The 72,089-nt window shown below is 38.4% G+C and overlaps 4 protein-coding genes across 7 annotated transcripts; 2 read left to right on the top strand and 2 right to left on the bottom strand.

Moving 5' to 3' along the window:
• Positions 1-21,555: 21,555 nt before the first annotated feature.
• Positions 21,556-25,486, top strand: FIO1 (methyltransferase). 4 transcript variants are annotated; one of them, XM_086591523.1, is made up of 9 exons: positions 21,556-21,859; positions 21,927-22,132; positions 22,225-22,603; positions 22,700-22,907; positions 23,631-23,738; positions 23,825-23,957; positions 24,061-24,130; positions 24,454-24,607; positions 25,095-25,486. In XM_086591523.1, exons 1-7 carry the CDS (start codon positions 21,621-21,623, stop codon positions 24,111-24,113), a joined length of 1,326 nt encoding a protein of 441 aa, XP_086447649.1. In that variant the 5' UTR covers positions 21,556-21,620; the 3' UTR covers positions 24,114-24,130; positions 24,454-24,607; positions 25,095-25,486. The 4 variants fall into 4 exon arrangements, with proteins under 4 accessions (XP_086447649.1, XP_086447647.1, XP_086447646.1 ...); XM_086591521.1 differs by having other exon boundaries at positions 21,558-21,859; positions 22,210-22,603; positions 24,061-24,138; positions 25,087-25,486; XM_086591520.1 differs by having other exon boundaries at positions 21,558-21,859; positions 22,210-22,603; positions 25,087-25,486.
• Positions 25,487-26,609: 1,123 nt separating this feature from the next.
• SKS18 (SKU5 similar 18) lies at positions 26,610-37,336 on the top strand. Its single transcript, XM_086591519.1, is given in 7 exon segments — positions 26,610-26,868; positions 26,957-27,066; positions 27,145-27,415; positions 27,502-27,607; positions 28,032-28,383; positions 28,910-29,275; positions 37,003-37,336. Coding segments are annotated over 7 exon segments (1,443 nt in total). The 5' UTR covers positions 26,610-26,727; the 3' UTR covers positions 37,100-37,336.
• An 885-nt stretch (positions 37,337-38,221) lies between these two features.
• LOC147520057 (uncharacterized) lies at positions 38,222-39,651 on the bottom strand. Its single transcript, XM_086591524.1, has one exon. The coding sequence runs from the start codon at positions 39,421-39,423 to the stop codon at positions 38,467-38,469; it is 957 nt and encodes a 318-aa protein (XP_086447650.1). The 5' UTR covers positions 39,424-39,651; the 3' UTR covers positions 38,222-38,466.
• A 3,169-nt stretch (positions 39,652-42,820) lies between these two features.
• On the bottom strand, positions 42,821-52,548 carry LOC147520058 (endonuclease/exonuclease/phosphatase family protein). The gene is given in 13 exon segments (XM_086591525.1): positions 42,821-43,386; positions 43,584-43,767; positions 44,513-44,578; positions 44,580-45,247; positions 45,504-45,655; positions 45,992-46,192; positions 46,548-46,628; positions 46,749-46,864; positions 47,308-47,327; positions 47,330-47,392; positions 47,485-47,624; positions 47,626-47,837; positions 52,212-52,548. Coding segments are annotated over 12 exon segments (1,932 nt in total). The 5' UTR covers positions 52,347-52,548; the 3' UTR covers positions 42,821-43,386; positions 43,584-43,689.
• Positions 52,549-72,089: the final 19,541 nt, after the last annotated feature.

Consider the following 72,089-nt stretch of genomic DNA (forward strand, 5'->3'; position numbering starts at 1 on the left):
TTTCAAGTTTCCTAGGCACTGATGGAATAGGATGATGATTTATGATGGTGTATTATGCGGGTGTTATTAAGATGATTTAGATGAAATTTTTAATTACTATGATTTTTTTTTTTTTTTACGTAATTAATGTATTATGGAGACGTGATTACGAAATATGCAATTAAAACGATAGATGCCAAAATAGAAACTAACATATACTAGTTTACGCAGAAAGTCTACACATGCAAATCTATATTACTTATACGTGCAACTATATGTAAATTATATGTGGGCTAGGGGAATGTCGAGAACGAACTCATGCAATTGAATACCGCGTACGTGAATTGATGTAACATACACATACAAAAATATTCTAAGCAGGTGGTTTGAAACTATGCATATATCAAAATATATTTGAATCATATTGTGTTAACGTGAATATGTAATGACGAACCAACTTTACATGCAAGGAGTCCTCATGCCAACATACAAATATACGAGGTAAAATAGGTTATAGCAAATAATATCCTCGACAAAGTTTGAGGAGTTTAAGAGTTTGAAACCTGGCGTCCCGCGATTCCTCGTATAGCGATCGACTAACTCCCGAGCTTATGCTTACTAGAAAAACAGGACCGAGAGCCCAAAAGAGTAATCGAAAAGGAAAGTGGCTCAGACTGAAAACCGGAGTGTTGATACTCCGTGTTAGTCTCAGCGTGCTTACTAATTCAGTCTCGTCCGAGACTCTTTTGTCTGTTCAGTACTTCAAATTCCTACGGAGTACTTAGACTGTGCTAAATGAAAATAAACAAAACTTGGTTCACAGATATTTGTTAGTAGAAAAAGTTAGGGTAAAGAGTTACAATAAAGAGTTAGTATTGTAATAGAAATGAAAATTAAAAAGATGAGGAGGTAGGGGGTTTATGGATGTATTCCAGTTATTACGTTAAGTCCAGAGTCCTTCGGCGTGCAGCGGCGCCATTTGATAAACGCGGATTTATTCGAACATTTTTCAGTTACTTATTTTCTTAAGTCCGAGGTCCACAGTCCAAAGTCCGAAGTCCAAAGTCCAACGTCCGTATAGTCGTACGTTTTAGTCAAGTTACCTTACTCACGTAGGTTTGGTAGGATAGGTCGAGTAAGGGATCGTCCAAACCTTAGGGCTCGGATAGGTTCACAACTGGAATTACAACTTTAAGTGAGTAGGATTTTTAGGTTTCTTTTTAGTTGGTTTAATTAAAATAACGGTAATGCAAATAATGTAAATTACTACGGCGATTAGATGTAGGTAAACAAAAATAGAGAAACAGGGAGAGAGTTAATCATGCTCATGCAAGAATCATTTTTCAACAGTTTTTATTACCAAATCACTACATCTCTAGTTCGTTTCGTTTTCAGAGACGACGTCGAGTATTGATCCCTAGTGCATGCCCACATCTCTAGGTCGCATTTCACTAGCATAAGGAGTTTCAATAATACCTCATCTCTGGTATATTATTTCAGCTCCGATTTCACATCGACGACCGAGAGTCGCCGACACCGAATCGGAGAGTCGTTTGGACATCAGCAATTCAACTTTGTACACTGTCCTTGGAGCATTTTGGGACCGGATGTCAATTCTATGCCTAATTCCTAAGTAGTGATTCTAGAATATTAACGAGTCAATCCAGATTTTCACACGAGCGGCATAACCCTCCCCCTGAGGGGGGGGGATTAGCTCATGGTCATAGAAGGAATAATAAAACTTGTTGTATACATTAAGTAAATAAATGCAGGACATGAATTAAACTAGAAAAGAAATTACTGTTATTAAGGGTAAAATAACTTACAATATTTAAGTTCCTGGAATGGAAATGACAGAATGTAAGTACTGAAGCAATAAACTAACTAGGCGGAAGCTAAAGCATTAATATGCTGAAGGGGTAATAATGAAGGCGACCCCCTCATATATATAGGCTGGATACAGAAGGCTATCCGTGAATGTTTTAGATTTGGCTTTATGCTAATTGAATAGTTCGAAACAAAGTTTTGTTTTAACTGTTTTAATTTTTGTCCTTTTGCTGATTTAAGGTTTTGTTTGTTAGCTCATTTCAATTCAAACCACCTGGTTTGAATTGGTACGTGTCTTCTCTCTTGCCAGGTGGTACCAAATTGAAACCATTCTTTGCCACCTGCCTATGCTGACTCGTCATGCCTTCTGGGCCCGCAAAGTAGGTCCACTTAGTGTGTTCAATGGTGCTACGATTTTTGCATTTTACGACTTTTTGTCCTTTTGGAGGAGAGTTTGTCGCCTCGGTCGCTATGGCAAATTTCACTAGTCAACGCCGTCGGCATCTAGATTTATCCGATTTGAGCTTCGGAAGTTTGCTGCTTCTTTATATGTGGGCCCGTTCTGCACTGGTTTTGTTCTTTTGGAAACTTCGGCTCTAGTCAGGCTTTGTTTGGCTTCACGGGGGTTGAGTGGGAAACTTCAAATATTCCCGTATTCCCGTACCTTGATGCATGTTTTATCACTATATTTATTTTAATTGCGAAAACCTGCAAAAGTACGAAAATATAATTATTACATGATTATTAAACACATAATCGACCAAAATGCTATGTCTCTCGGGGTTTAATATTACAGTTTTGGGTGCTTATCACTTGGCTTTGTCATCAAGCTTGGATCTCTCATCCTTCGGCAAAGCTTTGGATCTCTCATCCAAATACCCTCAAGTATCCATAATCAACATCTCTGCCTGACCATACTCTCTCTGGATAATCACTATTCAGAGGTTTTGCCGACGACAGGTTGATCACATGCACGGCTGTACGCATTGCTTCTACCCAGTAGCTTCTAGGTAGCTTAGAGTGAGATAGCATGCATCTCATCCTCTCTACAATGGTACGGTTCATTCTCTCTGCTATTCCATTCTCATTTGCGATTAATGTCTTGGGAACGGTGCGCTTCATGACCGAATCCCATGACTCGGGCAATACTCTTCAAATGGCCCAATGTACTCACCCCCATTATCCGAAATAATACACTTCAACAACTTCCCAGGTCTCTCTTTCCACCATGCCGTGGAATTTCTCAAACACGCCAAATACTTCATCCTTGGTCTTCGACTATAGGCCCATATCTTTCTTGACGATCATCAATGAATGTCAAGAAGTCTGAAACTCCCCCCGGGACTTTACTCTCATAGGACCACATAAGTCTGTATTGCACTAGTTCAAGGCGGTGTCCTTTCTCATGCGAGATCGAATCTTTGGAAAGACACCACAATGTTGCTTTCCTACCAAACAATGAGTACATGTATTTAAATGTGTACCTTTAATGTCCGGCACGGCCTTTTGCTTAGCAAGAACTTCCATCCCTTTTATGCCCATGTGACCGCGATCTCTTGTGCCACCCTCAGATGAAGCTTCTTCCTTCGCGATTCGCTTATGCTTTACACAAACTAGCCTGTTTTGTAAAGAGAGTTTTCTTTCCTTTCCTCTCTGCTGAATGGAACCTCTCGCAGGTTCCATACCCGTTACCAAACGAGTTTACAAAGCCATCGTCATCTAATTTCCCAAATTAAATTAGCTTAACCGTATGTCGGGGACATGTCTTACATCCTTGAGTGTCAAGGTGTAGCCGACATTGGTTTCTACATGAACATCTCCAATGCCTATAATCTTGAGACTCCACATTTACCCATCCTTACTTCACCATATTCACCACACCGTGTAGGTAGTGAAGAATCCCCTCGGCGGTGTGGCGTGATAGGATGCTCAGATCTATCACCCACTCAGATCCCGACATGAGGTACTAAGACAACACACACCACACCGATCTGACCAATTCCCACTAGGTCGCCGACTAGTGCGGTAGTATCTCTGCTTTGTGTTTCCGTTCCTCGCACCATGTCTTCATGTACACGCTTATTCTTCTCATCCCTCTTCGTCCTCACACTCATATCCGAAGTGGCCTTTAGTGGCACAATAGTAACATTGCCTCTCCGCCTTTAGGAGTTCTAGCTTCACCCCTAGATTTATTCGTCATCACCTCTAAAACGAGATGGTTTTCTGTTTCTACCTCTCCCCGTTTCTCTGCGTGAAAGGATCTCGAGAGTGAGAGGGAGCTGCTTCTTGCACTCCTTCTAGTCTCCTCATTCAACAAAGACATGGTAGCCATCTCCATGGTGACAATTCCATCCTTGGTCGCTCCATGTAGAAACCGCTAATGTCTCCCAACTTTCGGGTAGAGCCCTAATAGAAACAAAGCCTCAACTTCGCCTCCCAAATTGATCTTCATCAAATGCATCCGATTGATGATGATATTATGTACTTCATTAAGATGCTCGGACATTGAAGAACCTTCTTGTACTTCGTGGTTCCGCAAACTTCTTAACGACTAGCACTTTGTTTCCACCCGACTTCCTCTCATAAAGGTCTTCGAGTTTCTTCCACGCATCCGAAGGTCAGAGTCTCTTAGGACACATGGTGAAAGACAACCGCATCAATCCACCGTCGAATGTATCCAATCACTTTTCACGTCAAGCTTTTTCCACTCAAATTTCATCGGGCCTTTTCTTCGGTTTTACTCCTTCATTCTCAATGGGAAGTGCCAAGTCCTTGCAGTATAGCAAGTCTTCCATCTTGGCTTTCCAGATGGTGTAGTTCTTCCTATTCAGACTCATCATGCGAATGTTCACGGAATGGTCCATCTCTACAAGTTATTTAACCTCAAATCTTCTCTCAAGAATTTCGTCAAACACCTTCTGACCAAGATTCGGATAACACCCTAGGCTATTCTAACCTGGCTCTGATACCACTTGTTGGGGATTACACCAATACCAATCGATTCCCCCACTACACAGATAACTTGTATGAATACACTTCAACTCTAGACAAATTCTAAATATCACCAACTACTTATACTAACATGCCCAACTCGCTAAACAACTATCAACAACAAATAATAATGTAAAGCAGTAAAGGAAAACCACAACACAAAGATTTACCGCGGTTCGGCCAATGATGCCTACTTCCACAAGAGCGAGTTCTTTATAAAGTGGGAAGGAAGATTACAATCTCTCATTTCAGTCTCTCACCTTACTAGATCACTCTTATCTCTTTACAGGGTTGTATCTCTGTAAAGGTTATCTCTTAATCTTGATAGCTTTCAAGATTGGGTTTCTCTCTCTTTGTTTTTGTCTGGTTCTTAGTCTTAGGTTTTCCAAAACCTTATTTTGGTTTTTATCTCCAAAAACCAAATTTCGCGGTTACTGTAGCGAAGCCCACGAAAATTAGACACGGCGCAGTGCGCTTCTATTTGAGCTGGTTGCGCCAAAACACTGAGAGATCGAGCGCGGGTCGCGCCTTTTTGAGCGGTCGGCGCTTAACACTCGACTGATTCAAATGTATGAGCCGCGGGTGTGTTTACTCGAGCGCCTTGGCTAGCCTCGACATATTCAACGCCGAATCAGCTCCGTTAAGTTTCTCTCCAGCTCTGTTTCTCTCCTCATGTGAGGGATAACTCCAACAACTTTAGTACCGGACTGTTGATTTAAGGGGTTTGAATGACCCCGAAACTCTCGCAAAGTCAATGTAGATGATCACAGGGAGAATGGTGTTGTACCCAAAGTACAAAATATCAGGATAGGGCAAAATATCGATTTTTGATTTATAGATATGTATATGGATATATTTCCTTCTTTGGAGATATTTGATATTGTTTCATATGCAAATATCGTAGATATATTTAAAATATCAACAAATATCGTAGATATTGTGGATATTTTTTGATATATCATGATATATAATTTATATTTATTTGAAATATAATGATAAATATTAAATAAAATTGTTATCTACACAAAATATCACAAAATATCTCAATATATTCTAAAATATCAATAATATTATAAATATCATTGAAATATTATCAATGTTTGTAATTGTATATATCTCTAAGCATATCGTGATATTTACATATTTTTTGCTGAATTCTCAATATTTATCATGATATATCGCAATATTTTTCGACTAGCAAAGTCGGTAAAACCTTTGGGTGATGATACCAGAGGTCTGGAGTTCGAACCCCGCCAGCATCAAAGAGTTACTGATCTCATTTAAAACAGGCTTACCAACAAAAAAAAATACAATTTTCCGCTTAATTAAAAAAGTTGGTTCCATCCTATGTTGCACGGACACAGACGCGAACGCAGACAATGACGCGGCGACTCGGTTATATATCAAAAAAATAGGACGCGGATGCGGCAAAGGACGCGGAAATTAATTAATATTTATAATTTTATTTTATATAAATTAAACATTAAAAACTAAATTAAATGTATCAACATTCATAAATTCAAAACTATTAAAAATAAATAGCCACAAAATTAAGTTTAATATTTCTTAATCAAACTTTAAAAACATGTCATAAGTCTTAACAAAACAAAAAAAAATTAAAAAATTGAGTTTTTTAATATTATTTTGATTTATTTTTTATTTTTTTAGGTCAAAATCTGCGTACTGATCATGTTGACTGCGTCCTGACTGCATCTTGACCCATGTCCGGTTTAGTTGATTGTGTCTTGACCATGTTGATTGCGTCCGACGTGCGTCCGTGCCGCGTCCGCATCCCCGTTCGACGCGGACACAGCCTATGAGGAGGTGCGTCCGTGCTTTAGAGGTTCCATCCATCTATGAGCGTACATCTATGGCTCCACAAGTTGGTTCCTAAAGTGTGCGCGGATGATGCAATTTGGGTAACTATTCCATGCCAGGACTTCAAAAAAATTCAACAATGGGTCGAACCCCAAGCTAAAACTTCCAAATGCCCCTTTCCCGCTCTCAAAGTACTTTGTCAGTTTGTCTTGGTAAATCGACTTTTTCTTCGGAAATTGGATTACATACACTCAAATTATCTCGATCACAATCAACAAAACATAATAGACCATTACAATGGCGCAAGCAGCTGATTTCAAAATGATTTTTTTTTTATCATAGTGTGTTGTGAATAACTAATAATGTGGAAACAACGTTATCCACTACAAATAGATCAACCCTACACAAGGATTGATCCTTCTCTCTAGACAAGACTTCAATACCCTCCAAGTATTATCCTAACACTTCTCAATGTCAATTAAACAAGCATATAAAGTAAAACAATTAATGTAAAAGAAGAACAAACCACAAGACGAGATATATCGTAGTTCGGCAATTTGCCTACGTCCACACTGCGAGTTCCAAGCTTTACTAGATGTCCAGAGTAACAGATTACAAGAGATCTCAATTCACTCACAAAGAATGAACACTCAACTCACTAAGAATTTTTCTCTTACAATCTCTAAGAATTTCTCTCTTACAATCTCTCTCTTTCTTTCTTTTGGTTAGGTTAAGTTTTTACAGAAAAAACTTTATATTTATATTGTTTCCAAAACAAAAAGTCGTCGCGAAATACGGTGAGCGTCTTGGGCGCTTTTGGCGAGTCAAAGTCGGCGGCTTGGCGCTAACAACCTGATCGTTTGCCAAGAGAGGAGCACGGGCGCGCCCTTGTCCAGGCATACATAAGCGCGGGCGCGCCTTACACGAGAGAAAGAAAAAAAAAACTCATTTTTTCTCTACATTCTCCACCTCGGTGAGGTTTTAACACATAAAACCGAACCGAACACATCCAGCAAGAAGTACTAGTCCCCGGAACTCGCAGTCAACTGCCCCGAAGGGCTATGCCCACAAAGGGCTCTTTCAAACATGTAGGATTTGGAGCAAGTCCAAACAGTGTTGGAACTTAATTCCGGTGACAACCTTTGTCAGCATATCAACAGGATTGTCATGGGTATCCACTTTCTCAAGTGCTACATCACCATCCTCAACGACATCCTGTATAAAGTGATAATGGACATCAATATGCTTGGTCCGAGCATGATGAACCTGGTTCTTCGCCAAATGAATAGCACTTCTACTATCACAATACAAAGCAACACTGTTATGCTCAATACTCATATCATCCAGAAAACCTCGAAGCCATAGTGCCTCTTTCACTGCCTCTGCCACTGCCACTGCCATATACTCTGCCTCAGTAGTAGATAGAGCAACTGTAGCATGTAGCATAGACCTTCAACTAATCGGTGCACCATGCATCATAAACACATAACCAGTAGTCGGTCATCGTCTATCTAGATCACCTGCATAATCTGAATCCACATACCCAATGACATAACAAGTGCCTCCACTATAAACTAATCCCACATCCAAGGTACCCTTCAAGTACCTCAATACCCATTTCACTACTTCCCAGGATTTGTCATATACATGCTTACAACACTAACTGCCTGTGAAATGTCTGGGCGTGTGCACACCATAGCATACATCAAACTGCCCACTGCACTTGCATAAGGAACATGAGCCATATACTTTTGTTCCTCCACCGAACTAGGAGAGAACTTAGCTGAAAGCCTAAAAAGCCCATCCAAAGGAGTAGAAACCGACTTTGCATTCTCCATACCAAAACGAGAAATTACTTTTCAAAGGTATTTCTTCTGAGATACAACTATCCGTCGCTTCTTCCTATCTCTGTCAATCTCCATGCCTAATATCTTCTTGGCTCCACCTAACTCTTTCATCTCAAACTCAGAGCTAAGTTGAGATGTTTAAACTTGTCTATCTCTACCATGATTTTGGAAGCAATAAGCATGTCATCCACATAAAACAGGAAATAGATGAAATCATTACCACGAAGCCTACGAAAGTAAACACAACAGTCATACTTACTTCGGGTGTACTCATGTTGCATCATAAATGTGTCAAAGCACTTGTACCATTGCCTTGGCGATTGCTTTAAACCATACAGTGACCGATTCAACTTGCACACATGATCTTCTTTCTTAGTAACAACAAAACCCCTAGGTTGTCTTATATAGATCTATTCCTCCAAGTCCCCATGCAAGAATGCAGTTTTCACATCAAGTTGCTCTAACTCCAAGTCAAAGTGAGCAACTAAACTCAATAACACACAAATGGAAATATGTTTGACCACCGGGGAAATAAAATACCTCATTGTAGTCGACTCCTTCCTTCTGTGAGAAACCCTTTGCTACCACTCTTGCCTTGTACCCAGTACTGTCAGACTCAGGAAGGACCTCTTTCTTTCTAAACACCCATTTACTGCCGATAGTCCTTTTGCCCTTTAGCAATAAAACTAGGTCCCATGTGTGATTTTCATTAAGAGATTCCATCTCTTCTTGCATAGCAACCAACCAATCTCTGTAATGAGCATCTCTAATAGCTTCCTTGAAGCTATCTGGCTCATCATCTTCAAAATTCAGTGTATATGCCACTAAATCCACCTGACCATAGTGTTTCACCGGCTTCTCGTGCCCATACTTGTGCACTTCTTTAACTTGTCTCTTTGGCAGCTAGGGTTAGCCACTACAAGTTGCGGATGCTCATGCTCTTCTTCCTATTGTTGCGTGGTTCTATGATCTGGTACCTCATCATGAACCAACCAGTCATCTACTACATCAGACAACTAAAGCTTAGTAGCTTGAACTTCTATAGACTCACCATTTTGCCCAGCTCTTTCCGGCTTACTAAAAGATAACACGGAAGTCTCATCCAAGGTAACATCTCTACCGACCAGGAACTTGTGGTCTTCTAGACACCACAATCTGTATCCATTTATCCCATTTGCGAAGCCTAAGAATATGGCCTTCTTAGCTCTAGGATCTAGCTTGCTTTCACTCACATGGTAGTAAGCAGTTGATTCAAACACTCGCAAAATACTATAATCAGCTGGGTTACCTGACCACACCTCATAAGGTGTCTTGCAATCTATAGCTGGAACTGGTGACCTATTGTATAGGTAACACACCATGGACACTGCATCTGCCCAATACTCTTTGCCTAGACTGGCATTAGATAACAAACATCTAGCTCTTTCAAGTAAGGTTCTATTCATTCTCTCTACCATTCCATTCTGCTGAGGCGTGCCCCTGACTGTCTAGTGTTTGGCAATTCCCTGTTGCGCACAAAACTCTTGGAAAGGCCCATAGGTATACTCAGTACCATTGTCAGACCATAGAGTCTTCACCTTTCTATCTATGCGATTCTCAACTCTTGCCTTCCATTTCTTAAATGTCTTAAACACTCCATCTTTGATTTTCATCATATACACCCACACATAGCGAGTATGATCATCAATGAATGAGACATAATAGCGGTTACCTCCTTTTGACGCCACTCTGGAGGGTCCCCAAACATCCGTATGCACATAATCAAGGATGCTTGTTGTCGTGTGCTTGCTTGAACTGAACTCGACTCTGCACTGCTTCCCATAGACATAATGCTCACAGAACCCAATACTTGGCTTCTTCAAGTCTTTCAAGAACCCTCACTTGCACAACTCAGACAAACCCTTTTCACTCATATGCCCTAGTCGCATATGCCACATCTTAGTGCACTCAGAATCATCACTACATGCACCCACTGTTACATCACCTATCACCGTACTACCCAAGTATACAAGGACTCCACCTTCCCCCACAAACTTGTGGCCTTTGGAATCCAAGGTACCAAGAGAAATAAGGTTTTTCTTTAGCTTGGGAACATGCCTCAAATCGGTTAAAGTCCTCACTACACCATCATACATCTTGACCCGTATAGTTCCAATTCCTACCGTCTTACAAGCAATGTCATTACCCATCAAAACGGAACCACCATCAATGCTCTCATAAGAAGTAAACCACTTTCTATTCGGGCACATATGGTAGGAACATCCAGAATCAAGAATCCACCTTTCAGCCATATAGTCTTGTGTGGACACACAGGGACTCTCATCGTCCCCTTCAGAGCCTGAAGCAAAACTTGCCTCAACTTTAGCCTTACCTTTCTTTTTACCATTGTTCTTGTTATCTTTCTTCGGGTGAGGACAATTACTTGCGTAATGTCGCTTTTCTTCGCAATTGTAGCACTTCACATATTTCAACGGCTTCTTTGACTTGGACCTAGACCTCTCATTGCTAGTAGAGGCATTTTCATACGACCTTCCTCTTGCCACTAGCCCCTGACTTGCATTAATGCTATTCTTAACTCGTGTCTTCTTCATCAACTCATAATAAAGAAGCGCACTTTGAACTTCGTCAAGATCAACATCTTCTCTATTCATAAAGGTAGTCATTAGATGCTCATAGGTTTTGGGCAAAGAGAATATTAAACATGCTGCTTGATCCTCATCATCCATCTTCATGTCAACATTCAAATAATCCGCTAGGCGTCGACGGAACTCACTAACATGCTCTTGCATCGTTGAACCATCCACCATCATGTACCGATAAAGATGCTTTTTAAGGTACATCTTGTTCGTCATGCTCTTGGTCATATACATAGATTCTAGCTTGAGCCAAATACCGACAGCGGTATTTTCTCCCATCACATTATACATAACCTCATTTGCAAGACACAACCAAATTAATGAACAAGCATGTAGATCGAACTCTTCCCAATCATCTTCACTCATACTTGCCGCCTTAGATTTAATCCCCTTTAAAGCCTTGTGCAAACCTTGTTGGATGAGGATGTCCTTTTCTTGGACTTGCCAAATCCTAAAGTTATTCTTCCCATTAAACTTCTCTACTTCAAACCTTGCATTTGACATCTTGGGAGCCATTTTTCAAGTCACACACAATAACCCAAAAAAAATGTCACTTCAGAATTTTATCGAACACCTTGTCTACGCAATTTTTTAGCACTATGGTTCTTCACCAAAACTCAAAATCCTAGGTCGTATACCCCACTCTGATACTAGTTGTTGTGAATAACTAACAATGCAGAAACAACATTATCCACTACAAATAAATCAACCCTATACAAGGATTGATCCTTCTCTTTAGACAAGACTTCAACACCCTCCAAGTATTATCCCAACACTTCTCAATATCAATTAAACAAACATATAAAGTAAAACAATTAATGTAAAAGAAGAACAAACCACAAGATGAGATATATCATGGTTCGGTAATTTGCCTACGTCCACACTGCGAGTTCTAAGTTTTACTAGATGTCTAGAGTAACAGATTACAAGAGCTCTCAATTCACTCACAAAGAATGAACACTCAACTCACTAAGAATTTCTCTCTTACAATCTTTCTCTTTCTTTCTTTTGGTTAGGTTAAGTTTTTACAGAAAAAACTTTATATTTATACTATTTCCAAAAATAGTCGAAGTCGTGCTGAAATAAGGTGAGGCGCGGGCGCGCCCTTGGCCAGGCAAAAGTCAAGCGCGTGCATGCCTAACAACTTGATCGTTTGCTAAGAAAGGAGCGCGGGTGTGCCCTTGTCCAGACATACATAAGCGGGGGTGCGCCTTACAAACTTTAGGTAGCCTTTATGCTCGATGGAAGTTATTGAGAATCACGGAACACCAAGATTTTGAAACACACTTGAATCTACAAAGTGACTTGAGAGTTACTAAGTGCATGCTAATTGATTTGGGTTTCTATGGGCCTAAATTTACCTGGTCTAATAATCGTAGATTTAAATATCATGTTATGGAAAGATTGAATAGAGTTCTGGTTATCCCAACTTGGCTTGAATTGTTTCCACATGTTTTTGTGAAATCTGTTGTCTGTGTTACATCTGATCATTTAGCTTTGAACATCAACCTGAAATGTAACAGTGGTAAAGTGTATAGACCCTTTAGATTTTTTAATATATGGCTTAAAAATTCTTCTTGTATTCCTACCATTGAGGAAACATGGAATGCTGCTAATCATAATAAATCGGACTGCAATGTCTTAACTAAACTTACAAAAACTAGAATAAAACTTAAAAAATAGAATAAAGATATTTTTGATTGGGAATATGTTTTCCAATATTAGAAAGATTCAAAATCGGCTTGAGGAGCATATGAAAAATACTCTATCTGAGGGCATATGTGAAAAGATTAGAGCTCTTAAAAGTCAACTTAATTACTGGCTTGATAAGTAATAAGGCCTTTGGCGCCAAAAATTGAGGCTCTTTGGTTGAAAGAACAGGGTAGGAATACCAAGTTTTTTCATACTTCTACTATCTATAGAAGAAGAAAAAATTGTATCAATAAGTTGAAAGATGATAATGACAACTGGTTGGAAGGTAGGGACATGATTGGTAAGAACATAAACTCTTTCTTTCAAGACTTATTTAAATCTGATATGTATGTGAATAATGCGGATATAGACTATTTTTTGTCCATGTATTACTGATATTGAAAATGATATGCTTATTAAAATTCCTTAAGGTGAGGAAATCTAGTTGGTGGTTAAAAAAATGGGCTCTCTTAAAGTCCCTAGACCTGATGGTTTACAGGGGTTTTTCTTCCAAACTGCTTGGGATGTGGTTGGACTAGCAATTATTGACTGTGTCTAGGATTTTTTCTGTAATGGTGTCTTAAACCCCAAGTTCAATGAAACTTTTATTTATTTAATTCCTAAAATTTCATCTCCTGAACATATTTCAAAATTTAGACCCATCAGTCTTTGCAATTTTATTTATAAAATTATTTCAAAACTTTTAGCTAATAGATTAAAGTGTCGTATTCATAAGATAGTATCCCCTTTTCAAGGAGCTTTTGTTAAGGGTAGGAATATAGGGGATAACATAGGCCTTGTAAGTGAAGTGTTTCACAACATGAAGAACATGTATAAGAAGAAGGAAGGATGGGTAGCTTTAAAACTTGATATGGCTAAGGCTTATGATAGTCCAGTGGTTTTTTCTAAATAATATTTTTGAAAAGTTTGGTTTCAGTGAAAAATGGAGAACTTTTATTAATCAATGTTTATCTTCTGTTTCTTTTAAAGTGTTCCTTAATAGCTTTCCCTTGGAATAGTTCTTCCCTCAAAGGGGATTGAGACAAGGGGATCCTTTATCTCCTTATCTTTTTATTCTTATTTCTGAAGCTCTCTCTCGCATGATTTATAAAACTGAAAATGATCATGCTATACATGGTATTAAAATTAGGAAGTATGCTCCTCCCATTGCTCATTTATTATATTATGATGATTTACTGTTTTTCACTAAAACTTCTTTAAGTGAAGCAGGTGTTCTTAAAGATATTCTGCATGAGTATTGTCTGGCCTTTGGCCAAAAGATCAATTTTGATAATCTAGTATCTATTTTAGTAGGAATGTGCATGCTAAACATAGAAATTTTTTGAGAAAATACTGGAACATGAGAGAATTTTCAAATAAAGATAAGTACCCATGGGTACCTATTTTACTCACTAGCAGTAAGAAAGCTGATTTTGATTACTTGGTGAATATTGTACATAATAAAATAAAAGGTTGGAGAGCCATGCTTTTATCCCAAGCTGGTAGAACAGTTTTGATCCAAGTTGTAGCTCAAGTTACACCCTTTTATGCCATGACCTCATATTCCCTCTCTGTATCTGTTTGTGACAATGTGGATAAAGTGTGTAGGGAATTTTGGTGGCATGAGGATGATGAATTTAAGAGTATCTACACTATTGAGTGGGATAAACTTTGCAAGCCTAAGTCCCTTGGAGGATTAGGTTTCAGGAAATTTTCTGATATGAACAAAGCTCTGTTGGACAAACAGAGTTGGAGAGCTTTAAAGGATGAGAATTCCATCTGGTTTAAAACTTTTATGCGACTTATGGAAAAAAAGGTATGGGGACAGAACAAAAGTTACCACCTAATGCCTCTTACTTCTGGAGAGGGGTCAATAAAAGTTTTGACCTGGTACATAAAGGGTCTATCTGGAACATCGGGGATGCTACTCACACCTCTATGTTCAATGATCCTTGGCTTATGTTCCATGATCATCCTATACTGATAAAGGATTTGCACCCACCAGTGGGGATCCATAAATACTAGAAAGTGAAAAATCTCATGAATAAGAAAAGATCAGCATGAAATGATCAACTTATTGACCAAGTGTTTGATCCTATAGAAGCAGGGTTTATCAAGGGAATACACATCAAACCACAGGATGGAGGGGCGGATGAGTTAACCTGGTGGCCTGCTACTAAAGGAAAATTCTCTATCAAATCTATTTTTCATCTACTCAAAGCAAAGGATTGGGAGGGATATGACTCTACTTTTCAAGCAAAAACTATCAGAAGAATTTGGAGAGCTTGTCTGGCTGCTAGGAAACAAGTTTTCATGTGGAAATTATACATGGACATATTTCCAACTGGAGAGAAGATATAGAAGAGGATTAGGAACAATGATACCATGTGTGGCTTTTGTTTCAGGAAAAAAGAAACTAACTGTGGAATACATCTTTTTTGAATGTGATTAGGCAAAAACTTTGTGGTTTGTTTTGCCACTGGATTTACGAACAGAGGTTAACAGAGGATGGTCCATTAGAAGATGGGTGGATAAGATCAGCATGGAATGGTGTGAAAACAAGGTCCCTGGCATAGCAAATTTGGCATGGGTGTGTATGCATGTACCCTACAGCAAACTATGTGGGATAATAGGAATCTGGAGAAGTTTGATAGAGGAGCAGCGGTTAGGGGGTCTATACTAATATCTACAATGATTTAATGGGAGAGAAGACTCAAAACTTTTGACAGGGAGAGTCTAAACCCTACTTCTTCTGTTAACACTACAATTAGGAATATAAATTCAAACCATATCCCACATGCTTCAACATCTACTAGTAATATATCTACTTTGCATTATCATATAAGTAACATCGCTCACATGCCTGATTATGTAAATGCTAGGTTTGACGTTGCTTTTAATAAGAGATCTCTATCAGGAGTTGCTGCTACTATGGCTTGGAATGAAGAAGGAGCTTTACTTGTTGTCCAGTGAGGAGATTCACATCAAAGTCAGCAGAGGAGAGCAAACTTCTTGCAGCCGAGGTAGTAGTGAAGCTGGCACATCACTTAGGAAGAGGAAAATTTCTTTTTGAGGGTGACAACATCAACGTTATCAAAAGTTTGAGCACCCAGGAGTCTAGTATTGCTTGGTCTTTATAAAGCATTACGAAAGCAATTATCAGAACTACTAATAAATTTAATTTTTCATGTTTTAGATGGTTAAGAAGATGTTTTAATGGTGAGGCTCATGATCTAGCTAAATGGGCTTATAGCTCCTTTGACATGAGTACTCTACCAAAATATTGCTCAGACTTTCAGTGTACCCCTATAATTCTATAATATATATATTTGCATGTTTTGTAGCTGAAAAAAAAAATTGCTAGTCTTGAGAGGGAGTTTGAGTTTTCTACTCATTAGAAAGCAGTCATTGGATGCTTGTAGTCGGAACATGCAAAAAAATTTCTACTTGCTATTCTGATGGAGGGACTTGGACAGCATATGTCACAGGTGGAGTATCGTGCCATTCTCAGGTACCGTCTTATGATTCCTCTGTACTCTGACGAGGGTGTTTGCCCTATATGCAAAAAAAGTAGATTAGATGCTTTTGGGGACCATGCAGTACATTATAAACATTTTCCTGGTTTTAAATACCGACATGATCATGTTAGAGACATTTTGTGTGATGCCTTTTGGAGGGCTGGGGTACAAGTGAAGAAAGAGGCTCATGTTAACTTTCTCACTAATCCGAATGAGGGTAGATTGACACTTGGCCCGGATGTCTTGATTTATAGTTGGTCCGAGGAAAAACATGCATGTGTTGATGTAACTGGAGTCTCTCTATTGGTAGGGTTGGGGAATGGTGACTTTGAGGTGGGAGAAGCTGCTAAGAGGGCAGCAACAGGGAAGATGGAGAAGCATGGGGAAGCTTGTAGGGCTAATCAACATTGTTTTATTCCGTTCAGTTTCGACACTTTTGGGTTCTTGGAACAACAGTCTGTTGAGCTACTCAAGAGACTTCAGAAAGTTATGGACAGTAACGTTATGACAGCTGGTTCTAACGAGTTTGTTTTTAGAAGGATAGGATTTGCTATTCAGAAAGAACTTGCGGCACAGCTTGTTGCACGCTTGTCATAATTATTTTTAAAATTCGTTATCATTCATTATCAGGAAAAAAAAAAAAAAAAAAAAAAAAAAAAAGAAGAAGGATTCGCTGGTTCTAACGTGTTTGTTTTTAGAAGAATAAGATTTGTTATTCAGAAAGGACTTGCAGCGCAGCTTGTTGCACACTTGTCCTAATTATTTGTAAAATTCCTTATCAGTATCAATAAAATTTCCACTTAAAAAAAAAAAAAAAAAAAAAAAAAAACTTGAGAGGGAGTCTATTTAGTATGTCGGGTAATATATCCAAGGGAATTTCATTACATCTTGTTATGTCCATACCACCCACACCAAAAATCCTTCTTCATCTAGTTACATGAGAAATTTGCAATTTATATATATATATAGAAATATAGAACTAGCTTTCTACGAACGGGTGCCGTTATATTAAATTATTCTAAAAAATATTTGAACTATGTAGATAGATCTATTTATGAGATATGAATATTACATTGGTCACTCATCCAAATTTCTTGCAATATGAAAATCACACTCAGAAAAATAATAATAATAATAATAATAATAATAACAACAACGCACTTTTATAAAAACCCTTCGAGTTCTTTTTGTTGTTTAATAATAGAAGTTTGATAAAAATTTTGTGAGAATGCCCAATGAAAAGAAATTCATATTGAATATGCTCTACCAAACCCAAAAAACCGTCGGCACAAATCCAAACCACAACAAACAAAAGCACTACCATAAATCCAACCCAAACAGCAAACCTAGCATCGAAACAAACCCAACTCCATCAAAACCAACAAACAACCATACCCATCTAATCAGTTAACCAAACCACAGTGTACAGAAATAGAAACAAGAAGGAAAATAACCAAACCATCATGACTTTGTTTTGTTTTGTTTTTTTTTTCCTGCTATGCTGTTAAGGTGGGAGGAAATTGAAGACTGTTGTGGGGGTTTGGTTGTGGTGGAAGTGCTAGTGGGTGGTGGGAATGTGAACAATTCTGTTGGTGGTAGATGGGGGATGATAAGGGCTGGGGAGGTGTTGACGATGTTGTCGGATGGTGGTGAGGGCGATGCTGGTGGGTGGTGGATGGTCGGGTTGTTTAAAGGATGATGGTATTTGCTAGTGGGAGCGGTGGCCGGTGATGGGGGCGGTGTGGGGCTGGGCGCGTGTTGCACAAGAAGTGCGCTGGGTTTCTTGCTAGAGAAAAAGTACGCAGAGAAGAAGAGTACGACAATGGGTTTATTGTATTTTTTTTTCCAGTATCAGTGAATTGAGGGGAATGGGGAAGGTAAAGGGAGATGGTGACGGTGGTTGGTGGGTGTTTGGAAGTCAACTGGACGGCCGGTGATGGAAGGGAAAGAAGATAAATAGTTAAGTAGACTTGTGAGGCTGTAGAGGTCAAAGGCTCCTCTATCAGTCTTATTTCTTAGAGCATCTTTAGGAGAGCAACAAAAAAAACACCAAAATTTTGAACCAAAAAAACACCAACCATATTTAGGAGCAACATCAAACTACGCGGTTTTGGATAAACCGCGTTATATAGCTCACGCAGTTTTCCCAAAACTGCGCCACTAAAGCCCATCTGACAGGCCCAAACCCACGAGGTTTTGCGAAAACCACACGGTGTTCTGAACACCGCGTGCTATTTCTATATATACATGACCAAGACCGCGCGGTTCAATCACTTTCAACTTTTCTCTCAATTATAAACTCTCTCCTTAGTAAAAAAAAAAGTAAAAACCTACCTAAACTCTTGAAATTTTATATGGATCCTTTTGAATCTTTCGAGGGTGATGATTGGCAGTACACAAACGACATTGGCGATGGGGGAGAAGAACCCGAGAATGTTGCGCCGACTGAGAGACATCCTTATGTACTGGAGTATCAGATGAACGACTTCGATTGACAATTTGCACCAGGTGAAGCACTTGATATGGAAGTTGTGTCTTCTACATGTGATACAAAACACGGTCGAAAGTCGCGATGGCTAATACTCGTGTAATTAATTAGTTTTGATTAAATATTTTGAATATTATGCATTAATTAGTTGAGTTGGACCAATTAATTATTTATCTTATACGCATTATTATTTTTTACAATATCTCAATGTTATTGACTACCGAGTTAGATCGGCTTTACTTGGTGTTAGAGAGTGGTGGAAGGTTATTAAGAGTTTGGATGAGTTTGTACACATTAGAGATAGTATTTTGTATACACCTTTGGGTTTTTTGGTTGATGTGGATTATGAGAAGGCTGATTGGGCAGTGGTCATAGCTTTAGTAGAAAGATGGTGGAGTAGAACTCATACATTTCATTTCCCTTGTGCGGAGTTAGGGTTCACACCACTAGACTTCACCCTGATTTCTGGATTGAGTATCGGTATAGGCTAATCGATACCTTTTCATACAAATTATGAGAATATGGATAGTATGCTTATGAGTTTTCCTCGCTTGGATGCAGATGCTTATGAGTCTTCTGGTATTAAGTTATCTCATATTAAGACTGCATATATGGAACCCCTCTTGGATCCTGATACATGAGCGGAGTTAGCTTTGACTGTTCTACCTGGTAGTGAGGGTGCTGATGTGTATGTTAGGGCTTTTTTTTTATGTTTTTTATTGGGCATGTTCTGTTTCCCAATGGTCATTCTACGGTATGACTGGGATATTATGCTTATGTATCCGGTTTGCATACTATGAGAGATTATTACAGGTAGCTCGAAGTATATGCCACTTGATAGCCGCGTTAGATAAAGCTTCACCAGACTTTCGGAAGTAAAAGTCCCCAGATTGTAGGATTCACGGGACTTTTAGAGATTTGGTTTTATGAGTACTTTCAACTCTTTGTCCTAACATAGACATGATTGCCGATACTACCCCCTAGATTTGGTAGTTGGTCAGGGCCTCACTTGACTTGTAATAGGGGAGAGATTAGAAATAATGTCTGCATGGCTCGTGCTCAGATTGATATTAGATCATTGTCATCTATTGAGTGGAGACCTTGGCATTTGTCTATCGCTTTGATGATCCAGTTATCAGATCCTTGTGTGTTGTCACGCCCAGAAGTTATTTTTGCCGCGCGGATCAGAAGGTTTGGCACCGTGGCGGCGACGGATGTTGGAGGCGATAACCGGACGCTATGGAGTTTCATGTGCTCCCATGCCAGATGTTAGTGATGCGAAGTCGAGGGATAGAACTCAAGTTCATGAAGTTCATGCCAGTTGTGGTCCTTGGCCAGATGCGTCTTCTTTTGTTGTTGAAGCGATTGTCGATCAAGATTATAGATGGTGGAACCGTGTCTCTATGGGTCCGTTGTTGCCCCCTGTTGGTCGGGATAACAACTTCGAGTTTGTAGGCCTGGAAGGGATGAGACGTGAGCTACGTATTCCTTATCCGCCACAGCCTGTTTACAACCCACAACCTCTGAATGCATATCGTCCAGCTCCTGTGTCTACCAGTAATCCTCAGATGTTTGCCATGTGTGGACATGATGGGGAGGCTACTTACATTTCCATTCTTGAGGTGCCTCATGCTCGTTGCCATGAGTTAGAGTTGCAGATTGATCAGTATACCACGGTGAGTTTAGTTATTTTATTTTTCTTATTCATTATATATATAATATGTACTCACAATGTATTTTCTTGGATTTTCAGGCTGAGATTCGGGAAAGATATGAGAACCAGATTTGTATGTTTGATGGGATGAGGACTGCCGTGTATCATTATAGCCAAGAAAGGGAGGAGGCATATTCTCAAACATATCGCCAATCCCAACGTCATGCGTGATGAGACTTCGGCGTATGAGGATATTCAAAGGTACACGCTTGACAACATCGGGAAATGAGGAACTTCAGTGAGGTAGTTAACCTTTGTGCGCATTGAGAGAAGATCTTGATTCTCGGGTTAGGAACTTAGAGGAGCGAAATGAACATCCAAATAGAGAGAGAGAGACATCGAGTGGTAAGGGGCGAAGAAGATAGCTAAATAAATTTTATGTAATATGATAGGTTTTAGATCATTTTGGATATTAGATCACAATCATAGATTTTGGATTGCACAATTCTTAATTTCTTTAATTTTTTCGATTTTGGATCACAATTCTTAATTTCTTCAATTGCACAATTCTTAATTTCTTCAATTGCATAATTCTTAATTTCTTAACTTCTATGCACAATTCATAATTTCTTAAGTTCTATGCACCACAATTCTAATTTTTTGAAAAAACGCACGCGGTGTTGGCAAAACTGCGCCAATAGAAGCCCAAGCCCAGGCGGTGTTGGCAAAACCGCGCCATAGAAGCCCATTTAGCAAGCCAAGCCCATGTGGTGTTGGCAAAACCGCGCGGTTTTTCTAAAACCGCGTGAGTGATTTGATACAGCACCAAAGCTGTAACCAAATATTAGCCGATTTGGTGTTTCGTTTGGTGTTTTTTTGGTGTTTTCATCAACATGTGACTCTCCTGAAGTTGAAAAAAATACCAAATTATTAGAAATTTGGTGTTTGATGCTAGGTTGATATCACTCCTACAGATGCTCTTACTTCTGTCATTTTATTTGTTGCTTCACACAATTGGTACCAAACTAAAAACCGGATTTGGGCTTTGCTGACTAATATATGGGCCGGAGTCCTTGTATACACCAGTAAACATTGACAACGAACTATAACGGTTCTCTGTTCCATAAACCCAATCCGCTCAGAACCCAGAAGTGGTGTTGAACGATCATAATGCCAAGCAAGAAGAAGAACAAGAAAAGAAAATTCGAAGATACACGACCCAAAATCCACCCACGAAACAAATACTCAGAAAACCCACCCGATTTCCGTCACTTAGCATCTCTCTATCCTTCTTTCGAACCATTCGTTTTCTACACTCACAATAACCGACCCAGAATCGATTGGACCGATTTCAATGCCACTCGTGAACTCACACGTGTATTACTCGATCACGACCATAACGTTAAATGGTAATCATTCTTTACTCATATTTTCCCCCACTCCGCATCATCTTATTTTAGTTTATTTTTTTTGTAGGTGGATTCCGGATGGGCAATTATGTCCAACAGTGCCAAATAGGTCCAACTATATTCACTGGATTGAAGACCTTCTCGCGTCCGATATTATTCCGAAAAATAAAACTAGTGGGGATAATGTGAGTGGTTTTGATATTGGAACTGGTGCTAATTGCATATACCCACTTCTCGGTGCATCGTTATTAGGTTGGAGCTTTGTTGGTTCAGGTTAGCTCATTTTACTTCCATTTTCAGTTCATGTGTCTTGTTTTTAGCAGATATAAATGTGCGTAATTTTATTGTAGATGTGACCGATGTAGCGCTCGAATGGGCGGAAAAGAATGTTAATAGTAATCCACATTTATCAGAGTTAATTGAAATTAGAAAAGCCTCTAGTGATAGTCCGTTGGTTTTAAGTGAAACTACGCTTGACACGGGGCGAGTTACTGGAGAAGTGGTGGAAACGTTTGCTTCAGAGTTGAAAAAGGATGATAATGTTCTTATAGGTGTGGTTAGGGATGACGAACATTTTGACTTTTGTATGTGTAATCCTCCATTTTTCGAGAGCATGGAGGAAGCTGGGTTAAATCCAAAAACTGCGTGTGGTGGAACACCTGAGGAGATGGTTTGTCCTGGTGGAGAAAGGGCATTTATCATGCGTATCATTGATGATAGTGTTGTACTGAAGCAGTCGTTCAGGTAAATTTTTGCTGCATTGGCCTGTCTACTTTCCTCAGCTTTAAGTATCAAAGATATTCCTTATTTCTAATTGGCCATTGATTATTATTTGTGTAGGTGGTTTACTTCGATGATTGGAAGGAAAGCGAACCTGAAGGTTTTAGTATCAAAGCTTTGGGAGGTGGGTGTCACAATAGTGAAGACCACTGAATTTGTCCAAGGTGAAACATATCGATGGGGACTTGCATGGTCCTTTGTGCCTCCAGCCAGGAAGGTGGTAGCATCTCATGTGGCAGAGAAAAGCAATATTTCCTTTATGCTTGAGGTATGGATATTTCCTTTTTGTCATTTTTCTTTGATATGAATTTGATCTCTTAGCAAATGATTTTGTAGACAGAATTCTATAAGATCAGCTGTTGTAACTTTGAAGTTTTTAAACAAGTCAATTCAATAAGATCGGCTTGTGCGAATCCTATTTTCAAAGGGGTTACGTACCAAGTTTCATGTGTAATTGGGATGTCCTAGTAAGTTAGATGGGATAGTAATTGGAGAATGGTATATTTGTGTCATATTGGTAGATTCTTGCTATGAAAACCACTTTGTAACATATTGTAATTATTTGACTAGTTTATGAATTGTGTTTTATCGATAAAAATAAAAAGGTTGATTAAGGTCACGCATGATGACATATTTTTCTTTCTAAAAGACCAATTAAATAATGACATATACAAGACTATTGGATTCATATCTCTTATAAATAAAAAAAAGTGAAAAAAAAAAAAGACAAAAGTTAGAACGTTGTATCTCATTCACTGTGGCCTTTATAATCCGTCTTCTATGTGCCAATGGGATTTTGTTACCTACCTTTTAATACTATATGTTGTTAAAGAGAACATTTATCAATTCCATGTTTTTCATTCCCATTCCCATAAGTTTCATTGCATCACCTGGAGTTATTGCTTGATAGATGCTTACATAAAGAAAATAATTGTATCTCCATACATTTGTTTATGTTTAGGTTCTTACCTTGCAATTTATGTTTTTTCAGGGTCTTCAACGTCAGTTCAGTGCTGTACATGTATTGAAATCAGTCGAGTCATATTTTCTTGCTAGTGGTGCATCTTGTAAATCTGATCCCTCCTCATTTGTTGTAAATGTAAGAGTAAATACCAATTCTTCCTGCTATATTCTCTATGAAGATTGTGTTAAGGAATGGTAATAAAGAGCAGTGTGTTTTTCTAGGTTACTCCGTCTAAGGAGTACTGTCACTTAGTCAATAAGAATGGGGATGAAAATGTTGATGAAGACACTAGTTACCAGCTTATGCAGCAGACATCTGGTTCGAGTCTGATGGATGAACTTTGCTTCGAATCTCGTAATGATTTTCTTTTTGCATCTTTTACTTCTCTTCATCACAATGTATGGTTTTATTCTGCTTTGAATTGTTCTGACCATTTTATGAACTATTCTTCTTGTAGGTGTTTCAGCAAATCCCAGGGACACTTTTACTGAGAGGATCTTTACAGCATAGAGGGAGTCCTCTTTCAGGTTCTTAAGTCCGTTCTATTCCAGATTTGGGTGCATTTGTTGTTTTTTTTTTCTTGGGAACTGATTTGGTGAATTCATCTTTCTAAGTAGTTGTGGCAAATTCAGTATTTTGATTAGCAAAAGAGAAAAAATTACTAGTCAATTTCACTTTAAGGAAATTATCAACCTCCTTTTTGTAGTGGAATATATTGTTTACAAGTATTTTAAATAGCATACAGGGATCGTGAGTATAGTTTATTTGCACAACTCGTAATTCTTAGTTAAGTGTTCATTCTGGCAGTTCTCATTGCCTTCTTTTGTTGAATAGCTATAGTTTTTTGCAGGATTGTTTCCACTGATAATTAAACAACTGGAGGAAGTTCTGAAGAGGGAGTTTTGTAGGGAGGCCAGGTGAATGGTTGTACTAGTTATCATTGCACAACTACGACCATTGCAAAGCTGAAGTTGCAGAGGCACGCTACTGGAATCAGTTAACAGGTAAACTAAATGGTCTGCTGTATTTACTGTGCGTTGCTTGCATATTAAATTATAGATGTATTGGCTCTTATCTCTTTATAAAAGAAAAAATTAAATTACATATCTCTTCATACCAGATCATAATGAAGCTTCTAATTGACCTTGCTAAGCTAATTTCAAGCAAAATCATTACTTGGTGATCCTGTAAGCGGATTTCTATTACTTGCTTGTGCTCTCCTTAATGTGAAAAAGTTACTTTGGGAGTCTTTTTGTTTTGGTAGAGTAGCTTCTCTTTTCTATATTACTCGTGAGAAAAGTTTTTGGGTGACACATAAAACCCATCAGCTTGGTTACTTTTTAATATTACCAAATGTGAAAAAACGCAGAGCAAAAACCTAAAATGAAAAACAGGGAAAAAAAATAAGTCTCGCTATTTAAGTTCTCTGAAAATTTTAGGTGTGATTATTCAGACTTTTTCTTAATCTTTTCAAATGCGCTAGGGAAACAGTCGACACTTACCTTGGGAAATAAATGATCTTGCAAAGGATGTCAAGCAGATGATGGCCGTTAGTCTTACTATCACTCTGATTTGGAATTATCGAGCCTCCGTCGAAATGGGCCTACCATCGGAAGATTCTGTATCTGTTGCTTTGTCCGGTTTGGCACCGGTAGATTACTGTCCTAGATGAACGAGGCAGCTGCATGCAATCTACTTACATATAGCTCTCTCAGTACTAGTGGAATAACCTCACTCTTGTATGATACAAACAAGTTGGAGAGTATCTAAGTTAATGCGCTTACAAAAAAATAGTTTAAATTCCTGTAAATTATTGTTGATTTGTATGATGTATTATGATATTTCTATGGGATGCAAGAGTCAAATTATTTCTTGGACTGGAAGATATTATCTTTGAGCCCCCCTCAGTAGGACAGTAGATTCTTCCTGTCTATTTAAGAAGAAATGTTGTTTGTGTTAACTTAAATAGTGCATTAATCCTTTGAATCCTGAACCAATGTGTACTTTGTTATTTGTGATCTTGAACGGTGCACTAATCCTTTGAGGCCCTGAAACCAATGGATAGTAGTTGGGCACTGGCAAGTAATAACAAGAGCCGACGTGATGCAATTCTGGCGGACTTGGACTGTATGTACCTGGTTAGATGAGTTTAGGGGCGGCTGTTGGAAACTTGGAATGCATTATTAGGCTTGAGAATTTAAAAGACTGTTGTCTGAGCTTGGGATAAAAAAATTGGGTTTCTATCAATTCCACAAAAAATCTCCCAGGCTATCGTGTTTGAGCATCTCTAGGTGGTGGAGGCATGTCATGTTTGAGGCCAAGTTTGAGAACAGCATCTTCAAACAATGACCACTCTTGTTGGTAGAAGCAAATCTAGTTAATAGTAGGACTCATTTTTATTTTAAATATTTTTTTTTGTTAACAAACCACAAATTTACCTCCACAAATGCGGCTAGACACTTGATGCTTCTACGTTTGAGCGACTTAGAGTTTGATTTGGCCGAAATGACACTTGATGCCTCTACGTTTGGGCGACTTAGAGTTTGATTTGGCCGAAATTCCTAATGGTGGAAGCAAATTGACACTTTGATGCCTCCATCTAGAGATGCTCTTAGTTTCTCGACCTTTCATATTTTGTACGGGCGTAAGGTCTAACTTTTTAATTCCCCGATGAAAAATAAAAGTGTAGAGCTTGAGTGGAGATTAAGATCAGTCTTCTTGTAAGCAACTAACTCAGATTAGATTTTTCTATCAACAGGAAATCATTCAATCCAACGCTCACAATCCTCTCTTTCATTCATTACATGAAACGTGGTTGCGTTTGAAAAACAGGCGCTTAAAATGTGAATATCTATCCCTATATCACAACCGTTTATTGTCAAATGTCCCGTCCACGTGAAGAACCTAACTTCCATTAGAGCCTTCTCTAGAAAAAGAGAGGTTACTAAATGTGAATATATACTCTCTACTTTTTCTTTTTGTGTTGCTTTAACTTTCATATTCTTTAACCTTTAGAAAATAAATTAGAATCTTCTTTAATCTACTTCACAAGATCTAATCATTGCAAAACTTTAAGATTTTAAGTTCATTAAAGTTCATAGTATTGTTAGTTGATGGAGTTCGCATGAATTCGATGAAGTTTGCATTGCCATTTCTTGTATGTACACTCTTGTTACTCGGCTTTCTTGATGCCGATACTCCGAATCTATTCTTTGAATGGACTGTTTCTTATGCTCAACGGTCTCCTCTTGGTGTACAAAAACAGGTTTAAATGAATTTTCTTTTATCCATTTTCTGTGTTTTCTGTCAAATAATTTGATACCATAGTAATCCTAATGTTTATTTCATCTTAGGTGATCATGATCAATGATCAATTTCCTGGCCCACTATTGAATACAACGACAAACGATATTGTTAACATTAATGTTTTTAACAATTTGACTGAGCCTTTCCTCTTTACATGGTAATTATCGTTTTCGATTTACGTTTAAGTTTTATTGAACTATATTTTTTATGTAACGGTTGGAATGTTGAAATTTAGGAATGGAGTGCAGCAGAGGAGAAACTCATGGCAGGATGGAGTGCAAGGGACTAACTGTCCAATTCTACCTGGGCGAAATTGGACGTATAGTTTCCAAATGAAGGATCAGATTGGAAGCTTTTTCTATTTCCCATCTCTCCTCTTGCAAAAGGCAGCAGGTGGATATGGTGCAATACGTATAAATAATCGACCGGTTATACCAATACCCTTCAGCACACCCTACAAGGAATTCGACATTTTGATTGGTGATTGGTTCATTTCAGATTATCAGGTAATTCATGTGTAGCGTACTGTTACTTGTTTGGTTTAATGGACTACTAGACTTAATGTAATTCAAAGAAAGTAAATGTTGATCAGGACATGCGTTCTTCCCTTGATCGTGGGATTCCCCTGCCATCATAACCTGATGGGATTCTTATCAATGGGCTTGGCCCTTACCTGGCTAATTTTGACTTTCGACCAGGTAACGTTTTCTTCTTTTTGGTCTCAATCAAGCATTCTTACTAGGCTTTAAGTACTGGTTCCAATATGCACTAATATGACCCTGGGATGGACTGGTCTGATTCAGGTCTGTTTCCTTTAGGTATATTGTGAGATATTATTTGGGGGTTGTATGCTTTTTATGGTCCTTGTAGGAGTTGTAGGCTTGTAGCAACTCTGAGTAACTTCCCAGAGTTCAAAAGTGAGCAAAATTCATGCTGAGAGTAACAAATCAAAGAATGACAAATCCCATATGAGAACAGTTAGCTCTCAAGTTTTGGTATTCATTCCCCATTTCCGTGCCCAAAATAGTATATGAGAACACATGACAATGAAAAACTTAAGAGTTGGAGAAAAGTTTGTTCTATGAAGTTTGAACAGTTGAGAATTATTGTTTTGGTTACCAGGAGCGACCTACCGGTTAAGAATATCAAACTTAGGGCTCAAAACATCTCTGAACTTCAGAATTCAGAACCATTTGATGCTGTTGGTCGAGAGTGAAGGATCCTACACCCTGCAACAATACTATCGAACTTTAGACATCCACGTTGGCCAGTCTTACTCAGTCCTTGTTACTGCAAATCAGACGGACGCCATGTCCTTCTTTATGGTTGCATCTTCTCGATTCCTGGATCCTGGGGTCATGGGGATTGCTATTATACAGTATTCAGGTTCTCAAGCAAATCCGACTGGCCCGCTCCCAATTGGACCTGCACCATTGGACTACATCTACTCGATGGAGCAAGCACGTTCAATAAGGTTTGAATCTCTTCTTAAGATTTACAGAGCACATTTGTTTGTCATGACAATGTAAATCCCCTAAAAGTGGACCAGAATCCTATCTGCCTCTTGAGTCATGGGATTTTGCAGATAAACGCTGGGATCTGCTCTCCCGAACTCCAGAAGTATTGGTAAGCCTGAAGTATTGGTAAGCCTGTTTTAAATGAGATCAGTAACTCTGATGCTGGTGGGGTTCGAGCCCCAGACCTCTGGTATCATCACCCAAAGGTTTTACCGACTTTGCTAGTCGGCACCTGCTTCTCACTTTTAATTCTAGCAACTTAACAAGGATAATCCCACAAAGCTGTAATGTGAGGCTTTTAACAGTTTAATTATAGTCTTCGTGAAGGGTAGGCGGTAGACTAGAATATTAGATACATGAAGTCATGAACAGAATGTCATCTTTGTTTAGATAGCACAGATGTGTATGGCATTTAGGAGCATAATACTGCACACAAATGCTTCACATTTAGTTCATTGACATTACATTTTTTTCTTTTAACAGATGGAACTTGGCTGTTGGAGCGGCTCGACCAAACCCACAAGGGTCATTCCATTACGGCCTTATTAACATCTCCCGCACCATGGTTCTTCTTAATGATGTGGCAGTCATCGATGACCATCAACGTTACACTGTGAATGGCATTTCTTTTGTGAACCTAGACACACCATTGAAACTGGCAGACTACTTTAAGGTCGACAAAGTATTGGGAGTAGATGCATTTCCAGACAAGCCAGATAGTCGGTCCCCTGCATTGGGCACTTCAGTTATTGATGCCAGTTATCGGGATTTCATCCATGTGGTGTTCCAGAACACCCAACTAACCTTGCAAACTTGGCACCTCGACGGTTACAATTTCTTTGTTGTTGGGTGAGCTCTCTCTTTCTTTAGGCTACCAAAACAAGCTTTTCAAATAAAACTGTACTAATATGTTTTGAACTGTGTTAATGTACTCCTTAAGCTAATATACATTGTATAACACCCCGTGTTTTAGTTCTCTTATTTTCATAATAATAATAAATAATAATAATAATAATGAAAATAGATAATGGATAGAGGATAATTATCGATTCTGGATAAAGCCCGTAGATAAATGGATAAGGGTTGTCCTTTGTTTTTCGGGAGTCTTCGCGACGCGTAGAGTTTTGGGAAAAACACAAATGAGGGTTTTAGAAAAAAAATGGGAGTTTGACCGACGAAGGAAAGGAGATTTTTCCCCGGTAGGCGGTTAATAATCGGAGAACGCTTCACGGTGAGTAGATATTTTCATTTGAATTTTATATAAAATTCTCGTTAGTTGTCGATTTCACGATGTTGGAAAATGGTCCGTGGCTGTGTTTTGATTTAGTTTTAGTATTGTATTCTTTTTAGCGAAGAACGGTTTATATTCATGTTTATGGATTGAAGAAAACTCTCTCTCGAATTTGTCTCGAACCTTGATAACAAGCGGGTAGTTAATCGATTTTAGGCCTCTTGTTAATAGATGGGTAAGTCGGCGATTTTTGGTGGTCACGTTTTGGTGAAAGAATATACACTGTTCTTGGCGGCTAAAAGCCAAACAAAGAAATGGTATTGATAGTCTGTATTGTTAGTTGAATGGTTGTTGGGTTGTGTGTGTGGGGGATGGCGAGTGAGGGCGGTGAAGCTTGGAGAAAGCTTGAGCCATCGTCAATGGCGCATTCTATCGATTTGGGTTTTACTTTGAACTTGGGGTTATGCATTTTTAAAAATCGTTTGAACTGTTTGGTTTGGATTTGATGTTTGTTTGTATGTTGGAATGTATATGGGGCTGTCGAATTGGAGCTTGGGAAAATCCATTAATGGCGGTTCGATTTGTAGATCTAGTTTGGTGACGAAGTTTAAATTTTCATCTTTTGAGGTTGTTGTTTTCATTAATGTTGTTGGGTTTCTTATGGGGGAGTCTAACCGACTTCTTGGAATGGGAGTGGGTGGCCGGAAAAATTTTGGTGGCTGGTGGTGGTGGTAACTGGTGAGAAGATGATGAACAGTAGAAACCGATTTTGGGCTTGGGCCCGAAAATCGTGGGCTTATGGGCTTTAGTTAGATTTTCAAATTTGGATTTTTAAGTTAGACTTTGGGCCTTTGACTTTGGGCTTTTGGGGTTAGATAAGTTTGGACTGGTTGACTGCTGTTGACCCTTGGCAGGTCGACTTTGATTTTGACCAGAGTTGACTTTGACTTTGACCAGAGTTGACTTTGACCAGTTGACCCGAAAATTTGACTTTTTCCTAAAATTATGATTCGGTCTAATAGGATAAGTCTAGGACTATTAACGTGCTTGGCTTTAGGCTAAGACCTTTCTATATATACGTGTGTACGTGTATTAACTAATATGTGATTGTGCAGTATTTTATGATATACAACGTTATGACACTTAGACATTCATGAAATTAATAACGCGTAAACCTAAAAAAATCGTGAATCAAGATATTTTTAAATTGGTTCTCCGAAAATAATAAATACAATAAATTTCAATAATCGTAAAACAATTTACCACATCTTTTAGAACTCTCCACGCACAAGTTTTAGAATTGAGTTTTATTTGTTGATGTCATATGTTATATGTTAGTGGGCATTTATTGAATGTGTCATAAATGGCCCGTTAAGCGTTATATAGGGGTATTCATTGAATGTGCCATGAATGACCGGGTATTCATTGAATGTGCCATGAATGACCAGATTGTTTGGACTACCCTGAGAGGAACTAAGGTATTCGCCTTCATTGGGTTAGTTGTATTCCTTGAGTGTGTCATGCGGGAATGTAAGGTTGGGTATTCCTTGAATGTGGCGGGAATGACCTAAGGTACATATGTTGTGAAATATGTGTATAAGAAAAGTAATTGATTAATTAATAAGATAAATTAATTTGATTATCGCGAGTGTATTTGGGCTTGCATTGAATACCTATAGGATATCTACACATATTATATAAAATTGCTAACTTTCTTTTGCGGGAGGGTAGGACTTAATAATATTTTTTGTCTTGGACGGGCCTACCTACCCTTATCTGACAATGGATATCGGTAAGTTTTAAATTCAATGGTTTAGATATTAAAACGCGAGTGATTTGAATGAGTTAATAAGATGGAAGTCTTGCTTGGGAAGAAGCTATGCTTAGGTTGAAATAACGGAACTACCGCCTTCCAAGCCGTGAATGATTAGGTTATGATAGATATAAAGTGATTGTTTGGATTATTAAAGTATGATAATGTTTATATGTGTTTAGTCTACTCATACCAAAGAAATTCAATTTTGTCGACCCATGTTTGTTTTGTTTTGTTTGGCGTGGGTGTGTTCTTGGGAACATAGGTGGAAGGCGATGGAACCGCTGCGTGTGATTGGGATTCTGCACCCCGGAGCAACCGGGAGTTTATTCATTAGGTCCGATTTTTAAAGGATGTAATAACGTAGTTTCCTTTTTTATATGGAATGAGAATACGATGTTGAGGACCTCATATTCTTAGAATTTTATATTGATGTTTTATTGATGATTTTTATAAAGGAATAAAAAGAAATTTTGGAGAAGATTTTTGTTGTTAAGATTCTTTATGATGTGGGTTTTAGGTTTTGGCATGTGTAGTATCCACCCCGTCATAGCCTGAGTTTTTAGACAATTGAATATAGTGATGTTTGAGATATTTATATTTCAAATATTCATTTATTTTAATTGTTTAGAAAATCGGGCTGTGACATTTTGGTATCAGAGCCTAGGTTAGCCTAGATTTGGAAGGTCTAGGTGATCCTCGGAATGTGGTGATTGATTGGGTGTGTTTGAGTTTAAGATGTTTGGAGTATTACTAATAGAAGTCCGTTTTGTTTTAAGGTGATGGTGGAGATAACAATGACGCATCGGTTTGGAAGTAATACCATATCTGGCGATTTGGGATCAATATTAACTTCGGTTGGTGGAAACTATTCGGAGGGGTCAACATGCTAATCTAGGGATCCTTTTGCTAGGAGAAACAAGGATTTTATAACTTTAGGAGGCCAGAAGTTCAAGGGAGAGAAAGGGGCCATTGATGCTGAGAAATGGGTTACTATGTGTGAGTCCGTGTTTGCTAAGATGCAACTCACTGAGGTGCAGAAGCAGGAGTTGGCTTCTCACCAGTTGGAGGGGTCAGCTTTATTTTGGTGGAGGTCTATCAAGGATAATGTGGATGTGGGAAATATGACTTGGGAGGATTTCCAAGTAAGATTTGAGGGAAGGTTTGTTCCTAATGCTGTTAAAGAGCAATTAACTGAGGAATTCTTTAATTTGACCCAAGAAGGGAAAACTGTTACGGAGTACGTGACTAAGTTCAATGAACTATCGAGGTATGCTCCTTATCTAGTGGATACCCAAGTAAAGAAGAACCAGAAGTTCATCCGTGGACTAGAGCCATATCTATCGAGGTTATTTGATACCCTTTGATTCGAAACTTTCGATCGCGTGTTAGATTTGGCATTAAGATATGAACAATTGGATAATAAACCCAGAGATGAGAAGATTAAAGAGAATGCCCCAAAACAAGCCAGTTTACACCTTATTTCTAGTCGACCACGCCAAGGGCGGAGAGAAAAAAGTCAAAGATCACCCATATAATAGGCAAACAAGTAAGCATGTGAATAAGGACGCCGAAAGTGCTTCACTAAAGAGATTTGATGGTAATTGTTTGAACGTGGGGGAAGTTGGGCATACTATTCAAGATGTCCTAAACCAAATGAACTAGTAGGCAAGTGTTATAAATGTGGGCAAATTTGGGACACTATGCTAAGAACTGCGACCGGTTAATGTTAGGTATGTTTGAATTTGTTGTTTGCTAGTTTCCTTTATTGGTACTTAGCGTGTAAGGAATTATCGCATGATTATGAAAATAAAATGCCGTTTGCTTTTTAATGGTTAGTTTCTTATGAAATTTATAATTGAAATTGTTCAAGATGTTATAGTGTTGTTTTCCTAACGGAGTTTTCTATTTTTAGTAAGTATTGACTAAAAAGAGGAAATAGTTATTTTAAAATTTCATATTTGCGTAATTTGGAATTTACCCAAGGAATAAGGAAAACCCTTTTATAAAGGTTGGAGTTGAAAGTTTTATATTGTCCAAGTTATGTATATCGTTGGTGTGTGATCCAATATACATAACATCTCTCTCAGATGCATCGTTGGAGTTTGATCCAACAGTATACATGTACACCGTTGAGTGTGATCCAGTGTGCATACCACACATTGTTGGTGTTTGATCCTATGTGATGGTAGAGAGTTAGTATGCATCGTTGGTGTGTGAACCAGTGTATACTTGCATATCGTTGGTGTGTGAGCCAGTATGCATGCATCGCATTGTAGGTGTTTGATCCTATGTGATGGTGGACATAGTATAAGCCGTTGATAATATGAATCAGTCTATACGTTTTATATTTTTATTTTCGAACATGTGGTGTTTGTGAGACACTGAGAGAAATGTTGATATATATGTAAATACTAAGAGTGGAACTAACTGCCTCGGTGTGAGAGGAACTACATTGCCTTCTTAGTATGACTTAACTTGAAGAATATGAGTTTTGATAAATTGAGAAATAATGAGTTTACTTAAGTGTTGAAAATTAAAGAAACTAATTACGTTTATTTCTTTAAAGGTGTGTATACTTGCGTATACACGTATGTCTCATTTTTATTGTTTGACGTACTGTTGTTTGGTTAATCTACACTCTACCTTGAATCTCGGGACGAGATCCTTTTAAGGTGTGTATATTATAACACCCCGTGTTTTAGTTCTCTTATTTTCATAATAATAATAAATAATAATAATAATAATGAAAATAGATAATGGATAGAGGATAATTATCAGTTACGGATAAAGCCCGTAGATAAATGGATAAGGGTTGTCCTTGTTTTTCGGGGAGTCTTCGCACGTAGAGTTTTGGGGAAAAAACACAATGCCGGGGTTTTAGAAAAAAAAATGGGAGTTTGACCGAAAGGAAAGGAGATTTTTCCCCGGTAGTTTGGTTAATAATCGGAGAACGCTTCTGGTGAGTAGATATTTTCATTTGAATTTTATATAAAATTCTCGTTAGTTGTCGATTTCAATGATGTTGGAAAATGGTCCGTGGTCTTTGTTTTTGATTTAGTTTTAGTATTGTATTCTTTTTTTAGCATAGAACGGTTTATATTCATGTTTATGGATTGAAGAAAACTCGTCTCCGAATTTGTCTCGAACCTTGATAACAAGCGGGTAGTTAATCGATTTTAGGCCTACTTGTTAATAGATGGGTAAGTCGACAGATTTTTGGTGGTCACGTTTTGGTGAAAGAATATACATCTGTTCTTGGCGGCTAAAAGCCAAACAAAGAAATGGTATTGATAGTCTGTATTGTTAGTTGAATGGTTGTTGGGTTGTGTGTGTGGGGATGGCGAGTGAGGCGGTGAAGCTTGGAGAAAGCTTGAGCCATCGTCAATGGCGTATCGCGATTTGGGTTTTACCGGAACTTGGGGTTATGCATTTTTAAAAATCGTTTGAACTGTTTGGTTTGGATTTGATGTTTGTTTGTATGTTGGAATGTATATGGGGCTGTCGAATTGGAGCTTGGGAAAATCCATTAATGGCGGTTCGATTTGTAGATCTAGTTTGGTGATGAAGTTTAAATTTTTCATCTTTTGAGGTTGTTGTTTTTTCATTAATGTTGTTGGGTTTCTTATGGGGAGTCTAACCGACTTACTGGAATGGGAGTGGGTGGCCGGAAAATTTTGGTGGCTGGTGGTGGTGGTAACTGGTGAGAAGATGATGAACAGTAGAAACCGATTTTGGGCTTGGGCCCGAAAATCGTGGGCTTATGGGCTTTAGTTAGATTTTCAAATTTGGATTTTTAAGTTAGACTTTGGGCCTTTGACTTTGGGCTTTTGGGGTTAGATAAGTTTGGACTGGTTGACTGCTGTTGACCCTTGGCAGGTCGACTTTGATTTTGACCAGAGTTGACTTTGACTTTGACCAGAGTTGACTTTGACCAGTTGACCCGAAAATTTGACTTTTTCCTAAAATTATGATTCGGTCTAATAGGATAAGTCTAGGACTATTAACGTGCTTGGCTTTAGGCTAAGACCTTTCTATATATACGTGTGTACGTGTATTAACTAATATGTGATTGTGCAGTATTTTATGATATACAACGTTATGACACTTAGACATTCATGAAATTAATAACGCGTAAACCTAAAATACGTGAATCAAGATATTTCGTCGTTCTCTGAAATAATAAATACAATAAATTTCAATAATGCGTAAAACAATTTACCACATCTTTTAGAACTCTCTACGCCACAAGTTTTAGAATTGAGTTTTGTGACTGCTGATGTCATATGTTAGGTGGGCATTTATTGAATGTGTCATAAATGGCCCGTTAGCGTTATATAGGGGTATTCATTGAATGTGCCATGAATGACCCGGGTATTCATTGAATGTGCCATGAATGACCGATTGTTTGGACTACCCTAGAGAGGAACTAAGGTATTAAGCCTTGCTTGGGTTAGTTGTATTCCTTGAGTGTCATGCGAGAATGTAAAGGTTGGGTATTCCTTGAATGTGGCGGGGAATGACCTAAGGTACATATGTTGTGAAATATGTGTATAAGAAAAGTAATTGATTAATTAATAAGATAAATTAATTTGATTATCTGCGAGTGTATTTGGGCTTGCATTGGAATACCCATAGGATATCTACACATATTATATAAAATTGCTAACTTTCTTTTCGGGGAGGGTAGGACTTAATAATATTTTTGTCTTGGACGCCGTCCTACCCTTATACAAAGAATGGATATCGGTAAGTTTTAAATTCAATGGTTTAGATATTAAAACGAGTGATTTGAATGAGTTAATAAGATGGAAGTCTTGCTTGGGAAGAAGCTATCTTGGGTTGAAATAACGGAACTACATCCTTCCAAGCCGAATGAATGATTAGGTTATGATAGATATAAAGTGATTGTTTGGATTATTAAAAGTATGATAATGTTTATATGTGTTTAGTCTACTCATACCAAATAAATTCAATTTCTTGACCCATGTTTGCTTTGTTTTGGCAAGCGTGGGTGTGTTCTTAGGAACATAGGTGGAAGGCGATGGAACCGCAGGCGTGTGATTATTGGGATTAGATTTGGAAGCAGATCCGGGGAGTTTAGTTCATTAGGTCTGTTTTTTTGGAAGGATGTAATAACGTAGTTTCCTTTTTATATGGAATGAGAATCTGATGTTTGGAATCATTATTATTCTTAGAATTTTATATTGATGTTTTATTGGGACAGAAGATAGACTTGTTATAAAGTAATAAAGAGAAATTTTGGAGAAGATTTTGTTGTTAAGTTTCTTTATGATGTGGGTTTTAGGTTTTGGCATGTGTAGTATCCACCCCGTCATAGCCTGAGTTTTTAGACAATTGAATATAGTGATGTTTGAGATATTTATATTTCAAATATTCATTTATTTTAATTGTTTAGAAAATCGGGCTGTGACACATTGTCAGATATATTTTTTTATCATTTTATATCAAACAAATATTTGACTCAAGCCACTTCACAAACTAAAGTATGCCTTTTGATTGGACTTCCAGGATGAATTCTGGAAAATGGGATGAGACCAAGAAATCAACATACAATATGTACGACGCTATTTCTCGATCTACTGTTCAGGTTTGTGGAAACATTTGAATTTTACGTTTATCAATGTTTAAACATATGCCATATGCAAGAGGTGATCCAAATTATACTGTTTCGTTATTTGAGCAGGTATATCCAAATTCTTGGACGGCTATATTGATAAAGTTAGACAATCGGGGCATGTGGAATATAAGATCACAGGATTCAGAAAGATGGTATCTTGGGCAAGAGCTATATATGAGAGTAAAAGCCATTGGAGAGGACGACCCATCGATGATTTCCACGAGAGATGAAGCTCCTCTACCCAACAATGTCATCAGATGTGGAAGACTTGGTTCTGTCTAGTATCCTGATTTCTTGGTTCAGTGTTAGTGTCTGTATTCTAAACCCTTTTTTAAGGAAAAATACTCTGTTTTCCAATCAATTGGCGCTGTGAACAGAGATTTTGTAAAACGTTTTGTTGAAGTAGAAAAGCAGGGTCTGGTTTTTTTTACTATCTACATATATTGTAACTATGGGCTATACAAATATACTCTATAGTCTATATTATTTTTCGGTAAACATACTCTATAGTCTATACACCAATTAAATCATACCCTGAATTAATTATGACAGATGATATCAAAATAGAAAACTTGTGAAGTTCACTCTTCCAGCACATCAAGGGCACATCAAACCTACCACATGCGTTCCAACTAATATTTATTTTCAAAGGTTGGTCATGGGACCAGAATACATCAATTTTTGTTGCGTTGGCATAATAATGTAATTGTGGAAGTGCAAGACCAATCACATATCTTAAAGTTTTGGATAAGTTCTATTTAGAATTGGTTGAGCATGTAATTAGACGAGAAATACCTGAGCTCGGTTTTAACTGGAAGAGTCTATCTTTGCTTATTAATCGAGTTTAATAGGATAATTAAGCTCTAAGAAATATTGACAAATAGTCTAAAATCCTCTACAGAATCAGCTTTTGTTGACATATATTGAGCTTCTCTACGTTTGTGAACTTCGAAAACCTAATGGTTGTGTTGGTAAAACACATATTTTTCACGATCCTATGTAAGAATACGATATGATGATCATTCTTCAGTATGAACGAAATCAGAGGTCCTTCTATGATATATGCTTGTGAACGAAAAAAAGCTGTAAGTTCATTTAACTAGAGCAGAGTAATTGAATACTTGGCTTCTCAACTTTAATGAAACACGTTTCACCAATATATATGATACACAAAGTGGATTATATGTGCAACAAATTGAAATAATTAAATCAAGTTTCACGTCACACTTTTCACATACTAATCCAAGAGGTTTTAATTACAATATACATAGGTGGGAAGAATAGGCCGGGAAGAAAAATATAATTGAACGAAGAAGAAGCACACTCACAGTATGAAGCCGGATGATCAGCAGTTTTCAGGCCTTTTCATCTATTCTTGCATACGTAAGTCCAACACAAGCATCCACAAATTCCCCATCAATAAAATCAGTCGAATAAATCTGCAAACAATCAGCGCATCCCCTTGCAAAGCATTGTACTATAAAAAGCTTAGCATATCCATGGATCCTCCCAGTCACAGGTTTAACACACAAGATAGGATTATCCGCCTGCGGTGTCGCTGTATTCTCCACCCTATAGAAGTATTTCCTTGACGAAACGGGTGGATGCTCACTCAGATGCTTCAAATTGCTCTCAAATTTCGTCGAAGGCAAATCTGTATCAATCCAATTATCCTTAAGGTACCCAGAACTCCATAATGGACCGCCAGCCTTCGGTGCAGGCGCCTTTCTAGGCTTCCAAATACATAGAATTCTCTTTGGCAACACCTCGGCGATAGTTTTTTGGAAAACATGGTCATCGTGATGGATTAAGTAGTCGCCGAGTTTTTCCACTAAGTAGTTTTCGAACTCGGGTGGGTCTTCATGACCAAATTCAGTCCTTATTTCAAGAATTATAATTTCTGATTGTGTCTCGGACAAGAACTTCTTGATATCATTAATGACAACATCAATATTATATGTGAGAAGAATACCATGACAAACTCGACGATCTTCTTGAATACGGATGTCCAATACGCGAGTACCAGTAACAAGTTGCTTATAGATTGAAAGAGATTGGCACTGCGCAAAAGGCCGAGAAATAAACCTGACACCAATCTTGTTTGTAGCTGAATCATGAGTGCCAGGCCAAACAATCTTGTTTATGTGAACTTTTGCTGGGTCAAGACCTGACATCCAGTTTTTTCGATCCGGTGGACGATAGTCGGATCCAGGGAAGACTAGGTCTGCATTTTTTTGAAGTTCAGAGAGACTTTTCTTCTGTGTTGATACCAGCTTTCTTTTCTCAACCTGTTTGGATAACTGGGCACCCATTTTTGGAAGGCAGGAAAATAAAGAACAAGTTCTTCTCCTTTTTGTTTCTTGTTTGTTTGTATTGTTTGTGTTGTTGTTGGAGAATGATGGTGTTTGTGAACATTATTATATCTCAAAAATTTATAACGTAAAGAGAGAGTCTTACGAAAATAAGTATTACAGCTCGTTGAAAAGAGACAGTTTTTTATTTGTTCCCACTCTATGGGGCAGATCACAGGTGTAATTACGTATCTTCGACTGGATCTTCCAAGGCCTGCATCTATCTTTTGGAATTTAGAAATCGGCTGCTACGTGTGGCAAAATTATGAGCCAATTGTTCCATGATTTTTAAATGTTAATCTACAACTTGCATCTAGCTGTATAATGATGATACCAGGATGAATCCAAAACAAGCCAGCAAGGTGCCCTCCAGCCTCCAGGGTCAGGCTCCAGCCTTCACAAAAGGAACAAGCTAGGTGAAGGTGAAGACTCACTATTTACCAAAAGTTGAATCTGGTCATAAAAACAATTTGCGAAAAAAAAAGACGCAATATTTACAGTGAGAACTTTTCGCCTTCATCTAGCTCCGCTGAGACTTGAGAGTATACTTTCGTTTTTTTTGGTAACCTGAGAGTATACTTTCTGAATCATGATTTCTTGCACTGATTAAAATGACTACATCAGCCGCTAGAGAGTAGAGACTCACGCTGATTGCCATTTGGCATAATTTTTCGCTAGTTTGGTAGTTGAGTTGATGGCCGACAATTTTGTTTTATTGGTGTGCGCTTTGATCTGTACTTTTACTGATAGGTCCTCTGTTTGGCTTTCCAAATCATCTCTAATTATTTTTTGTTTTCCACTCAATTATTTTTCTTCTTTTATCTGGATCTATAGAGATCAGCTGATTTATTTAGTAATTTAGAGCTGTAGACTTGAAGGTCACCGAAGTGATAATCAGTTCACTCATCTTGAGTTATTGGCCTACGCTACCCCATAGAATTTTCATTACCTAGCAAAAAAAAAGTTCACTCAACATCGAACTTTCATTACCAAATTTTGGCACTTAGTTTTGGGCTGTGAAAAATGATTGGGCCTCAGTATACTAGCCCGTCCAGTTAAGAGACCACATTTTGGGTCTAGTACTCTAGTAGCTCTTGGATCCAGTTCACATGTGTTACTTCCACTGTTCTAAAAATCGGTCTAAGGCGTGACGCTAGGGCGGTCTCTAGAAGCTTGGCGGTGTCAACCGACTTCGCTTTAAGCCCTAGTCGTTTAAAAATCGGGACCGACCAGTAAGGGTCTAGAAGCCGGACCGATTAAAGCGCCTCTAAAGGCCCAAGTTTTTTTTTTTTTTTTTTTTTTTTTTTTTTTTTTTTTTAATGATTAAATGTCGAAAAATAAAGGCCCGTATAGGCTTAAAAATTTAAATGAGTTTAAAATACTTAAGTCTAATGTAAATTATGTCATTTGAACAAAGAGTATGTTTTATATGAAGTCAATATTCTTCAACTATTACACATTTTGTAATAAAGTATTTTTGTTTGTGTTTATTTTTTGAATTATGGTAAATGATTTTCTTTATTTCTTGTAGTATATGTGTATATTACTATATATATTAGGAAAAAAAACCGCTTAGTGCTTAGCCGTCCCAGAATCAGCACCTTTAAACTTTACAAGCACTAGCTCTCTCCCCGGAATACCGCCTAAGCGTTTTTAAAACACTGGTTACTTCAATTTGAACCTCACCGGGCTTAGACAAATAACTTGACTGGGCCTAATGCAACGTTATACGGCAAAAATCACGCACACACTTTATTTTTATTTTTTTTAAAAGTAAAAAACACCCAGTGGGAAATGTGGATAAATTCGTGTGTTACCCTTCAGCATAAAATCGTTTTAACTTTTAACTGCTGTCTGTTATTAGACGCACCAGATTAGGGCTGGTCATCGAGTCGAGCTATTCGTGAGTAATTCGAGCTCGGCTCAACTCAAACTAGTTCGCACAAAAGTATGAGTCGAGGTTAGATAGCAAGTAGTTCGAGTTCGAGTAGCTCGCGAGTAACTCGTGAGCTTCTCAAGTTGAGCTTGACCTTGAGTAGCTCGCGAGCTACTCGTTTTATAAGCCCATACGTAGTATATAATTTATAATTTATACGACATTTTATACTTTATACCCAACTATAATTTACAATTTATACTAGGTTTAATGTTTTATATACATTTTTTTTGAGTTTGAGATCGAGTTCGAGTTCAAACGAGCATAACTGAACTCAAGTTCGAACCTAAGCTCGAGCTCGAAAACGTAAAAGCGAGTCGAGCGAAGTCGAAACTTCGAGCTATTAGTATAACTAGGCGAGTCGAGCTTGAGCTTCAATATTAAGCTCGAATGCGAGTTCAAGTCGAGCTTCTGCATGTGCGAGTCGAGCTCGAGTATAACAAAACTCGACTCGGATAGCTCGATGACCAGCCCTACACCAGATGTGCAAATGTTTTGGGGTCGGTTAATTACTCATTTGCGTACATGAAAATTTGATTGTACGGGAGCCGACAATGTTATCCAAATTAACCAACTCAGTTTGCCAATACGAGCTGCTGTTTTTAACCGTTCTTTTACTTACCAATGAAAATATGTCTAGGAATGCCAAATTATTATAAACAAAACCCTTTGATTATCTTCGGGCGTTGACATACATTAATCTTCTGCTTTCTTAATATTTTGAGTAACAGTCAAAACTATAAATTATGCGGAAAAAAATACCCACAAAATGAAATGGGTTTGAAGGTCCCTGAAATGGAAAACGTTTCCTGTTCTGAAATGGAAATCGAACCAGAGATGAGGAATTCTCCGTTTGAAGAAATAGACAGAGAGATCATTTTTCTAATCACCCATTGAATGCCTTCACACAATTTACAGATAGGGTATCCCATACCAGGACTTTCCAGTGTGCACACCCCGTAGCTATGTTTCGAGATTCACCCAACCATGCAAGGCAACTTACACCATCCTGATATCAACAAGATATATGACAAAATAATATGTCTGCAGAAAATCAGGTTTTCTGAGTTGACTTGGACGGCAATCTAAAATGTCCATCTTAGTCGAGCTCTATTTTCACTACACAAAATAGATAATTTCAACCAGTTCCAAACATAATAATAATAACGAGTATGCAAACCGTGCTACGCATCGGTGTTTTTTCAAATCTTTAAACCTGTCGCTCTAACTCCTCTCCGATAGTATGATTTTTTGAATTCTAGTTATAATCTAAAAAATAATATAAAAACATTAGGAGGGGTTGAATATAATTTGAGTGACGTGAATGAGGTTTTCTAAATTATTTTAAATAATATGAAGCTAATTCTAATTTCAATAAAGTGAAAGAGTTTTTGGTAAATTGTTTAAAAAGAAGGGAGCTGATTAGAATAATTAAGGGAGGTGGTTCTAAAATCATAAAATAGAGAAATTACAAATACACAGTTCGGTTGAGAAATTTTCCTCCTAAAGATCCAGCTATCATATAGTGTAGAGATAACAATAAATAGATAAAATAAAATAAAATAAACATGATGGACGGTCAAAACTGCTTTACAGCAAACACTACGAGTCTACAACTTGATGCCCTTATCAGCACCATACACTCCATATCTTCTGCTTGATGCCTTAATGATTATGTTGGATACACAATTCTGAGGAATCACATGATCTTCTATGCATCAGTATAACCTAAAATAAATTAGCTTATGAGAAAAGTATAACCTCCATTTATGAACAGATTTTGGTCCCTATAGATGAACTTCTCTTAACCTTCATCATTGCCCACACAAATCCTTCAGAAACTTTTCCAGATAGGCTCTTGACTGATATATATTAGAACTAGAGCAGTCTGTAGAGACACAGACTAGGTGTCTTCTAACAAAAGTAAAGCTTTCCCCTTTATCTCTGGAAGTACCTAAGAATAATACAAAATTGTTTTGGTTGCAGACCTGCAGCATAAGAAAAGTTGTAACTACCTTATCTTAAAAGATGCACGGACCTCCACTATTGGCACTTCATGGTCACTCGTCATGATGTACAAGACTTAGAGGGACGACACGCTTATTGCTGAAGTGTGGTAAAAGTCAATAATAGATTCTAGCAAAACAAGGCAAATGAGACTAGCAGACCTTAAACGAAGGTTTACCTGCCAAAGAATAAAGGCAAGTAGGACGGTCTTCCATCTAGTGAGGACTGAACCAAAAACTACCCTCTTATAGACTTTAAAACTTACATCCGACAGTGAGAAAATATCATCTCCTTGTCTGCCCAGATTTCAAAGTCTCCCACTTAAAATAATCACAACGTGCCTCTGGATTTGATGAAGGTCCCTGAAATGGAAAACGTTTCCTGTTAGTACATGCTCTGAATCTCCCATGAAAACAAGCAATACAGATGAATATGATACATCAAAGTCCAAAAAAAAACAAATTACATAGAAGAAAATAAAGATTTTCAATATACGAGTTGCATGAGTACAGCCGTACAGGATTAAAAGAATAAGGTCCACACTAGTCTCCCCGCTGCTATTTGCTGTCTTAGAGCATACAAATAGGATCTCCTAAACTACTTATAAAAGAAAATAGCCAGATCCATGATAGGTCTGATCTATAAAAATTAATTAAATATATTAATACAACATTCCAACACAAACTTATACAACTTAACATGTACTAAGTAATTAAGGGTATGTGAGATGAAATCAAAGCTTTAACAATCAATAAGGGAAAGGAGATCTTATGGTTTTGTTGATATTTTGAGCATCTGCTAAATGCTAGTAACACAAAGCAAACAGAAAAAAGAGGAAGGAGGGGTGTCGGTAAACAATTCCTTCCTTCTTTCTTTCATCTTCTTTCTGTAGTTCTTTTGTTTTACTTACTTTTTCAGAATGCAACCATACCTCCACTATTTTCATACTAAAAAAAGCTAATCTAGCCACACATTCCTAATTCTTTTTTTCTTTGTTTTCATTGCACAGCCATAAATTTGAGATTTGTACTTCAGTGGGAAAAAAACAATCGAGAAGATGGTTCCAACTCCAATTTTAACCTAAAAATTAAACTGAACTAAACGCACCTCTGCACGACGGCAACAATAGAATTTGCGACCTAAGTTTGGACCTTCCTTCTTTACTACTTTCGAAAGCAACACACGGTTCGCCATGACCTTTGCAGAAAGGCACACAGCTACGATTATGCATGAGCTGATGAATTCGCTGCCACTCAAGTAACGCAACATTATGCTTCTCCTTTTCAGGACTACAAGCACTTGCATCACCTTGATCCTTGGTAGATGGAGTTGTGTTAACCTCGTTCATCAGAATGGAAGTTTTGGCATCATTGCCCACAAGAAAGCCTTCAGAAGAACTCAGCTCCTCAGTTAACAGAGAAGATTCCGCATCTCTTCTGCTGAAACCCTCTTGACTTAGTGAGGTATCAGAATTGGAGCAGTCGGTATCAAAGTTTAGACCAGTCTTCTTTCGGAAATACGATCCCAGAGTTTGCTGTATAGGACTACCGTGTCTTGCTTTTTTATTGCTTTTTAAACATCGGACTGGTACCAAATTTCTTGTCTCGCTTCTTGACATAAACATATTACTCTCCTTAACAACTTCACTAGTGGAACTAACGCAATGACTCTCTTCATTTGCAGCAGAATGGTCTTGAACCAAAGGTGAGTCAGATAGACATACAGCTGGGGGTGACCTATCAATATTGTTATTACAACTCTCCTTCTTGACATTTTCCTCATAAAGTTGTGAGACAGTTTGGACCTTGACTGCATTTACTTGTCTCTTTGAAAGCAAAGTCACTACAGTAATAAAGCTAGCTCAGTAAATATGCAAATGTAGATTAAAAAATAAATACATAATCAGTTAGGTGCAACTCCACATAAGTCAGGCTATTGTCAATCACTTAAACCTCTCACTGGAGGACATAAGGTAAAAAAAACCGGATGCAATTACATATGACTGTAGAGAGGAATAAGATATGTTGAGACATCTGAGAGAATTTTTCTGTTTAAAACCAATTTATTTCAGTCAAAGAAAACAGATAATTTCTCTCACCAATAGTCTGTTGGAAGCCATGGACTTTAGAGACATATCTAGCAGCTAGAGACGGGGTGTTATGCTCGGGAAGATCAGGTAATTCCCGCAAACAAACATAAACGGGTGCATGATCAGAACCTTCTACTTTAACATTTTTCCCTCCCTTCCACCTGAGAATTTGTAAAATGAAATGTTCTGTCATACTAATGTGAAGGCACACAGCTTAAAACAGACAAATTATACAGATCTAAGATATACAGTTTGTGGAATAGGCAACCTAATTATATGCTCCTGGGTGTTCACCATGTAATACAGTGAATATTTTGAAAAGAAAATGAAGTCGGTCTGAGACCATCAGACTGTCAGTAGGTCAGTTTGGCAGATAAAAATCACCAATCACCTAAAGAGCCCCCATGTGTTCAGTGAACTGCAGTACTTAACTATAATGCTGTGGTAGTATCTCATTTATGTTAGCTAAGTTCCACCTAATTCTATTAAACTCTTACCTAGGGATATTGCCGGGCTTCCACCTCTTAAATTGAATCATTATGTCACAACTATTAACATGACAATTTACAAAACTGTGACCATCCACGCTGTCTATTTTATGCAAGCATGGTCCAGCAACGAGAATATGATCAATTCTAGAACCAAAGTTGAACTCTTCTGCACCACTTGCCACTGACCAACATGTGTATGCATCTTTTCTGCAGAAAAATTTGAACCAGCAACATGATTAAGAACTAAACATACAGTAGTTTCACAATGCATAACTGTTGACAAATTCATCAAAAATAAAAACAAAAACACATTTTTTGTGATGGATATTGTTAGGGAAACATATTTAATTGTATTACAGTACAGAGACTGACTTTCAGAGGCGCTAGAGTGTGTGTGTGTGTGTGTGTGCGTGTCACCAAAAGATTTGATTGTTAAATAACTTGAGTAAACTTAAGTAGTGACATCCATTATCTTTCAGAGAAAAAGTAACAATATCTATCACCTTTTATAAACAAAAAACATCCTGATTGGAAATTCTGAAGCTTAAACTGATAGGTATACCTCTGTGGATGTTTTGCTCTAAAAACATCAAAAAAGGGACCTCCACGTTCGACAAGTAAAGATCTGAACCATTTCCGGAACCTAGAATAAAGTTCATCGCCAATTAATAGACTTATTGCGTCATTCCGAGAAATAAAAACTTGTTCATTTCTGCATGCATGTCTAAATTACTACTCATGCTAGACTTCAGCAATAACTCACTGGTTTTCCTCAAAATCTGGGCCAGCTTCACAGCGATCTATTGCAGAAGGAGCAATATTCAGATCACCAACAACAAAAACCCTCTTTCCTTGCCTAAAATAAGACTCCCATCTTTTCTACAGTAAAGAATAAAGTATTAATGAAGTAGTACATCAAACGAACAGAAAATGAGATTTCACATAAGGAAATAGATTCCACTAAAATTGCAATGAACGCACATATACAGAGTACAATGCGCTCAATTCATATTTAGTTATTCACAGAGTCTTTTAAATATTTTAGATCAGATTAAGTGAACAATACAGAATTCATATATTTTGTATTCTATTAAAACTTGGAAGTTTATTTCAATTACGAATAGTTTGTTTGATTAAGACTTCTTACTTTGGTCTATACTAGAGCCATTGTAAACAAATCAGACATGAGTTGAATGAAATTGAATTTAAGGTTTTAAGAAAATTCATGGAAGTTCACAATTTAAACTTGCAATTTCATCAGGTAACTACCTTCTTAATAAGTAAGAAAAATGTTATATTAAACAATGTGATTATAAAAATACCTGTAATATGTTGAAAAAGTCATTTTAAAATCAATCCTTTCTGTATCATCACACACAGCTCGTGGTCCATAGATATTGAAAAGAACTATCAAAATATAAACTGCTCAGTAACACCAATGAGAAAGAATGAAGGAAGACACAAAGAACTCAATGCAAAGCTATTTAATAGTAGTGTACCAAAATGTCCATGATCAGTGATGATACAACGTCCTTCACTATCAACTTTCAAAAGGTCCTCATCAGTGTATTCCTCCAAACCATCTACTCTAGTAAAAACCTCAAGTAATAAATCTTTCTTCATGGAATTAAACTTCTTGACGGTGTTCAACAAGACCTGTAAATCCTTCTTCTGCTGCAACTGGCAAAGCAACTTCACTGCTATTAAATGCTGAGTTTATACGACAAAAAGTCGCAACTCCTGAATATCCAAGGCGTCCTCTGCCTGAAGTACATGTGCATGAAAAGAAGGATTCGTAACCTTCCGCCATAATTAAATTCGCAGTCACGTCCTCCCTTGATAACTTCGTTTCCTAGAGATACAAAAAATTTGTAAATCTACTTAACAAAACAGGGCTGCTTTTATACCCAGCGGCTGAGATTCAATTTAAAGTGGTATAAATCAAGAGTTACAATAGTGCCACCAAAGTGTGTGAGTAGGATTAGGAATTAATTTGGGATATTGATTGTGAAAATTGGAGGAAACCCTTCGTTTTCTCTCCCCACCATTCTGTTCTCCCGCATTAGATAAAAAAAAACCCTTTGCCACTTCGCCTTCTCCAAACTACCTCACTGTGAATTCTTTCTCACCCCTCCATGATTCTATTAAAAGCACCAAGTTGTTGTCTCTGTGGATTGTTTGTTTCTGATCAACACCGTTTTGCTCTTTCTGATCCGTTTGTTTCATAAACTCGAAACTCAAAAAACTGTTTGTGGTAGGTAAATAAAAACTTATGCAGTTCTTATGTTTTGATGGATTACCGAATTTGCTTGGATTCCTTCTTATTGCAGAATTGAAGTGTCGTTGAATTCCAGGTATGAACTTACTGAAGGTCCTCTAATAATCCCCGATCATTTCTATTTTAAGTTGACCTTACTGAATTTTCGTTCTTGAGGATTGCAATCCATTACCTATGTCAATTGTTTTATGGTTTGAATTTGTGTAAATCCAAGTCATGCTTATTAATTTACCTTATAGGTGTCCGACTAAATGTCTAGAAAAAGGAAAAAAAGAGCAATCACTCCCTAAGACCCTAAGATGATTATGTGATTTGGAAGATGCTTAGGTATGTGAGTAAGTCATTCTTCGGTGTAGTTGCATCTGTTCATACATTTATTTAAATATTTGGTTGTTTTGCTAACTTCTAGCAATCTGGCTAGGCACGTGGGATGTAGCCTGTGGTGCAACTCCTGGAAAACTAAAGTACTTTTGCTCAACTAAATGGTTCATGGCTCACTTAGCCAATATGCAACAATTTTAAGCATAGCTTCCAAATCTACGCATTAGGTATTTTCTTATTGGAATGAATTGCTTGGTTTCATCAATGTTTACGATATTTAGTATCATTTTCCATCTCTTCTCTTTTTTATACATGGTTTTGTATGAAGGTATTATCTTAATATACTTTGTATGAAGCATTTTTTTGGCATTGATATGTAGTGATGATCTTATATTCTTATGGCAGCGCGCATCTCTGTTCATTTGTGTAGTCAAGCTATAATTTATGCAGGAAAATTTGCACACTAACTGTTTATGATCACCAAGTAAGAATGATAAAATAGTCAACTGAATCTCTGTAGTCAATTTTATGTAGATCGTCACGAATATTGCTATTTTTTTATTGTATTTTGGCCTTTTGGTTCCAAGGTATAGCAAACCCTGAAAGCAATTCAGCAGCCAATCTCTGAGGAGTAGTTCTTCTAAAATAACAGTTTTCATAAGGTTCGCAATCTACTGTACTCTGTAGTAGTTGCATTTTATCTAACTTCTCTTCACTATAGCAATGAGCATTCAACATTTTTTTTTTCAAGTTAATTATTTGATTTGGCTTGATATCAAAAAACACAACGTGGGTAAAAACACACTTATGGGGATTTCAAAATCTCTGAAAGTTTAATTTTGAGATTGAGCTTAAACTACCCACACATGACAATTGGCTTTTGCAGTTTCATGTTTTCTATTTGTTATTTGGAAGCAAATTGAATTTAATATTTCAGAGACGCAAAAGAGTAGGTATGCCATTGATTCCTTGCATCTTAACGACCAATTCAAGTTGGCTAGTGGGGACATCTTTATTGGTGGCTGGCAGGAACATCTCTCTCACTTTCAAGCAAGCTTGAATTGTATAACAAAATTATAAATGACTTTTTCCGGTAAGCTTTTCAAAGTTTGTTTTGATCCAACTTTAGCATTCACTTTCAATATTCAACATGAATCTATTTTTTCCCAGACTAATTTATACTTCTTTATAACAATGCTACCACCTAATCATCACCCTAAAATCTATCCCTAAAAATGAGAGTTTGATTGGACTACCAGTATTCAATTGGACTATCACGAAGTTTGATTGGACTTTGTTGTGTGTAGAGATGATAATTGATTCTTATCAGTGGCTAATAGAAAAACATTATTACTATTTGTTTATTATTAACTGTTTTACATTCTTTTTTGCTAATTAAGTAATTGACGCTTTGTTATCTCAAGTTTTTGTTGGGTACTAAGTATGTTTTGAAGCTCAAGTTCAGAAGTTCCGCTATTTGATCCATATATGTATATTTTTTTCTAATAGAATTCTTAGACTGATATTCGTTTGTTTCCATTTGGAACTTTTCTTATTTATGTATTATCGACCAGAAGCATGGACAAGAGTAATCATCGAAGCCTTTGTCCACACAGGTCCTTCGCTTATTTTCTTCACAGCTGCACATATTCATCCCCAGAAAGGAAAGCACCAAAGCTTGATAATCTCTTAAAGTGCTTTCTCTCTCAGGTACGTCTTTGCACATGATTTTATGCTCCTTTTCTTATGTTTCCATTCTATTGAACTAATATAGTAGTGGTGAAAAAAAATGGGTTTCGTATGCGAGGATGCTAGATTGCTTATTTAAATATATTAAGCTTTATATTTTCATTGTTATGTTTATGTCATGGGAGTGGAGTACACTGTTGGCAAAGATTGTTACAAGCAATTAACTGAACCAGACTTAAAGACTGCAGAGCTTGCGTTTAATAATCACCAATATTAGTTGTCAAATATGACACTGCGGAGGTCTAAGTTGGCCCAAGCCACCTAGACGCTAAGAGGGTTTGTTTTTTTTTTACCCTGACTAAGGCTGTCTCAGCTAAGGGTAAAGTTTTGTCAAGACTAGTTATTGGCCTTATTATTGTTTAACACACTTTATTAATTTTAATAGAAATGAATCCCAACACCCCCTTTTTTTTTCCCCTCGATGCATGACGTTTTTGGAAATTTTATCGCAGTTGTCGTTCTTCATAGGGGGAGAAGTTACACCTAATTAATGTATCTATCTACTTCCCTTGGAAAAGGTATTTGACCGCATTACCCCAAACTATTTTTGTCTTTGGAAATATTTTGTAGATTATTTATCTACAATATTTTTAGTTTTGCATTATGTATATGTAGATTAGTTAACTAAATAATTTTAAGTGGGGTGGAATTGCTAAATCAGTATAGATTATGTGTATCTTAGTGATTTTTGACTTATATAGTTTGGATGTTAGGCTAGAATCGACAGCAATGCTTCATTATTAGATGATTACATGTATTTGAACTATTTGTTACTAAAATATGATGTGCATTTGCTTTGAGAAATTCGAAGAGTCAACTTTCGCTTTAGGTTAATTTTAATTATCTATACCTCAATTCAACTCTTTTGCATATAGATATGGTTGTTTAAACTTTGTTACCATCCACATTTACAGACCAAGTATTTGTTAGAATGTGTAACCAAGTGAGACTCATTTACCTATTTAATTCTAAAGAGTTGGTATACTTTCATTTAAAAACGGTTTGTTCATATTATTGAATTGTAAACTCTGCCATTATTTCTGTCTTTGGCTTTGAAGCACTCTTTATGGTGCTATGAAGTGAGAAGGTAATCATTGATAAACAAGAAAGCCAAGAAATAAAAATGAGAGATAATGAGGTGGTTAGGTGGAAATGGTATACTCTCATCTCCTAATTATTGTCTTGGTCATTGTTTTAGGCATGAATATTTCGGTCTTCACAGGCAAGTTGTTGTCAAAGGTAGTTGACTTCAAGCTTAAGGGCGGGAAGAACATGAAAAAGACGGTTGAAAGTCATGCAACAACAAGCTTTGCTAGATAATTAAAGCCGCACAAGAGAAAATACTTGAAGCATTGGGTGAAAATGCAAACTGTCGCGAGGCTTTATGGTTAGCCATCAGTTTGCATGAACTACTATTTCGAATTCAAGTTCAAGGTAGGAGCATAGGCGCAAGTAATTTGCTAACTTCAAATTTCATAGAATAGTACAATATGAGATTTGTCAGGAAAAATATTTAACTAGCAATAAAATATATCTGTATATTCAATACTAATTGCAACATGCATCGACTAAATTATATAGTCCAACTGTGTGAACACAAAATCACAAAGCAAAGCTAAAGCATTTCATAGGAATCCATTCACTATTTTTCCAGTCAGTGTAACGATTTTGTTCTAGATAAGTATAACAAATAGCATTTGCACGACAACAATTTCGAAACAAGTTCATGACCGAACGGCTGGCAATAATAATTAAGGGAGAGTTAAGAGGAATATCAAAATCAAAAGTCATTAGCTAGTCAAATAACGTGTAATGCCAGTGATTAAAATGTGTATACATATGAGCAAATGGGAGGAAAGTAATGGAATTAGGGAAAACCTGGAAACAAATGATGTCGGCTTCGAGGGAATTGAGTAATTTGAGGAGAGAACCATGTTGGGCAATTCTGGGTCTTAACCCGTTCACGTTGTATGTCACTATTTTTATCTCGTTTCTTCTAGTGCTGCTGCTCATCCTTCCTTCTTCTTCTTCACAATTATGTTACTCTTTTTGCAACAAATTGAAATTGCCTTTAGGGAGTACGCATGGAAAAGAGTTGCATCGAGTAAAGTGCAAACTGCAAACTGCAAACTGCAGACTTGAGAAATGGGGAAGGTATACCACTATACCGTACACCCACGCACTAAAAAAATGAAGGGCACCACAAAAGAAAAGTCAGGGACTGGAATAGCAATTTTTTTTATCAAAATTTGGAATTTAGCAATTTTTCAACCCCCTTTTTTTTTTTTTTTTTTTTAGTTAACAATTTCGACCTTAATATCAATATCACCGTAAAGATCATATCCACAAAATTTGAGTTCATTACGAAATCTCTACTCTTTTCGAAAGTTGATTTGAAAATGTGATTTTTTCTAACCAACATTATAAAGGTGTGTTTTTCCTTTACATACAAGGGAGGAAGAGGAATAGGCTTGAATTTAGGAAAGACCGAGTTCGCTGATGCGCGAACTGCCTACGTATCTTCTCTTTATTATGGCTACAAAATTTGAGTTCATTACGAAATCTCTACTCCTTTCAAAAGTTGATTTGAAAATGTGATTTTTTCTAACGAACATTATAAAGGTGTGCTTTTCATTTACATACAAGGGAGGAAGAGGAATAGGCTTGAATTTAGGAAAGACCGAGTTCGTTGATGCGCGAACTGTCTACGTATCTTCTCTTTATTCTGGGAAGAGAGAAGAATCAGGTCTCACGTAGTTCATGTAGGTGGTATTTATAGGCATAAAGGGGTGTTGATCCATGAGACACGTGCACTGACATGTACATATGTAGGGTGGAGATTATGAATGTGTGTTAGGTTGGTTTTGGTAGGAATTGTGTGATGATTGGGAGTGGGTGTAGTAGTTCATATATCACAGTGATTGGAAGTACAAATAAGGCTCTAGTAATTATTACATCTGGATAAGGGATGGTGTCCTTATTCGAAGTGTTCTGCTTTAGGTCGTTCACTCGCCTTGAGGTATTCTTGAGCGAGCTGAAGTGTACCACCTACATGAAGTGAGCTACTCACGAATCGACCTTGGAGGTCGATGACATGAGTTTGTTACGATCTCTGCTTATGCTTAACGCGTGCTTAATATCCCTCAATGAGAATATTAGTCCCTTACACAGCCCTCTCTCAGTAGATTGTGTTGTACATTGAAGCGATCTGCTGAGAGAAAATGGCAGTACGTGTTAAGCATGAGTGGAAGAGCGGGCTGGTGTGAACGGAGCTGACTACCGCACCGTAAGGGTCGAGTCGTGTTGTATAACGACTTGATGTGAGGTGGAGGTTGGCACGTGATAGAATCGTAGCAGTTTGCAGGGAAACATGTTGCCGTATTTTTCAGAATCTTGAAAAGACAGGTCCTTGAGACACGTGTGCGGGCTAGGGCGTAGGTTGTAATCATAACTTATTGGGAACTGAACGGGCGGTTGCACAAAATCAAATTTGGGGGAACTGAAAAGCTATTTTATGTTTTATTTTTCAGCAAAACCGCAGGCTAGGATTTCTCAGGTGAGTGCTTTCGCTACCACTGCTTTTTCCATTTTCAGTTTTTTTTTCTGCTTGGGCAAGTGTTGTGTGTCTAATAAGTAGGTCGGTGTCAGGTTTTGTTGCTTAGGTTTGGGTATTTGATAAGAAGAAAACGCGAAAATGTCTGACTCTGACGATACACGATCGGAAGAGGTTCAAGAAGTATTTTTAAGTGTTGGTGAATATGAGGAGGATATCGAAAAGTCGGTGAGTCTTGAAAGTCGTTCTGAGTATGGTGAGGTTGAAGTTAGGGAAGATGAGGGTGGTATACGATCTGGCTCTGAGGGTGTTGTGGCTAGCACGTCAGGTCGCGATGAGGGGTCGTCCTCAAGTGGGTTGCCCCCTAGGACGGTGGATCGGCTTGCAGCGAGTGTGTTCCCCAAATTGAGGACAGCTTACGGGATAGATATACCCGACATGGAGATATACGAACCAGGCTCGGGAAAATGTGCGGAGTGAGGAATACAACCCGCCAAACGGCGGGGTAATAATCTGTGAGGGTCAGCTGAGAGCGCATATGCAAATACCGTTCTCGAAGCTGGTTTGTAACCTTTTAGCTCATTGTTGGAAATCCCCTTGTCAGTTTATTGGTAACACTTGGCGGCTGTTTAAGGTGTTCGATTTACTAAATGTGAGTGGTGAATACTACATAGGGGTATCTGATATTATTGAGCACTTCGTTGTAAGGCGATCTGGTAATTTCAATTTTAGCTTGCAAACTATGACGACGCGTTCCGGTGTGATGGACGGTGTAAGCAACGAGGCTTGGACAAAGAGGTCGTTGCTGCTAGTTGGCAACTACTGTGTTAGCGAATGTAGGTTGCAAACTAGGATTTGCAATATCTCCGGTGGGTGGGAGCATAGCTAGTAAATTCGTAGACGGCAAAAGTTCGGTACGTCAATTATTCGCCTAAGATTCGAAATTTTCAACAATAATACTTTTAAATATTCGGTCCAATAAAACGCTTAATGGTAAAAATAATGATATAATGTTTTAAACGGGTATAATATCTGAATATATTTCTTTAAAATTCGGCTATATATTTTACATTTAAAATTTTGATATATAAATATATAACGTTTTTATTTTTATTTTACAATTTTATTAATGAAAAAATAATACAAATGTCATTTTATTCGCCAAACCTTATAATTCGTGAATAATTCGCTAATAATTAACAATTATAAGCCCGACCCAAACCAATTCGCTTGAATTAAACCGTATCATTCAAAAAATTCGCCGAATTATTCGTTTTATTCGCCAAACCTTATAATTCGCGAATAATTCGTGAATAATTCGGCGAATTACTAGCTATGGGTGGGAGTGTCTTGCTCATGTCATTTTAATGGGTGAGTTATTGTTATATTAGCTGACCTGTGTTTTTGTTCTGCTTGCAGAGTTCGCTGTAAAAACACGAACTAATCGGCAGGAGATAGAGAGGTTCACACGGTTAACTCAAGCCCAGAAACAAGCAAAACTGCCGAAAGTAGCTCATTTCTTTGTAGAATAAGGAGGTCCAGCGATCAGGGAGAAAAGAAGAGCTCAAAAGAAAAGGGCTCGGGGTCAAACTAGTGAAGGGGTGATGGAGAAACGAACAAGCGATTTGGTCACCAGGGAAGATAGGAACCGGGGTCGCGGTGGTTCTAGACGACCCTCCGGTGGTGCTAGTGCTTCGGGGGCTGGCGGATCGGGTTGGCGACCTGAAGGGGGGTCAATTGACGCGCCTGTGGAGCTGGAAAGGGTGGTCTTCAACCCTCGTGTGCGGAGCAGCTCGGTGAAGAGGAAAGCAGATGCGTCGGAGCAGGACCCTGCAAAGGTTGCCAAAGCTACGAAGCATGCACTTGGAGAGAGTTCCATTACGGGGGGCGGGTCTGGTGGTGGTCGAGCTAACGGTAAAACCACTCGCAGTAGTCGGTCGACACTGGAATAGGTTATGGATTTGGCAACTTTTGGAGCTAGACCGAGCTCGTCTCCTGTGCTGTGAAAGCCTACCCCGCTGGCGAAGGCGAAGGGTCCAAGTAAAGCTAGTGGGAAGTCGACTATGACTGCTGATGACTTGGAGTTGCAGATAGTGTACTTGGATGAGCAGGGGGTGCAGCGGACTGTGAAGCAAACTGATGTCAGCTTCAGGTCGAGTAAGGTATCAGCCTGCTTGCTTGAACATATAGCTCTGGATGGCAACCGTAAGGAGCTGGATGCCAAGGGGCTGGCTGATAACCTGAAGTGAATGGAGATAGCGCAATATCTGGTAAGTGAAACTGTCCAGATTTGGCTTGCTTGTTCGTTTATGAAAACTACTGCGAACTGATTGTTGTTGTATGTGTGTGATGGCAGCTTGTGAGTGGATTTCAGAAGCTGAAGGAGATTTCCAAGTTCGCTGAGTTAGATAGAGAGACTGTGGTGAAGTTGAAAGACGAATTGAAGGGGGTTCAGGATGCGTATGGCATAGATCGCCGTGAACTTGAAGTGGTGAATAAGGAGTACCAAGAGCTTAAGTTGGCGAAGCTGTTGAAGGACATTGAGGTGGACGGTGAAGCTGAAACTACAGGCTCCTGAAGAGAACGTTAACGCTGCTACTTGTAGAAATTGGTAGGTTGAATGACTACGTCATACACTGTAAGGGGATTGCTCAGGACGCTACTAAAGCTTATAACATTCTGGATGCTGATTTTGTTGATCTGGAAGCCGATTATAAAGCTTTGAAAGAGGAGCATGAACGCGGGGCTCTCCGTACCTCAGTGGTACAGGTACAGGGAGATGCAAGTGATGCTCTTACTTCTTCGATCGCTGCTCAAGAGGTTACTGAACCTCAAACTGATGCTGTTATGTCAGATGTATTTGTGAACTTAGATGTGGATGGTGTGTCAGTTGTGATTGAGGGGAGGGATGCTGAAGTTGAGGACTCGCTGGCGGCTGCAAATTTGGTTGTTCTACCTGGGGCTGGCAAGTCGTGAAAGTATATTGCTGATGTTGATGTTTGTAATTTGTGATACAATAGAGTTGGTTTCCTAGGGTAACCTGGGCAGTTCGTTTTTCTTGTTTCTGTTTGTTAACCTACTGAACGACCTAGTGCCCCGTATTGGTCTGGGGTGCCAATATGATGATGAATGGTGGTTAGCCGAGCTGGATTTCCTGAGTAGACTCAGCAGCTCGGCTAAGATACGAACTGTGATCTGGGTTTCCCCGACCAGTTCATCTTTTTGCTTATATGCTATGTTTGTTGTTTGCTTCTTTGTTTTGTTTACCTCTTGCATGGTTGAATGTATAAGTGGCGATATTGCTATATCGATGTGGTTGCGTAGACAACTCCTTGTAAAAGTAGATGAGTTTAAGTAATCTGTGGTCCTGAGTGAGCGTCCTGTCCTTAATTTGTCCTTAGCGTTATAGGTCGCATGTAACGAGAGTTAGTGACTCTGTACGAACTGCGGATATAGTAGGACGTATGTCGTGCTCTTTATTCTGGAGAGCTGAAGTATTTCTGCACGTGCGTGACACGTGTAAGAATATGGATGGTTAGAAATATGAAATAATGGCTGCCAGGTGGCCTGACGTTTGGCGTCTCGATGTAATTATGGCTTGCCTAAGGAAGATACGTTATTTGAGAATAAGTAGGACTGTTCCTAGAAGACCAAAGGCATTTGCTCTTCTTCTCACTGCATTTCCTCTTCTCCAAACCATTGTGCGCCATTTTCTTTGCTGCTCGCATCAGGTATGTTTGTTTCCATATTTGGATATACATTTTGAACAGAAACTTGTGTCTTGGTTGCTAACTCGCTTAATGTTAGCCTTGCTTGTAGATTTCATTATGGCCAGGTGCCGTAAATATACTAAGGGTGAAGGGAGTTTGAAGGAAACCTCCCCCCTTATAATGGAAGAAATGGAGTTCCACCCTCATCAGCATGGTGACCGTGGCAAGAGAAAAGATGTTGCTTCAGAAGCTAAGGGCAATAAGCGACTCAGGAGTTCAGGTCGCTCGACTAGTGGCATTGTATTCAAGTCTCCTTGGCAGATAGATGAGGCCGATCTAGCTACTGAAGAGCGTAATGACCAGGGTCAAGGCCACCATGTCGCTAGTGAGAGTTTGCCCCAGCATCTTGGGGATGTGGGGAGCAAATTCTTCTATGTGGGGAATACGGGGAAGAAGCGTGCTATGAAACGTTCTGACTGCAACTTCCACTCAGCACCCATAGCGACCAGTCTTCTGAAAGGGATCGTGTTGGATGGTGATAAGGCTGAGGTTGAAGACGAAGATATGGAGACGTTGTTGGGGACCATGGACATGGCTACTTGTTTGGTGAGTTTTTCATCTGTTATGTTTTTCTTTTTGTTTCCTGGGCGACTCTAATTTTGGTATTGTACTTGCAGTTTCTTGCGGGGTACGACAGACTGAAGAACGCTATACAACATTCTAGCACTGATGTCAATGCTCAAGGCGAGTTGGGAATAATGCGAGCTGCATGGGGTGTTGACAAGAAGAAACTGGAAGTAATGACCAAAAAGTATCGGGATGTTGTTTATGAGAATTCTGTGTTGGTGAACGTAATGAAAGATCTGCAGGGGAAGCTGGCTGAAGTTACGGAGTATGCCAAGCAATGTCAGGGGGTTGCGCACAAGGCACAAAAGGCGTACGACGTCGCCTGTATCCAATATGCCGAATTGGATGAGAAGTATTTCCAGTTGAAAAAGGCGTGTGATGGTGGGGATCAGGGTTCGGGTATGCGCGTGGTGCTGAGAACTGCAAGGCACACTCCCTCGACCAGTGCTGCCTCGAAGGATAAACATGTTGGTGCTGCTCCTTGATGGTGATTTCTGATCTTGTCTTTGTTAGTGTTGAAAATTTTGTGAATATGTTGTCTGTTCTCCTCTCTGTATGAGAGTTAAACAATAGAGCTAAGTTCTCAGGCTTGCCTGATCAGTTCGCCTTTGTCGTGAACTAGTTTCCACGAAAGTGGCAGTTCGACATTTTGCTACAATTGTACGAAATACCGATCTGGATTTCCTGGGTAAACCCAGCAGATCGGTGGATTCGTGAACTGGTTTACTGGCGTTGAACGGGCAGTTCCATTGATGAATGTGTATGGAATGCATGTTTTTGCTTATGTTCGATTGTTTGTAGCTAAAGTTTTTATATGTAAGTTGCCCACGCGTAAGGACCGTAAAGGCTATGAACCTAGGTAGCTTAGGTGAGCGTGCTAGCTTAGTATGGCGTCAGGCTTGCTGAGAGTGTTCTCGTTGAATTGATCCCACAGTTAAAGGTATTCAACTGAGGAGAATTTGAGAGGTTGTAAAACCTATGATCTCAAGAGAGCGATAAGTTCGCTGAGAGCGTAGTGTTTATGTAAGTGTAATTAGAATTGGAGAGACTCTGGAGCCTGTAAACTCAAGAGAGCGTGCTGCTCATGGAGAGCGTGTTAGCTTATGAAAGCGTATGGCTTACTGAGAGCGTTCTCACCGAGTTGATCCTAGAAGTATAGGTTCTCAACTAGTGAGAATTGGAGAGGCTCGGGAGCCTGTTAGCTCAATAGAGCGTGTTATCTTATAAAAGCGTACTACTCACCGAGAGCGTTCTCACCGAGTTGATCATGGAAGTATAGGTCCTCAACTAGTGAGAATTAGAGAGGCTCGGGAGCCTGTTAGCTAAAGAGAGTATGCGGCTCACGGAGAGTGTGTTAGCTTATGAAAGCGTACTGCTCACTGAGAGCGTTCTCACCGAGTTGATCCTAGAAGTATAGGTCCTCAACTAGTGAGAATTGGAGAAGCTCTAGAGCCTATTAGCTCAAGAGAGCGTACTACTCACGGAGAGCGTGTTAGCTTATGAAAGCGTACTGCTCACTAAGAACGTTCTCACCGAGTTGATCCTAGAAGTATAGGTCCTCAACTAGTGAGAATTGGAGCTCAAGACAGTGTTGGAAGTGCGCGTATACTGGTGGTGCTCTCTTTGCGAATTTGGTACTTGATCGACGAGATTAGGTAGAGTAGATTGTAATACATAAGTAAACTAACTTGAATTTACAGTAAATGAAAACATGGAATATACAAGAATATATTTTTATTGATAAAACTTCTTTAACAATTCAAATAAGTGTTCTATGGTCGTGGCAATGATTTCCCCTCTTGGGTTTTGATCCAGTACGCTCCATTGCCTACAACTCGTTCCACTATGTATGGTCATTCCCATGTTGGTGCTAGTTTGGAGTCATCTTGAGGTTTTTTTTAGAACTAGATCGCCAGGTTGAAAAGATCGAGGATGTACTCACTTGTTGTAGGACTTCTTCAGAGTTTGTTGATAAGATGCCACTTTGATGGCGGCTAGGTCGTGCCGTTCTTCTAGCAAATCGACCTCTCGTGCTAAGACGGAGTCATTGTGTCTAGACTTGACGAGTTCTGATCGAGCCATAGTGACTGTCAACTCGGTGGGGATAACGGCTTCTGTGCCATAACATAGGGAGAATGGTGACTCGCCTGTGCTGGAGCGAGCTGTGGTGCGATCAGCCCATAATATGTTTTCTAATTGATTTGGTCATTGGCTTTTGTTCTTTTCAATCTTTTTCTTTAGATTTTCTAAGATTGCTTTGTTGCTAGCCTCTACTTGGCCATTGTTTTGAGCGTACTGAGGAGTGGAGAATGCATGAATGATCTTCCACTTGGCCAGAAACTCCTTGACTGTTTTTCCCTTGAATTGGGAACCATTATCCATCACCAATGTGTGTGGTAAGCCGAATCTGGTAATGATATGAGTCTAGATAAAGTTTTTGACGTGTGATTCCTTGACATGAGCTAAATGAATTACTTCGATCCATTTAGTGAAGTAATCAGTTGCGACTAAGACAAAGCGAAAACTGGTACTCTTTTGTGGGATGAATGGTCCCATGATGTCCATGCCCCATATGTGAAATGGCCAAGGGCTCACGATGTTAATCAATTCACGAGCTGGTTGTATGATGTTGTGGCCAAAGGTCTGACATTTGACACACTTGAGAACATATGTTTTGGCATCGATCTGCATTCGAGGCCAAAAGTATCCCTGGGAGATCGCTTTGTGAGCCAAAGAGCGACCTCCAGCATGGTATCCACATTCTCCCTCATTAATCTCAGCAAAAATCAATTGACCTTGTTCTGGGATTATGCACCTCAAGTGAGGGCCGCCAGCGGATTTTCTAAACAACTTGTTATTAACCAAGCAGTAACGGCACGCCTGATATGGGATTTGCTTGGCTTTGGTACGCTCTTCTGGGAGCGTGCCGTGTTGGATGTACTCTATGATGGGCTGCATCCATGTTTGACTCATCTGATTATCAGAGAGTGGGCATAGGTCGCTAATTTCTAAGACATGTTCCCCTTGGTAAGTAGGTCAGTCAACTACCTTAATGAGTAATTGTCTAGGGGCGCAGTTCGGTGTTTGAGTAGCCAAGCAAGCTAAACTGTTTGCGTGATGGTTCTCGTCACGCAAAAAGTGATGTATGGTGGCTTTCTTGAAAGCCGGAAGTAACTGATAAACAACTTGAAAGTACTTAGAAAGGTTACCTTCGTGAGTAGTGTACTCTTTAGCAACCTGGCGAACGACCAGTTGGGAGTCACTAAAGACTTGGAGCTCTTGTACACCGAGTTGTAGCGCCATGTGGATCCCCACGATTAACGCTTTGTACTCCGCTTCGTTGTTGGAGGTCGCAAAGTCGATGCGAACTGCTTTCTCCATCATTGTTCCATCTGGGGATACTAGGACAACTCCGATTCCACTTCCTCCAGGATTGCTAGATCCATCTACAAAGAGAGACCAGACGGTCTTGTCATTCTTCTTTGTGGATAGAGTAACTTCTGATTCCCAATTTAGGTCGTCGACAGAGAAATCTGCTAGGAAATCTACAACGACTTGTCCTTTCTATGAGGTACGTGGGACGAACTCTATGTGGTGCTCCCCGAGCTCTTCGGCCCATACTGCCATGCGAGTTGTCTTGTTCTCCTTATGAAGGATTTTCTTCAACGAGAGGTCGGCGAGTACTTTGATTGGATGCGCTTGAAAGTAAGGTCTGAACTTTCATGCGGAATATAACAATGCTAGTACTGCTCTTTCAATGTAAGAGTAATTCTTTTCAGCTGGAGTGAGCGTCTTACTTGTAAAATAGATTGGCTTCTCTGAGTTGTTTTCCTCTTTGAAGAGAACCGAGATGATGGCAAAGTCTGATATTGCTAGATACAACCCCAGCATTTCGCCATCTGTTGGTTTTACCAGGACGGGAGGTGTAATCAGGTACTCTTTGAGGGTGGAGAATGCTCGGTGGCACTGATCATTCTACAAGAACTGCTCACCCTTTTTAAGAAGTTGCAAGAACGGTCGGCATTTGTCTGACGCCCTAGATATAAATCGGATTAGTACTGCCACCATTCCTGATAGCTTTTGTATTTGCTTCTTCGTCTGTGGATCGGGCATGTCCAAGAAAGCTCTGATTTGGTCTGGGTTAGCTTCGATACCTCTTTGTGATACTTGGTACCCTAGAAACTTTCCTGAGGATGCTCCAAAAAGGCACTTTTCGAGATTCAGCTTCATTCGAGTCTGGCGTAACTTGGAGAACGCTTTCTTAAGATGAGAGAGGTGGTCATCTGCTTTCTTGCTTTTGACGACCATGTCATTGATAAGAGCCCAAAACTGTAGTTTTAACCCTGTAACAGTCATACTATTAGACCAATTATGTGAGTAATAATTAAGAGTTAACACCGATTCATGTTTTTATGCATTTCGGGCTTCAAAGTCCATTATGTGCGAAATGTGCCACTTTAGCGAGATAAAGGAGCAAAGGTCGGTTACTAAGGAGTTCCGTGATTAAAGGCCAAGATTCAAGAAGATAAAGCCTTTCTAAAGCTCGGTCAAAAGCTGAAAAGTCGACGCGGGCAGAAACAGTACACAAGTCAGCAGAACTTCCGAAGGCCATATCTTTGGACTCAGACCTTGGAATGGGGCCTACCTTATGTCAAAACGACCGACTCGGAAAGAGCTTTCCAATGGTCCAAGCCTTGACCCAATCAGAGGAGTAAAAGTGGACGAAAAATCTGTTGAAGCCAACTGCAGTTGAAGAGGCCTTTTTGGACTGAAAGAATGGGGTTTTGGGCCTGATTCTCTGGCCCAAAACATGGCTCCAAGCCCATGCACGATTTTTGGATCTGAAAGTATAAAAACAAAAGCTTAGCTCTTTGTTAAGGGTAGATAGTTTGACCTAGATTAGAATTAAATTAGTTAGCCTCCATTAATGAGTTTTAGAACTTAGTTTTAGAATTTCATTTCTTGTTTTAGATTAAATTCTTGAATCATTGAATATCATTCATTAGATAAATAAAATAGTTATTATTCTTGTCATTTCGATTTTTGTTATTTCAATCTATTAGATCTAGTTTTAATTATTGTTGGTTACCATTTCTTAGTTGTTAATTAGATTTTAATTATTGTTTAATTTAGATTAGTAAATTTCGAATCTTGATATTATGTTTAGTTTAGATTCATATGGAAATGATTGCGAATGATTTTCGCTAAACCCTCCATTAGAGGGGTTGAGAAGCCTTGATGAAAGCTTGATTCGATTATTATCGTAGAGTCGCCGTAATTTCTATTCCACTCTAGAAAACGATTAATTAAGCCATGAGAATGGGTTTAATCGTTCACATGCTAGTTATGAATTGGTAGAAATGTCATGTGTAATTAGGGATTAGGAAGAACCAATTGTTCTCATGTGGCGATTCAATTCGATTACGATTAGGTCGGATTAGTGAGTTAAGTTGAGTTAAGGTGGAATCAATTCCCCCTAATTCCTTATTATAGAATCAATGTAGTATTTCCGTAGTTGAATCAATTATAGTTTGTATCTTGTGGGTAGTTGCATCGTAGTATAATTCCCCTTCGTAAAACTCTCATTAGACTTAAGACCGATTAATTAGACTAGAAAACATTCCATGCTAGAGAACTAGGAGTGGAACGAATTTGTTACTCCACTCTATCTCATAGGATTGAGAGTAGAAACTTTGATAAAATATAGACACGTAAATTAGTTTTAGTTTACTTACGTTTTGAGTTCATCGTTCATTTAAAGAGGTAAACTATTCATTTTACGCTTTATCAAATAAGCCCACCGCCATCTTAGTTTCACTTTTAGCATTGTTTACATAGTATAATTAGTCATTTTAAGTCTCATTTCACCCACCCACCCTTGTTTGATTCATACTATGGTTGTTCATTTCAGCATTGAAAAGTTCTCGCGAAAAATTACACGGAGCGACCTGCATATACCGAAGCGCGACCAGCTTAAGTTATTGGAACACCTGGCGATCATCGGCTTCAAAGTGAGCGCACTGGCTCTAAGCTGAAATTTGCCGGATTTCCACAGTTTGTTTTAATTTCGATTTTTCAAGTCTTTCGGTGTTTTAACTTGTTATATACATCAACACGCCAGAAACAAGACGTTATTTATAAGCCAAACAAGGACGAATCGCATTCCTTTCTTCCACACCTCGCATCTCCGTTAGAGGTTTCTACTAGTATATCGAGAATTGTTTGGAGTGTTGCATGTTTAGTTAAGTTCGACTTAGTCTTGCATGAGATTAAGGTCCGGTCGAAGAAAACAACTAACGAATTACACGACAACGTCAACAAACAAGTCTATCTAGTTTCCCACCCACCACACCTCTAGCTACTATTTCACATACACCACCGATATTATGGATGAAGAAAGAGAGACTCCTCTCTCTGACTTTTATAAAGCCTTGAGCGATAGCCCTAAATCTTGCATCATTCTAGCGGACCGATTGGGGATTTCCACATCCCCCAAATATATTTAATTTGTTACCCGCTTTTCATGGTTTAGACCATGAAAAACCTTATCGTAGACATGTCGTAGGATTGAACAAGTCCTTACAACATTCCACCATCCTACGGTTGGTGCGGAACAAATTAAATTGAGGGTATTCCCTTTCACTTTAGTTGATAAAGTGCTGGCTCTTGGTTAACCGCCTGCGCCTAATTCTCGTGGACTCGTGGGCCAACTTGTTCACCAAGCATGGAACATTTTTACCCACCCCTAAAGACGGATGAAATGCTTTCCAAGATTCACTTCTTTCGGCGTAATCCTCATGAATCATTTTCGAGGCTTGGAATCGTTTCACCGATCTCCTTATAGAGTGTCCACACCATCACCTAGCAAAAGACACGTTAGTTCGTGCCTTTTCAAAGGACTTCTACACCACCACAAAGAAGTCCTAGACATAATGAATGGGGTAGTTTCCTAAGTAAAGGAGCCTCATAGGCATATAAATTTTTGGAAGATCGGACTAAAGCGTAATAATAATCGGGGGTAGTGACGATTACTCCCGCTCCGTTAGTTCTTCTTTAACGATTAAGGCTACCAAGATGTTTGAGGTTAAATCAGATCCCGAGCTTAAAACTCTAATCAATCCCTCACAAAAAAGGTAGAGGCCATTTCTCACAAACAAAAGCCTATCCCCGCCATGAATGTAAATTCAAATCCATGTAGTTTCTATTGGAGTCCCGAGCATCCCGACTCCCCATCGGCCCCTAAGCCTATGAACATTCTTGTTCCATTAATAGTGAACCTAACCCCGGAGACAAAATCCCAACTTCGGTTGGAGAAATAACCAACAAGTCACACCTATAGGGTACAATAATCAATATGTTAGGCCAACAACACGGTTATAACCAAGCTCCACCACAACAAGGACGGGATCGGGTAATTATAATAATTATAACAACCAAGCGCAACCCTCGACAAAGTCAAGCACAAGGTCAATGTAGTTATAATAATTATAATGCTAATAGAGGTATCGTTCGGTAAAATAATAACTATCACAATCCTTTATAAATAATCAACGCGAGATAGTTCCAAATACACCACCCGTGACTACTACACCCACACACCGGATCGTCTTGACACCTTCATACAAGTGAGCCAACAACTTTTCCAAACCATGGCTCAATCTAACCAACACATTCTACAATCCGTTAATAATTTAAACCAACAGGTTAGCCCAAGAGAAAGCCCAAAGGCGTGTTTCCGTGGCCAAAGCGATACCCAACCCTAGAACGAAGAAACCACAGCCTTTGAGGTAAACGGTAATATTAGTACGGAAACTACATCCGTGGGTCGCCTAAATGCCATCCAACCACTCTCGGATTCGGAAGAGTGGTTGATAACAAAGTAACTATGCCTATAGTTACCCCATCGAGATTCTACACCGGATATCGAACTAGATACCGAAATAGAAACCGAAGAACCTACCCTTTGTAGAGATACCGGTTAAACCACAACCTAAGAAACAAAGCCAAGGTTACACATCAAGTCGAGCCATACGCTAAATATAGAGTGAAACCACCGTTCCCTCGAGAAATTAGCCATGCTAACCGGGGATACTAACTTTGAGGAGATTAGGAGCGTTTTCAAAAATCTAACGATAAACCTTCCTTTTCTCGGCTATCAAAAGCTACCTAACCACGCTAAGTTTCTTAAGGAGTTGTAATCGCTAGGGCGTAAGACCAACATACCTAAAGACGCCTTTCTAACCGAATGAGCCTTCCCAACTTTATCCCAAAATAATGGAATTGTTAAGTATGAAGGACCACGGTCGTCCTATCAGATAATGCACCTTAGGAGATTCTCACACGACGACCGCACTACTAGACACGGGGGCTAGTGTTAACTTACTCCCATTTTATTTGTATAAACAAATAGGTCTAGAGGAGATGCAACATACTAAAATGACATTGCAATTAGGCGATAGGTCTATTAAGTATCCTAAGGGGTGTGGTTGAAAACGGGCCGTTAAAGTCCAATTTTTTACTACCCAAAATTTCTTCGTTATCCTCGACCTGTAGTCACTAACGACTCTGTACTATCATTTTAGGGCGTCCCTTCTTGGCTATCGCCAACGCTACCATAAACTGCCAGCGATGGTTCGATGTCCTTGTCCTTTGGCCATCTTTCTGTTGAGGTAAATATTTTCAAAACGAGGACACGCGATTCCGATTCATCTACAAATGGCGAGGTTAGCATGATCGAGCTTAGTTCAAGATTACTTCAAAACATGTTTCGAGAAACAGATTAACAAATTCCTTTCCTTCCCGAAATTCCGACTTTAACAATAACTCCCCGTAGTAGATTTAAATCGAAGAAGAATTCCTGCAACTCTTTTGCAGATTTTTCTTTACCACTTCATGAGTCCCCTTTGCCAACAACCATTCATCCCTTGATGCTATGACGGAAGATGAATTTTTCAATCTCTATCCCAAAGGATCCTTTTGACCCCACCTATTAAGGAATGTCTTGCATATATCAAGATTTCTCATGATATGGACTTAAGAGCTCTAGCTGAGAATTATTCACCTTCCATCACCAATATTCCCCACCTCCACATTTTCAAAGGAACCCTCGAGTTTGCACTCGATCCTTTAGTTTCTCCTGTGGCTTCATGATTTTTAAATCCACCTAGTAAACAAATACTTCCCAAGGATAAACCACTTGACACCTTCATTTTCACTTGAGAGATACCCTAACTACACCATGAATGAGTTTTGTGCTAAACCCACATCCTCATTTTTTCCATGCTTTCCCTAAAAACTTATCCCAATCCACCATATTTTCCATAACCATTCACTTTTCCACACTTATTCACTAGGACACCCTCTCGCTCAAAGATGAAACATAAGGTGCATGCTTTCGGTTATGTTATAGGTCTATCCGACTTTGCTTTCATTCCACTAGGTCATTGTCAGTAGGGAAATCTTGGTGCTTGATTGTGTTTGGATATGTTTTCTGTGATATTTATTTATGGAACGATCCACAACTATTTCGGTTGTTGATATATGATAAACTGATATATTCATACATATGTTTAGATAAGTATAGGGAATCGACTTTTAAAAGACCCAAGTTTTCAGACAATACCAACTTTAACGGGTATAGGCCAAACAAAATTTTCAAACTTAAAAAAGTTTTCCAATTTTGTTTGGGGTGGCGATTTGGTATCCATTTCAAATCATGTTGCCACCCTAAGCCCTGTCATGTTTACTCCAAAGAGAGTTTGTGTTAGTTAGTGCGCACTTTTAATTGTGCTTCATATTATCATATCATCTTTACAATATTTACATTATTCAGTACGCGCCAATTTTGCCACATTTCTATGGTAAATTCTTTCCTTATCTCTTTACACCTTGAGGACAAAGCGTTCGATTGTTTGGGGTGGGATAGAAATATTTGCAAAAAATTAGACACTTTTAGGATGTAAATTATGCACTTTTATTTATAAAATGTTAAAAATTATAAAAATTAGTTAGTTACATAATTTAATTGTGCTATTGAATTGTTTCATGAACCCCTTTTCCCAAATTGTTTGGGGTGGTATAGAAACACGATGTAAATGTTAAGCACATATTAGGTTGTATATTACGATTATTTGTCTTAAAAATAATAAAAATAAAAAATAAAAATAAAAAGTTTATGCTATACACTTAGGAATATTGGTATTGTTTCTTTCTCTATGCTCTTAATAATCTAGAAGTCTCACGTAGCTTTTGCATTAGAATAATTCTTAGAAAATTAGGTTAATATGTAGGTAATAATCTTTGCATCTATCTATAAATATATTACATGAGTATATATGATTGTTTGGCAGTAAGTTTCTGAAATCTAGGCTAAAGTACTTATTTTACAAATCCTGTGAGAATATAGCCTAAAGCCTTATATGTATGAAACATTTGAGAAATGACACAAGAGAGAAGTATATTCCGAATAGAGAAATCACACGTCCACTTGCTTGACCACTATACCATGTCCTAAGAGAGAATTTAGGCCCTTTTTGGATCAATATAACTAGAAATTCCGACCTAAGTATATTTTCCGCTAGTAAGCCCTTCGAGCCTTTCATTAGCCCTTTCATAAACCACAAATCCTTTACCCTGTTACAAAACAAAACAAAATAAAAAAATTCAACCTACCCAATTAGATAAGTCCGAGAATAGAATAAGGAAGAAAGAAGAAGAGAAAACACATGTAAACAAAAAAGTTAGTTAATTGCTTTAAAATAAAAAGAAAAGAAGTTTTCATCCAAAGAAAAGAAAAATAAAAATAGAAATAAAATAAAAACTCCAAAAAAATAGATAAAAGGAGTCAAAAGCCAAAGAAAAAGGAAAAAAAAATATGGCTAAGGATGGAAACAAAGTGTAGAAGCAAAAAGTAAATAACAAGGTTTTCTCTAGTTACATAATATGAAGACTCTATTATCTCGGACTTGTCCCTTTTGAATATCCATTTCCTTCCTTCTTAACCCATCTCCTAATCCCCTTGACACCTAATAAAAACCCTCTAGCTCAATTAGGAATAAGTTAGTGGGATAGTAAGTGTGGCGATGTGTTTGATCAACTTCGGCTTCCTTGTGTGTCATTGAGATTGTAAGGTAAAGTATGCCCACTGCATTAATCGGAGTAGCAAAACTTGAGTGGAAAAATCGAGTGATTTTTTGTCTTGACTTTATGTGAGAACCTACTTAAGGACGCTATTCCAAAGTTTGAGAAACGGACTATTCTTTGCATTTCATAGCATTACTCATTGTATATATGTTTATTAAGTAGATGATTGATTATTATGTATATATTAGCTTAGGTTTCGACTTGATTACTCTACATGCATTGCTAGTGAGAGGTATAGTTAATTTAGAGCATGAATAAGGAAACAATAGTTTTATTTCTTAGTCATTGTAGTATAGATGAAGTTTGTGAGTACCTTCACTGAAAAAACTCTCACGAGACTATAACTTCGTCCACTAGGGGAATTCCTAGTGGTTTAAAGGCCTTGTCGTGATATGGTCAATCTGCAATCGCGCTCAAATAAACGAGAGTAGTTAGAACTCCATTTTTGGTCACTTATTCTAATTTCTCATCTTTGCTTGAGGACAAGCAAAATGCTGTTTGGGGTGGTTTGATAAGAGCCCAAAACTGTAGTTTTAACCCTATAACAGTCATACTATTAGACCAATTATGTGAGTAATAATTAAGAGTTAACACTGCTTACGTGTTTTTATGCATTTCAGGCTTCAAAGTCCATTATGTGCAGAAATGTGCCACTTTAGTGAGATAAAGGAGCAAAGGTCGGTTACTAAGGAGTTCCGTGATTAAAGGCCAAGATTCAAGAAGCTAAAGCCTTTCTAAAGCCCTTGGTCAAAAGTTGAAAAAGTCGACCAGGCGTAAACAAAGACACAAGTCGATGGGAACTTCGAAGTCGTATCTTTGGACTCAGACCTCGGAATGGGGCCTACCTTATGTCAAAACGACCGGCTCGGAAAGATCTTTCCAATGGTCCAAGCCTTGAATCAATCAGAGGAGCAAAAGTGGACGAAAATTCTGTTGAAGCTAACTGCAGCTGAAGAGGCCTTTTTGGACTGAAAGAATGGGGTTTTGGGCCTGATTCTCTAGCCCAAAACATGGCTCCAAGCCCATGCACGATTTTTGGATCTGAAAGTATAAAAACAAAAGCTTAGCTCTTTGTTAAGGGTAGATAGTTAGACCTAGATTAGAATTAAATTAGTTAGCCTCCATTAATGAGTTTTAGAACTTAGTTTTAGAATTTCATTTCTTATTTTAGATTAAATTCTTGAATCATTGAATATCATTCATTAGATAAATAAAATAGTTATTATTCTTGTCATTTCGATTTTTGTTATTTCAATCTATTAGATCTAGTTTTAATTATTGTTGGTTACCATTTCTTAGTTGTTAATTAGATTTTAATTATTGTTTAATTTAGATTAGTAAATTTCGAATCTTGATATTATGTTTAGTTTAGATTCATATGGAAATGATTAGGAATGATTTTTCGGCTAAACCTCCATTAGAGGGGTTGAGAAGCCTTGATGAAAGTTTGATTCGATTATCGTAGAGTCATCGTAATTTCTATTCCACTCTAGAAACGATTAATTAAGCCATGAGAATGGGTTTAATCGCTCACATGCTAGTTATGAATTGGTAGAAATGTCATGTGTAATTAGGGATTAGGAAGAACCAATTGTTCTCGCTGCTTGATTCATTGGATTACTTACGATTAAATCGTTAGTGAAGTTAAGTTGAGTTAAGGTGGAATCAATTCCCCTAATTCCTTATTATAGCATCAATGTAGTATTTCCGTAGTTGAATCAATTATAGTTTGTATCTTGTGGGTAGTTGCATCGTAGTATAATTCCCCTTCGTAAAACTCTCATTAGACTTAAGACCGATTAATTAGACTAGGAAACATTCCATGCTAGAGAACTAGGAGTGGAACGAATTTGTTACTCCACTCTATCTCATAGGATTGAGAGTAGAAACTTTGATAAAATATAGACACGTAAATTAGTTTTAGTTTACTTACGTTTTGAGTTCATCGTTCATTTCGTAGGTAAACTATTCATTTTATGATTTATCAGTTATCGATATAGACTTTAATGGTATCCCCTAACATGTCCTAGAACATGTCAGTGACCAGCCGTTGATAAGTCGCTCCAGCGTTCTTGAGGCCGAACGGGAGGACGTTGTAGCAGTAAATTCCTTGTTTAGTGATGAATGACGTTTTCTCCTGGTCTTCTTCAGCGAGTGGGATCTGATTGTATCCACTGTACGCATCCATAAATGACACCAGCTCATGGCCACAGGTCTGGTCCACGAGTTGGTCAATTCTAGGCAAAGGGAAGCTATCTTTAGGTGTTTCTTGGTTAACATTGGTGAAGTCAACGCAAAGGTGAACTATGTCATTCTTTTTTGGAACGGCTACTATGTTGGCGATCCAGTCTAGGTAATCGACTTTTCTGATGAATCCGACTTGCTTGAGTTTATCGACCTCATCATTGATTGCTTTTTGAAATCTCAAAGATAACCGTCTAGGTCGCTGACGAACTGGCCTAATATTAGGATTTACATTTAGCCTATGACATGCAACATTAGGATCTATACCCGGTATACGTTGATATACGACCAAGAGAAAACATCTTTATTCATTGCTAAAAAGTTTACAAGTTAAGCCTTGAGTGTAGGGTCTAAGTTAGCCCCTACATATACGAACTTAGGGTCATCTTCTGTTCCTAGGTTCACTCGCTCTCTGTCTGCAGGTTAAGATGCTGCCTTTGACGCTAATGCATCCTCAGGTGGACTGATCTCTGGAGATGC

The sequence above is a fragment of the Coptis chinensis genome, chromosome 2 (assembly GCF_015680905.1).
Source record: "Coptis chinensis isolate HL-2020 chromosome 2, ASM1568090v1, whole genome shotgun sequence".
NCBI lineage: Eukaryota > Viridiplantae > Streptophyta > Magnoliopsida > Ranunculales > Ranunculaceae > Coptis > Coptis chinensis.

Coding starts and splice junctions, on each gene's coding strand:
- FIO1 (XM_086591521.1), top strand. CDS start 21,621: ATGCCAAGCAAGAAGAAGAACAAGAAAAGAAAATTCGAAGATACACGA. Junction 23,739..23,824: donor CCTCCTCATTTGTTGTAAAT/GTAAGAGTAAAT, acceptor GTGTTTTTCTAG/GTTACTCCGTCTAAGGAGTA. Junction 23,958..24,060: donor TGAACTTTGCTTCGAATCTC/GTAATGATTTTC, acceptor TTCTTCTTGTAG/GTGTTTCAGCAAATCCCAGG.
- LOC147520057 (XM_086591524.1), bottom strand. CDS start 39,423: ATGGGTGCCCAGTTATCCAAACAGGTTGAGAAAAGAAAGCTGGTATCA.